The sequence below is a fragment of the Dendrobates tinctorius genome, unplaced genomic scaffold, assembly GCF_039654945.1.
Source record: "Dendrobates tinctorius isolate UK_male_01 unplaced genomic scaffold, ASM3965494v1 ptg000069l, whole genome shotgun sequence".
NCBI classification, from domain to species: Eukaryota; Metazoa; Chordata; class Amphibia; order Anura; family Dendrobatidae; genus Dendrobates; species Dendrobates tinctorius.
In genome coordinates this window covers 13,917,012-13,989,100 of record NW_027361737.1, presented here as the reverse complement: position 1 = coordinate 13,989,100, position 72,089 = coordinate 13,917,012, and positions in this window count along the sequence as shown.

Below are 72,089 nucleotides of genomic sequence, written 5' to 3'. Positions count from 1 at the left end.
ACGTATTTGCAATGATGTCTACAAATAAAATCCATTTGACCTTGCCTGACTCTTGGGTTCTGCTTTGGATTTACAGTTTAAACTGCTTAGAATGATCCAACACTTCCACTAGTTTAAATAATGAATCTACACAGTAACTTTCATTAAATTAAAGAAAATAACAGTATCCACTAGTGTTGAGCGACTTTTGTTTTTTTAGGGTCGAGTTTTGTTTCATGAAACCCGACTTTTCCAAAAGTCGGGTCGAGCAAAATCGGCCGACTATAGGGAAAAGTCGGGGTCGTCCCGAAACACGAAACCCAATGTAAGTCAATGGAGAATTAAAGTCGGCAGTGAGAGGAGGACAGGAAACACACCAACAGTGCCCATTTGAATGCCAAAAGCATAAATTCTTGTTACTGAAGCTTGTCAACCTTAATTAACTTCATAATACTAGTTACGCACTGAAAAATGGGGGTTATTTAGCTACAGTTGTGGGGGGAGGGCTGGCTCCAGGTTTTCGTGGGCCCAGGGCCAAAGAGCGCCCCTTTAACACATACCACAACTCATGATGCTCCGATACGGCAGAGAAATAGCAGTATAGTACAATGAAAAATACTTCACTTCTTACATCTCATGACTGATATCCATTTTAAATTCTCCAATACCTCCAAAAACGGACAGTATATAACTCCATACAGTATTATGGCCAGCGCTTAGTGCGCTATACAGAGTAATGAGGCCCATATATTTCTCCATACGGAATCATTATTCCCATATAATGTTTCAAACCGTATATGATGAGCTCCACATAATGCTACAGTATATGTTGATCCCAATGGATGAAGCTCCACTGTCTTATGGGCCCAAATAATGCTCCATATATAATGGGCCCCATTTCTACTGCTCTAGTGTATAATGGGCCCTGTAAATGCTGCTCCAGTGTCTGATGTCCACCTTTGGAATGCTCCAGTGTATGGTGGGCCCCATATATCATTCACCAGAGTATAGTGCTCCCCAAAAATTGCTGTCCCAACATTGAAAACAATTACATAAGTCTCCTTGCTAGGGAATCCCTGCACTACTCTGAACTCCTTGTCGTCCCCATCTTCCATCTCACTGCACTTGGCTGTTTAGGCCCTCCCACCGGCAGAGACACTTTTGCGTACTATGCGGTGCCCTGAGCCAGTGCCATCGCCCATGAGTATGCCCCCCCACCTGCTCAAGGAACCTGCACTTTCATCTGCACCTTCCTCTTTGTCACCGTGTAAGGTGGTATAGTATGCAGGAAGGGTACCTGAGTTTCCTCTGGGTCAGATTCAGGCTGTGTAGAGAGCGAGGGGAATGTAGTGGTCTGGGTCAATGTACCAGCAGCATCATCCAGCAGTGGATGGGCCTCAGTGCACTTGTGGCATCCCCAAGAGTACGGTCGCCACTGTGGCATTGCCTTCCTCCTAGGGAGTGTGTTGTCAAGCTTGGGAGCAACGAAGGATCTCTCTAGCAGTGAAACCAACACACAACACATTTCCCACTCCAGGCCAGCAGGGAGACCTCTGAACCTGACTGCTGAGGAGCTGCTCTCTGTGGTCGGGAGGAGGTAAGTTAGGGCCCTCTGTGCAGGGAAGGGGAAGTGTGTGGACATGAGAAGGGGAGCTGGAGGATGAGCAGAGTTAAGGCTCACTCCTAGCTGGAGCGTATGGTCCGGATTCCGGTCTCCGAGTTTGTAGGGACACTGATGTTCCTGCAGCAGAAACCGGGGGAAGTAGCAGCTTTAAATGCTCTGTACCCAACTAAGGCTCGGAGGCCCCAGCATCGACATGTGCGAGGCAGAAGGAAAATGCTACAGCTGTCTGCCATACAAGTAAAGTCTGAGGAACATCTGTTAGACAGGAGGCGTTTCAGTGAACCACGGTCCTGTGAGTGCTTCCCCCACAAGCGCTAGAAAGGAGACGTTCAGGAAGGTACATGTTGGCGGAGTGTTGGAAGGGAGCTTTCCATTCTGGTCCCGGAGGTTGGCAGAGGTCCTGACCCAGAGGACACAGCACGGAGGCAGGCATCTGTGTAACCTGCAGACTGTGAGTAAAGCTTTGGAACTGCACGCTCTGGTGTCCTACAGTTATTTCAGCACCGCTACATCTGGGTACCAGCACCTACACCGCCTGTGCCTTTCCCCCATCACTACATCTACACTTCCCTGGGACTCCAGCTCCACCTGTGGGGAGCTTCACCATCTTTGCTGCACAACACCATCAGTCCCAAAGGATCTGCATGCAGCGTCGGCCTAACATCTATGTTGCCGAAAACCACAGGTGGCGTCAAACTATCTATATTAACTCTTTACCATTATACCACGCCATTTACATGGGTGCCCAGGGCCACCGTCCGGGTCACCGCTGCTGTGACACATCCCACTGACACCGGCCCGGTACCGAGTACCCCACAGCCCTGGGAGGGCGACCCATATGCCGACTGCTGATCGGGCGGCGTTATTTCCATGAACCTCCAAACAGCATCCCTGAAGGCAAAGTTTTTGGTTTCCGGGGGGCAGTATGATTGAAAAGCTGAACCTTAAAGGAATGTCCAAAAAGGCACCCCAGGAGTGGAGCCTGTGGCTTAATTGGACTGCACCCGAGAAACCACTACCATACAAGCTACAGAAAAGATGGACAGATTGCAAGCTTTGTCGATTCTGTGTGTGTTATGTGGTATGTCCGTTTGTAGTTGTGCTAGTGATTTCTCTGCTTTATTCCGTTAACAACCGAGACTCCGGCATGGCCCCGCGGTACGAGTCAAGCTTACTAGAGGTATACGCGAGGCTGTGGCACGTGAGATCGAGCAATAACAGGTCTAGCATTCCAGTACATGTCCGGGGTTGCATGCACGCTACACTGAAAGGACCAGCTTTTGTCTCTTACAGGTGCAGATAACCTGCTGAACTCCGTTAGTGATGGGGATCTGGGATTCAGATTATTCCCCGCGAACGATGATTTCCCAGTAAGTTCAGGTCAACCGCAATTCCGGAGTTAGGCCTAACCGTCATTCCTGAAAAAATTACGTGTCCAAACCACAGGTGCTGTAGCTTGCTTAACAGCTCGGCAGCCGTCCTCAGGCCCAGTATGGATTCAACAACATTGTAGAAAGTTGATAAAGGGTACAGTTTCACCGGATAACACGTATATATGTAGCCTAGTTTACACATTAAAAATATATGTCTATAGATCAGGAGGCAGACTCAGATGTTCTCAGGCCCTATATGGATTTGGCCAGATTGTACAAAGTTGAGAAAGGGTACTTTATCACTGGATAGCAGGTATATATAGCATAGTTTAAACATGTAACATCTCCGTGTTCTCAGTATGGATTACACAGCAACCAAAAAAGTGGAAAAAAGGAAATGCATTTGAGGCGTACACAACTATATACTTTTGGTGTTATTTTTAAATCTTCATATATATTTCTGTCTCAGTAATACAGTCCAGCCTCTCCGCAATAGGAAATGAGATGCATACAATTAGTGACATAAAGGCTATTGATTGCAGAAATCTAGGAATTATTATTCACGGGAAAAACTTCCATCACAATTCTCATAGGCGAGGCTGACACTCAATTAATTTGTGTGTTGAGACAGTGAAAACATTTTTTTGTGAATAAAGTCTTGCTGTATCGCACTTCCGTTGATTCCATCACTGTTACTCATCTCAATCCAATTTTTATCGCAGGGAGCGATGTAAAAATGGTGCTCACTGGCTATCATGATCTGTCACGTAACTTTGGAGTGCAAAAGACAGAAGCCACAGGCCGTAGGCGATTCTATTTGATTGGCATGAGAGGGCACATTTTGAAATGTGCGCCGGAATGTCACACGTTTGTGAGTAGGAAAACTGTGAAAGCTGATGATAAACCACCACTGTATGTAATTGTGAGTCGACGTCCATAAGAAATGGAAGCCACTGATCATCTGGAGCTAGAGCCCGGCCAGCAGGACAGGGCATAGCCACATCTTAACCATCATCTTTCAGTTCAATCAATTTGTAGTGGCAGTCCCAGTGAAGGATTTGACAGCCCAGACTACACAGCGGAGGAGCAGGCAGAGGTAAACATTGCAAATGCTGGGGCCCTGCCCAAGCAAGGGGGGCACACTCGTGGGCGTCGGTACTGGCACTGGGCCCCTCATAGTATGGTGGTGTGTCTGACGGCGGGTGTGCACCACCACTGTCAGAGACACTTGATTGCACTATGAGGGACCCTATGCCAGTGCCCGAGCCCAAGAGTCGGCCTACCCACCTGTCCAGGGCAACGGCACTCGCACGGTTTTGTGCGCTAGGTGGTGACCCCGGCCATGGGGGGGGCCACCCACTTAGGGAGGTTTACAAAGTGGCATATGTAGATGAGGGTCATTCAGCTGCTGCAAAAGGCGAAATAGGTCAAGTTCACGGAATAGGAGGAGGACCAAAGCAAGCCATTTTTCTGGCAACCTATGTGTCATCAAGGGAAGGTGGGACAAAATCCTTGGAAACCCATGCATGGTTCATTTTAATGAAGGTTAGATCATCCACATTTTGGGTTGACAGACGGGTCCTTTTTTCTGTCAGGATTGATCCAGCTGCACTGAAGACTCTTTCCGATAGCACACTTGCAGCTGGGCAAGCGAGCTCCTGTAAGGCATATTGTGCCAATTCAGGCCAGGTGTCCAGTTTAGTGGCCCAATAGTCAAAGGGGAATGACCTGTGCGGGAGAACATCGATATGGGAGGAAAAGTAGTTGTTAACCATAGTTGACAACTGCTGTCTCCTGTCACTTTCCATCGATGCTGTATTAACAGTTGTGTGAGCGGTCCGTGAAACATCAGTCCACAACATTGTCATGAAACCCATGTCTCCAACGCCACTTCTGCTGTGTGCACCACGAACACCTCTGCCAAGCTGCCCCCGGCCCGTACGGCTCGTGTGAGAACCATCACCGCTGCTGTGTGCTGGGAATGCCTCAACCAACCGGTTAACCAGAGTTGCTTGTTCAGTAGCCAATATTAGGTCAAGGTTCTCCTGTGGCATGATGTTTTGTAATTTGCCTTTATAGCGTGGATCCAGGATACTGGCCAACCAGTAGTCGTCATCGTTCATCATTTTGGCAATGCGTGGGTCCCTTTTTAGGATCTGCAAGGCATAATCTGACATGTGGGCCAATGTTCCCGATGTCAATGATGCACTGCGAGTGCTGGGTGGAGGAGCACTTTCTGGCAAATCCACATCCCTCCAGTCACGCACAAACCCTGTACCAGACCTTGCCACGCCAACATTTTCACTTGCCCCACAAGATGCATCCTCCTCCCCTAAGTAATCATCCCCATCATCATCCTCCTCCCCCTCTTCTGCCTCCACCTCATCCAGGAGAGGTCCCTGAGCAGACAATGGCTGACTGTCATCAAGGTTTCCATCCACCTCTTCCTCCTCGTCAACATTGGCTGCAGACGCCTGCTCCTTAAGGTGCGTCAAAGTTTGCATGAGCAGACGCATAAGTGGGATGCTCATGCTTAGGATGGCGTCATCTGCGCTTACCAGCCGTGTGCATTCCTCAAAACACTGAAGGATTTTACAGAGGTCTTTCAGCTTCGACCACTGCACACCTGTCAACTCCATGTCTGCTCTCAAAGTGCCTGGCCATGTATCATCCCACAAATGCATCATGGCCTGCCTCTGCACGCACAGCCGCTCAACCATGTGCAGGGTGGAGTTCCACCTTGTTGCAATGTCGATAATGAGGCAGTGGTTGGGTAGGTGGAGAAATCGCTGCAGCTTCTGCATACGAATGGAGTGTACAGGCGACCGGCGGATGTGCGCACACAGTCTTCGCACCTTCTGGAGCAGGGCTGTTAACTCCGGATAATTGTTGAGGAAGCACTGCACCACCAGGTTCAAGGTGTGAGCCAAGCAAGGTATGTGGCTGAGTTTTGAAAGGGCTATGGCTGCCACAAAATTACGGCCGTTATCACTAACTACCTTGCCTGCCTCAAGATGTACACTGCCCAGCCATGACTCAGTTTGTCGCTTCAAGTACTCGGCCAGCACCTTGGCGGTGTGTCTGTCGCCCAAACACATCATCTGCAACACAGCCTGCTGACACTTTCCACTAGCTGCTCGATAGGGGGACACCTCGTGTGCAACAGTGGCAGCTGCAGATGGAGTGCTCGTACGACTGCGCTCTGTGGACGAGCTTTCGCTTCTGGAGGAGGAGGAGGAGGAGGGTCGAACGCCTACAGCCAACTGTTTCCTATACCGTGGGCTAGGCAGCACTGTCCCACCACCGCTGTCCCCTGTGGACCCTGCATCCACCACATTAACCCAGTTCGCAGTGATGGACACGTAACGGCCCTGGCCATGCCGACTAGACCATGCATCAGTTGTGAGGTGCACCTTTCCACTCACTGACTGCTTGAGTGCATGGACAATGCGTTCTTTCACATGATGGTGGAGGGCTGGGATGGCTTTGCGAGAGAAGAAGTGGCGACTGGGTAGGTCATAGCGTGGTACTGCACAGGCCATGAGTTCGCGGAAAGCTGCGCTTTCCACCAACAGATAGGGCATCATCTCTAACGAGATTAGTTTGGCAATGTGGGTGTTCAAACCCAGTGTACGCGGATGAGAGACTGAGTACTTTCTTGACCTACTCATAGTGTCTGTGAGGGTGAGCTGGACTTGAGAGCTGCATATGGTGGAAGTAGCGGTGGACAGGGCGGACTGAGAGAGGGTTGATGATGGTGATGGAGTTGGTGTTCTTTCTGATGGCCTAGATTCAGTCTTTCATTGATAAAACAGTGGGATTCCCTGACTGCTGTGGCCTTGCAACGACACCTCAACATTTGCTGCTGTGCTAACCAGTGGGCTTACAGTGGGAGAAACAATGTAGCGTTGCTGACTACCTTCTTTGTCATCAGTTGCACATGTGGTACTTGAGGTTTGGTGTTGTATCCACGCTTGCAAGTGCATGCTGGTTAAATGTCTAAGTATGCAACTGGTATCCACATTTTTCAGATTTTTCCCTCGGCTAAAGGTCTTTGCGCACTTCTTACAGATAACCTTGGCCTGATCATGAGGATTTTGTTCAAAAAAGTGCCACACTGCACTCTTCCTACTTTGGCAGACATTTTGCGGCCTAGCACGCTGTGATATTTTTACCCTCTGGACAAGCTGTCCAGCAACTCTTTTGATTTTTGGAACCTGTCTTTGGAGTGCTTCGGGCCTGCCAGATAACAGCTGTTGCGATGTCGATGTCTGCTGTGGATGCTCCTCCTCCTCATCTGAGCTATTGGAAGCAGCACCCTCTTCCCCCAATGGATGCCAATCTGGGTCAACAACTGGGTCATCCATCACCTCCTCTTCAATGTCATGTGCACCTTCCTCTGTGTCACTGTGTATGGTGGTATAGTGTGCGGGAAGGGGCACCTGAGTCTCATCAGGGTCAGAATCTGGCTCTGTACACTGTGAGGACAATGTAGTGCTCTGAGTGAATGTACAAGCAGAATCATCTATCAGTGGCTGTGCATCAGTGCACTCCATTTCAGATTCATCTTGGCCTGGGTAATTCACCATTTCACTTGATAATCCAGGCATGGTATGTGAAAACAGCTCCATGGAGTAATCAGTAGTATGGCCTGCGTCATCCTTCAATCTTGGTTGGGGTGAAGGACACAAGGAAAGGTGTTGTTCATGAACATGAGCCTCCAATGACGACTCAGTGCTTTTATTTTTTACAACTTCAGAAGAGGAGGCGATAGAGCTGGAGGGTGAGTCAGCAATGTAAGACAAAACTTTTTCCTGAAGCTCTGGCTTTAAAAGCGGTTTGCCAACTCCTAGAAAACTAAGCCTTCGAGGCCTTGTGGAGCCATACGATGACACAGGCTCAACACCTCCTGCATTCGGTCCTATTCTGCTTTTGCCACTACCATCAGATTCACCACCAACACCATCATTACCAGCTGCCAACCCCCGCCCAATTCCACGGCCTCTTCCACCAGCCTTCCTCATTTTTGGTAGAAATGTAGACAAAATCCAACAAACTATATAGTAATGTAAAACAAGGTACAAGGTGTCTATAGGACAGGGGAGATTTTGAATTTCTGCACACACTTGTGGACACTGGACACTTTTGGATTGTGTGAGGCCCACTGAATATCACAGCGCTATGTCACTGGCTCGATGTCGCAGGTGTGAAAAATGTCTCTAGAGGATAGCGGCGATTTTGAATTTCTGCACACACTTGTGGACACTGGACACTTTTGGATTGTGTGAAGCCCACTGAATATCACAGCGCTATGTCACTGGCTTGATGTCGCAGGTGTGAAAAATGTCACTAGAGGATAACGGAGATTTTGAATTTCTGCACACACTTGTGGACACTGGACACTTTTGGATTGTGTGAGGCCCACTGAATATCACAGCGCTATGTCACTTGCTCGATGTCGCAGGTGTGAAAAATGTCACTAGAGGATAATGGAGATTTTGAATTTCTACTCACACTTGTGGACACTGGACACTTTGGGATTGTGTGAGGCCCACTGAATATCACAGCGCTATGTCACTGGCTCGATGTCGCAGGTGTGAAAAATGTCACTAGAGGATAATGGAGATTTTGAATTTCTGCACACACTTGTGGACACTGGACACTTTTGGATTGTGTGAGGCCCACTGAATATCACAGCACTATGTCACTGGCTCGATGTCGCAGGTGTGAAAAATGTCACTAGAGGATAATAGAGATTTTGAATTTCTGCACACACTTGTGGACACTGGACACTTTTGGATTGTGTGAGGCCCACTGAATATCACAGCTCTATGTCACTGGCTCGATGTCGCAGGTGTGAAAAATATCACTAGAGGATAACGGAGATTTTGAATTTCTGCACACACTTGTGGACACTGGACACTTTTGGATTGTGTGAGGCCCACTGAATATCACAGCGCTATGTCACAGGCTCGATGTCGCATGTGTGAAAAATGTCACTAGAGGATAACGGAGATTTTGAATTTCTGCACACACTTGTGGACACTGGACACTTTTGGATTGTGTGAGGCCCACTGAATATCACAGCGCTATGTCACTGGCTCGATGTCGCAGGTGTGAAAAATGTCACTAGAGGATAACGGAGATTTTGAATTTCTGCACACACTTGTGGACACTGGACACTTTTGGATTGTGTGAGGCCCACTGAATATCACAGCGCTATGTCACAGGCTCAATGTCGCAGGTGTGAAAAATGTGACTAGAGGATAACGGAGATTTTGAATTTCAGCACACACTTGTGGACACTGAACACTTTTGGATTGTGTGAGGCCCAGTGAATATCACAGCGCTATGTCACAGGCAGAAATTGGCTAGTGTATGACAAACTACAAGGTGTATATAGAATTGGGCAGAATAGGAATCTCCCTAGAGTGTAGGTCTGTAAGAACGGAACAAGTCCTCGACTTATCCTTACATAGCGACACACAGATAGCTTCACTGTGGCCGTGATAACAGCCGTTACACGGTACTGAGAGAGGAGCATACACGTACACGGCTGTCCGGTGTACGTAAAATTGTCAAGCTCCGTGTTTTTTAAGTATACGGACTGACACACGCTGTCTCTCTATAGTTTTGAATATGATCAAACAGCAAATATATTTAACTATTTGAAAGCTAGACAAAACTAGAAGGTGCAGGTCTGTAAGAACGGAACATGTCCTCGACTTATTCTTACAGAGTGACACACAGATAGCTTCACTGTGGCTGTGATAACAGCCGTTACACGGTACTGTGTGAGGTGTGAAAACCGCTGTATGGTGTGAAAAAATGCACACTCAGTACCTCACCAGGACAAAAAAAAAATTGGGATTGCTTTTAAAAAAGCAGTTTGCAGAGCAGTGGGTAAACAGCAATGCAGCCGTCAGGAAGTCTTAGAAGGCAGCCTAACAACCAACACAGCTGATACAGCACAATATAGCCTCCATTTGCACTGCACACACAGTGACTGGTGTGTTGTACAGGCAAAATCGCTAGCAGCAGAAGCAGTTTTTGGTGTCTTCTTCCCTGCCTAACGCTCTCCCTACAGAATCAGCAGCAGCAGCTCTCCCTATTCTGAGATCAGCATGAGTAGCATGGCGGTCGGCGTGCACGCCCTTTTATACCCCCTGTGACGCCCACCAAAGCAAACCAATCACTTGCATGCCTTTCTGAAAGATGGTGGTGACCCCTGCCTATGTCATCACGTTGCCCACAGTGTCCGTGGATCCTGATTGGCTGAAAAAGAGCGCAAAACAAACTTTTGAAGCGTGACTTTGGCGCTTAAGTCGCCGACCTCGTGGCCGACCTCATCCTAGGGTCTTTGCTAAAAGTCGGCGACTTTTGAAATTTTTCGACCCGTTTCACTCTACTCTAGTATTCACCTCTTTAAGCCTTGGTATATCCAGCATAGATGAGTCTGTGTCAGTGATGGTTGTGCCAGTAAACACGATACTTGACCATTGAAGTACTTACCAACATCACTACTCACCACCACTGAAGCACTAGTAGTACTGGGTGAAATGGAGTTTTTTTAGTATAATTTTAGGATGTTTCTTCATTATTTTTTTCCATAACAACCCTGATACTGTATCATAAAAGGAATCTGTCAACACGTTTTCGCTATGTAATCTGAAAGAATCATAATGTAGGACCAGAGACATTGATTTCAGTAATGAATTACTAAGGTTAAGGTCACATGTCCAGTAATCATTTTCATTAAACAGCTCCAGTAAGAAAAAAAAATGATCCTTTTCAAATGGGTAAAAAACAGATTGCATTTTAACAGTTTGCTTATCCATGCTCAGTGTTAAAAAAAATAGATCCCGTTGCAATTTGCATTTTTTTTTGCAGGACAATAAAGTTGCGCTTGCACAACCTTTTGTCTTCCTAAGATAACTGATAGCTGTTGCATCCATTTTAAATGGATGATTACTAGACATGTGAAATTAGCCATACTGGGCTGCTTGCTGCACTTTTGTTAGAATCACAGTTTTCTCTGCTGAAGATCTTCCAGTTCTCTGAATTCTGAGCTCTCTATAACCCCGCCTACACCACTGATTGGCAGCTTTCTGTGTACACTGTGCATTGACAGAAAGCTGCCAATCAGTGGTGAGAGTGGGATTTTACTTAGCAGGAGAATTGTATGGCAGCCCTCTAGTGATAATCTCCTGCTGATAAAACACTGAAATATTTATTGAAATAAAAACACATTGCCTTTTTGATCAAAACAGTGTAAATGAAGTGCCCTGTGTTATTTACATGTACTATTATGATTTATTTACAAACTACAGGGTATTTGCTCATTTTGCTTTTATCATGGCCACGGTTTGAATGTGTACATACATATGACACTCTAAGACTGGTTTCCCATTTGTGCATCTGTGCGCAGGGTTTGATCTGGATATATCCACATTTGTCATAAGTACATATATTCAACGTGTGTCTTTCGCTTGTGGATGCGTACGCATGCACCGTTTCGTGGTGTGTGGTGAACGCAACATGTTGCATTTTTTGAGGCGTCAAATATTCGCAGCCATATGCATGCGGATGAAGTGCGTCAAAACATCGCATTACTTTTTATGGGAATGCATTGGTACACAAGGACATGCGTGCGCATGCGTTCGATACGCATGCGCACTTCAGAATGAGCAGGTCCAGGAACTGGCTTCAGCCACCCCCAAAGCAAAGCTGTATAAAAAGAGGGTGTGGACACTGGAAGTCCAGTACTCTCAAGCCTCTGGATGCTATTACAAGCCAGTGGATCTGCTGCCAAGACTCTGGATTTCACTCTGGATGTGAGTATAGAAGCTATGAAAATGTCTGTCTGTCTCTCTTACTGCAGTCTGTATTCACTTCTGTCTCTCTTGCAGCCTTCTAAAAAAGTCCTCAAGTGAAGACCAGACCGGGCCTTAAGTTACTCGGTACCGGGCCACTCAGGTTCTTTAAAGGGGATGTGTCACGGTGGCAGTTACCTGGTCCATGGCCCTGGGCATCCAGTAAAGATGGATGTTCAATGAAAGATGATGGATGATAATGGGGAAAGGTGATGGGAAAAATGGTAGGGAAAATGGAGTTGTGACGCCACCCGTGGTATTCGGCAAGGGTAGCTGACGCTGCAATGCAGATCCTCTGGGTTGGTATTAGGGCAGCAGAGATGGTGAAGCTCTCCACGGGTAGAGCTGTGTCCCAGGGCAGTTAAGTTGGTAACAGGTAAGTTGGTGACTGTGATCGTGCGTGCGGTATGGAGCAGGCAAGACGCAAATGACACGAAGGACACAGCGGGGTGCAGTTTCACAGTTTTTACTCACGATTCTTGTGCACATTGTGACCCGCTTGGCACTGTGTCCTCCGGGGGAGGGGCCCAGCAAACTCCCAGGTAGATTGGGAAGCATATCTCCAGGACTCCCTTTTTGTGTTTGCCTTTCTTGGCCATCTCATTGCGTTGATCCTTCCCTTTTTCCTTTGCCCTGTGCCTTCACAGACAGTGTCCCCAAGCCAGCAGCCACTGACTGCTCCTACCTGGCTGCCTTTTCAGGGAAATGAATGCGGTTGCGGCTGAGTCACTTGCAGTAACCTTAGCCTCTGGCTAACTAGCTGAGCCTTTTTCTTCTCCACTAGACTTAGGGGCCGGCTCCCCCACTGTGACCTGGTCCTTCCTCTTCTGGATACAGGCCCCATGGGTGGCTTACGCACTACCTGTGCTCCAAGGCCCCCTTCTGTCCTTCTGGAAGCTTCCTTCAGCTCTCCTCACTCCTTCTCTCTCCCCTTCCTCCGACTGCCTCCTCCGCTGTCCCGTCACCAACTGACTCTTTTTAGAATGATCTACCTTTTACCTCAGCCTTAACTCTGCCCATCAATTGTCACTGATTGGATACCCTCTCTCACACCACCTCCTAAGCTCCTCCCCTTCTACCTACCTTTCCCCATTGACTCCCCAACACTCTTTCCTAGCCAGCCTGGGATGAGGCCATCCTCCCGAAGGGTACACCCAGATGCCCTGACTGAACTAGTGTGTGTTGGATGCAAGTGTTGAAGTCCTAGGTAGTGCTCCCTCCTTACCTGAGGGTTGGATACCACACCTCTGCATGAGGTGCAGTACCTCTGTGGTGACTGGACCCTAAGGGGTGCCACAAATGCAAAACATATCCACCTAAACTTACCATTAATAAAAAGTATAATCGCAAAAAATACAATCTCAAGATGACTTGGACATTGTGATGCTAGTCACTCCTCACGAACAAGCCGTGAGTCAGAATGATCAAGGAGTCCGAGGTCAGAAACATGGAAGGTATGTCACAAACAGAAGGAAGAGACAAAAGCTTGGTCAGGTAACATTCTAAGGTCAGAATACCAGGAGGATATCCGATCATAGCAGAAGGGGTTAAACAGTTGGATGGTCAGAACAAAATCCAAGGTCAGGCAACAAAAGATCAATCATACAGTAACTCAAGGCACAGGAAGCACAAGCCTCACTTGCTAAATGTTTATCTGGCAGAGGTCTGAGAGAAACAGTTCAGTTAAGTAGCATGGCAATCACTTGGGATAATGAACATTTGGAGACAGACGACGCCTTCCAGTCTCAGATTGGATGGTCGATGTGTCAATTAAAGAACTGACAGCTTCAGCATGCCCCTGTACCAGAATGGATGGTGGAGCAGTCAGTTACTGCATCTCACTCACACTGAGGGGTGCAACCATGACAGATATGTTGAAACATTCCAGAGCTATTACCACATAAATTAACATGACAGATTTGAAAAAATTGGCCTGGTCACTAAGAGATATGGCTGTCTTTGCTAAGTATTATGTTCTAAAATGCTAAATCTCACAGTGAAAACAGGAAATGCATGAATATTTTTTAGCCATGATAGTCATGCAAGTGGTTGATCATTAGTGATACATATGGATTAATAGGATTTCTCTGTATAAGAGCTGTTCATAGGGGGACAGCATTTAGACTGTGATTGGGAAATTAGCTGAGGAACCCAAGCTGGGGAACCTCCATTATGTTGTTACTTTGCCTTATAATTGCATTAGGACATAAGTCAAGCAATGACCTATTTGATGTATTTCAAATATTCAGAAAATAAACACAGTAATGAAATCGTGAAATACATTTAATCAACAAAGGTACATCCTTACACTATGTAATTAATACATGTCCCAATGTACAATTACAGTCCAATCAGAAGTGTACACCCAATTTGTGATTAAATCATTCAGTAGAAAGAGGAAAGAACATAAAACAACTAGTTCATTTTATTCTTTAGCTCTGACTCTAAACAGATCGCCATTATGTTTATGTGGCAGCAGATTTCATATGTCTATACAATGCACTTACAAATGAAGTGCGTCAATGTGTTTAGAGCCCTATATAATTACTATATTACTAACATTTCATGATTTTATGTTCTATGCCAACGTATTCTATGCCCAAAATTTGCAATTACCATGGAGACATCGAATGCTACTTCATTTTCATTGAGTGTTTCATAACAATTCACTCATGCACAGCATCCAGATCACAAAATATTGTGAAAAAAATAAATGAAATAATAATGCTTTCTCTTTTTTGTAGACATGTTATTTAGAATATTTAACCAATATTTGAGGAATAAATAAATGTTTCTTGGGAATTGAGAGAATTTTTTTCATTCTAGACCTTACATCATGGATTTAGAACTACAGATGTTGCTGGCAGGATGAACTTCCTCTCCGTCAAATTTTCTTTTCATATTCTTATTTTTTTTACGCCTTGAAAAACAGCCAGTCTACACATTACCACTATGTTAGCTGCTCCCACCTGAAAAAGTGAATAAGTGCACAAGCTAGCAGCTTACACCTGAGTTTACCACAAACTCATGCACTCATTCATATTCAGCATTTTTGTCTGTAATTTTCCTATGATTTATGCAAAATATTTGAGCAAATTCTGGTGCAATTTTCAGCTAACCAATACCTGATGTTGATTGACTTTCTGGAGCATGGAAACCCAAAGATGAGCATAATTTATTGACGTGCTTTTTTTTTATAAATTATTTGTATCTTACTCCAGCACTTTATAAAATAAGGTAAGCGTCGGAAATGTCATCCTTAATAAATTTCCTCCCTTGAGTTCAAAGTAAGTGGGAAACAGACTTTACTTCTACTGTAGTCATAGGGTCCCGTTTCACTTAGCGACACACCAGCGATCCCGCCAACGATACGACCTGGTAAGGATCGCTGTTGCGTCGCTAAATGGTTGCTAGTAAGCTGTCGAACAGGCAGATCTCTTCAGTGACGCAGCAACCATCCAGCGATCCTCAGCGGTCGTTGGTACCTTGTCACACAGCAGCTATTCTGAACGATTCCCGTCTGCATCCCTGAGTTCTGCGTCGCCAACGAGGTCGCTCGTCGGGTCAAACACAGCAATGCGTGCTGGCCAGTGGGATGCCGACAACGAAAAAATGGCCCAGGACATTCAGGAATGATCAGCGAAATCCAGCCTGGGGGCGGTCGCCGCTGCGTGTCACATGTAGCGAGATCGCTGGCGAGGTGACACTTCAGCGATCTCGCTAGCAATCTCGATATGTGAGACGGAGTCTATACAGTAGTTGGAGATATTTCCCAATGGCTGCCCAAAAATGGTTTGAAAGATATACAGGTAAATGTGCACATGTGTGAATCATGATTAATTAGTGACAACCACCCACTTAGTCAATAGAAGGAGGAAACAAGTCATTTATTCTATTTAACCTGTTCATACTATAACCACATTCTTTTGAACACCAAAAAGGAACCAAAAATGTAAAACAACATAGTAAACAATTACCGTATATAGACAAAATAGAAATAGTACATATACAGCAACTTTATTTTACAACTCATTCCATTAAAAAAGTAGTAACTAGTGATGACGAGTGAACATGCTCAGATAAGGTGTTATCTGAGTATGCGCAAAAGGAATAAATTGGAAAAGAATTGTATTAAATATATACTAATTCTGCTTTGTTTATATAATTTTTTTTTTATTTTTCTACATTTTTTGTTCCTTCCCTTTATTAAAAGAATGTGGTTATATTATGAAAAGGTTCAACACAATGCTTTACTATCTTTCTTCCCTATAAAGATTAAGTGGGATTTTGTCATTAATTAATCATGCTTCTCATGTGTGCATTTTCCTGTGTATCTTTTAAACCTTTTGTGCATTCCTTGTGAAATATCTGTAGCCATGACTAAAAACCATTTCATAATATCGGTTTCCAAGAATTATTGTTTCTCCTTACAGAGATTGACATGCTAGGCATGCCAAGATGAGGAGACATAAAGCAGCTGGGAAAAATGCAAATAGTCCCTCCAGAGAGGGAGCGGACTAGAACTCTAATGCCACCTATTGGAAGTAGCAATCCAAAAAGTCAATGTAGACCCTTTCACGAGCCATGTCACATGACTTAGGATAAGTCATGTGGTTTGGCTTTTATCTTAAGTCATGTGACAAGGCTCGTTAAAAGTCAGCATTGACTTTTTGGATTGCTACTTCCAATAGGTGGCACTAGTGTTCTAGTCCTCTTCCTCTTTGAAGAGACAATTTTCATAATATCGGTTTGAAACGAACGCGCAGGCTCATCAGACTAATTTTTTTCTACTTGTATGTTTTTATTTCATATGTTGGATTTTAATCCGATGAAATAAAGTATTCAGATTTTTTTTATCTTTGAAAATGAGCGCTGAAACTTCCTTTTTTCATGACCATATAACTGTTTTGTGAAATCCACTAGACTCCTGGGATCCAATGCCATGCACCTAACATCCAGACCATCACGTGGCATGAACTATTTTGGATATTTAATTTTTGGAAAGTGAGGTGAAAAATGTTGCCTTTGCTCCTTTCTGCTCCCCCAATCTCCATAGCCTACTTTACCGTAAAGTCCTTACAAAGGATACCATATATGATGCTCATACATCAGTTAGTATAAATTTTAAATCTCTTTGTCCCACAATATGCTTAAAATATCTTTGTGTCTGCTTTACTACTGCATAAAATGCAGCAATAAGATTTTTTATGAGTTTACTAGGTGGCAAACTGGGACATCCACATTTGTGAACACAGAGTATATTACATTCAGTGCTGAACACTCCTCACCGATATATAAACATATTCTCCCTGAATGTATCTCTGTGAATACAGTTGCCTTTGAAGTCTACTAGAGAAACTTCAGACAGACTCTCAATGTATAATTCCATGTAACATAAAAGCAAAACACGAAGTCTCAGAAGCATTGCAAAGTATCCAGGTTTAAATTGCTTCTTCATGGAACAGTATAGGAGTGAGACTAGGGAAGGGTATTTAAATAGGGGTCAAATGTAGCTTCATACACCTGAGACGCAGAACACTTAAATGCTGAGTGCTGCACTTTATATTCTAAAATAGCTTTCAGATTTGCATATTCAAGATTTTGCAGCAAGCATTCTGGGACAGGGGAAGAATATTAGACATCTGTCTAAGAATTATATAATATCGTAAGCATGATGGAATATTGGCTCAGTAAAATCTTATTGCCACTGAAAAATTTGTCTTTTGTTTAATTTGTATGTTTGTAAGTACATTGAAGAGCAGTTTACCTGGAGCATGTAATGCTAAATTCTGAAATAGCAAAGTATAGAGGCATATAGTAAAAAAATAAATAGGAATGGAAGCAATCCCTATTGACAAGCATCTAATATATAATTGCCAATCGGCTCTGTCACAGCTTACGGCGATTGTGTCGCTATCCCACAATCCACCGCGCCGCACCAGAAGTGCGCCGCACCAGAAGTACGCCGACCGCCAAATTGTAATACCCAAATGTTGGGTATTCCAATATGGCACCTGCTGGTGGTACCAGGCCCTTGCGCAGTACCCCCGCCGCCGGACCCTCGCCGGGACACCCGCTGCCGGACCCCCACCGGGACACCCACCACAGCTGCTGGACTGCCGCTTGGACCCGCCCCCCCTCCAGACGGCCGCCACCGCATCCCGCAGCTGCCTGCCCACCCACCTCCATGTAGTCACAGCTGGCAGGAAAGACTGCGGCTTGCGGCCTGTGCTGGAGATGGGGTATGGACACCCTCTGGTGGAGCCGCACCCCATCTCCAGCACAGGCACAGGCCGGTTGTGAGTGCGCAGAGGTGGGTGGGCAGGCAGCTGCGGGACACACACCCCACACACACACACTACAGACATGAATGTACACACACACGAATGTACACACACACATAGATACATGTACTCACATACATACATGTACTCACATATATACACACAAAGACATGCAGACATATACACAGTATAATGTCCCCACACGCACTTACACATGCACGCACTTACGCACAAACACATGCATACACAGACACATGCATACACAGAGTATAATGTCCCCACATACACACAAAAGCATGCACATACACTCATGTGCATACACACATGCATATACTGTATATACAGTACATGCAGATACACACATACACACACACACAGTGTAACGTCCCCACACACATTCATGTGCACGCACATACACACATGCAAGCACACACATACATACAAACACACATACGTACATGCATGCACACACAGTATAATGAAACCACACACATGCCCGTGCATACACACACGCAGATATACATATGTAGATACACGAACGCACATACAAACACGCATGCACACACAGTATAATGTCCCCAAATACTCATACACACACAAACATGCATGCACATATACACACACGCAATCACACACATACATATGCAAGCACAAACATACACACATACACACGCAAGCACATACACGCCTGTGCATACCCACACGCAGATAAACACATACACACGCACACACATACACACATGCATATGCATGCACACAGTATAATATCCCCATACACACAAACACACATGCCCGTGTATACACACAGATACACACGCACTCACAAACACGCATACGAACACGTATACACACAGTATAATGTCCGCACATACGCATGCATGCACATACACACATGCATGCACGAACATGCAAACACATACACACAGTGTCATGTCCCCACACACGCAGATACACAGACTCACAAAAACATGCAAGCATGCACATACACGCATACACACACATACACAGACACATACACACAGTATAATGTCCACACACACACATACGCGCACACACAAGCACGCATATATTCACACGCAAGCATGCACGTTTTCACACATACGCAAGCATGCACATACACACAAACATGCACATACACACAAGCATGCACATACACACAAACGTGCACATACACACAAACGTGCTTATACAGTATGCACACAGATGCACGCACACATACACGCACATACACAAACACGCATACGCACGTGCATACACATACACACAAACACACACAGTATAATGTTCCCACACACACGCAGATACGCACATACACAAACATGCACATACACACAAATGCACGTGCAAGCACTCGCAGAAGTACGCACACACATGCATACACAAACATGCATACACACAAACACGCATATACTCATGCACATACACACATGCACATACACATACATGCGCATACATTCACATATACACACATGCACATACACAAGTACGCACAAACATACAGACACATACATGCACACATATGCATACATGCACATACATGCACATACACACACAGCACATATACAAGCTTACATGCACACATACAGTATGAATACACACGTGGATGCCATCTTTGGACAGTCAGGTATACAAAGATGGTGGCCGCGTGACACATCACACCACCACCCCTAGCGCCACAGAGCTGCCTCCATCGTGATGTTACTGCTCTCCCGATGCGATAGCATCGGGCCCACATCTAGTCAATATGATAAGTGATTAATGTGTTATATGATATCATGTGTTGTCCAGTTTTATATAACTCACCTCAGAAGATAGATGATGATTGTCTAGTTTAGGTTCCCTTAGTATCATTTGCTGACCAGAGGCATATAGGGAAAGGAAGTGAGAGCTGCCATGGAGTGGGGGCACAAAAACCTCATTATCTAGGGGGTCAACCTCCGCTGCCAGGAAGGGAATATATAGCAGACATCTCACAGCTTCATAGGCCACATGTGGTATGACTTGAGATTTTACATTGTTCCACCTATCTTTATTGGTGTCGTGATTAATTAAGTGTTATTAATTATTAATCATGTAAAAGAGGAGACATATTAAGTGGTGGTTTATTGGATCTATTGACTAGTATGGTTGGATCGTTCAGACCTTTCATCTATTGGTCTGATATCCAAGACCTTCTCTGTTTTTGTAGCATTGTCCTGCAATAAGGTTTTTTCTAGGTTTTTTTTTAATATACAATAATAAATATGAATTTTGAGGGTTATATATATGCACTTGAAAGTCCCTTATAGCCATTTAATATGTTTACTATGTTTGACAAACAACTGGGATTACAAAGAGGTGGCCCTTATTTAGTATTAGCATAAAATGTTGATTCCTCCAGTTGTGCTGAGGTGTTCAAAAGGCATAGTAGGAAAGTCAGCAATATCAAGGGGGTTGTTCTCTAATAGGCTATCAATAGTCAATCCTTAGGATAAGTAATCAATATCAGATTGGTGGGGGTCCGACATCCAACACTGCCACCGATCAGCTGTTATCAGCTCTATCAAAAGCCAGATGGAAACAGTGTATGAAGCGGAGCGCCTCCACTCCGCACACTACTAACTGGCTGCTCTCGTTTACTGCAGCTCAGCTCTGATTAAACAGGAACTGAAATGCAGTACCTGGAAACAATATGCTTGGTATACCTCCAGAAAAACTTATACAGTTTGGATTTGTCAATTAAATAATTTATTAGCTGGACAGGTATCGTTCACCATGCATTTGTGTTTATATCAAGTGGTGCTGTGAAAGAAAGATTTTCTACTGCCTGGGTGCCACATAAATAATGCCATTTATATTTCCTTCTCTGACCTTGTTTAACTATTGGCATGCTTAAATGGGGCAGATTCACTAACTTTTAGGCAGTCTTAAAATGCACAAAATGTAACAATTTTCTAATGCTGATTGATAAATAAGGTGCTTCTTTACACTATCTAGTAGAGATGTGAGAATTTTTTGTAATTCAAAGTTGTCTACTTTGCCAAATTTTCCACTAAATCTTGGATTTGTGGCAAATAAATTTGTGGGAATATCAACACTAAAACACTTGTAATTGTATGGAAGATACATGTTGGGTAGATGAGAGACAGATAAAGGGAGAACTCTCTGACCATAACAGCTTACACTTTATTCAAGAGCAAGATGACCCCACTGACCATAAGAGCTTACACACTAGAGAAGAGAGAGAGTGAGGACAACGCTGACCCATAAAAGAGAAATTTACACAATGACCCTGGAGATGGAGCACAACTCTGCTGTACCACCTAAACTCTTTGGGGAACTGCTGATTTGTGATGGTCCGGTTTTGACCACCACTGTACAAAGTATGATAATCTGCCGGATGTCATAACTGCAGGCCATTATAGGGAAGACCACATGGCCACATAAAAGCACAGTAGCTGAGACTTTAACAGTGTGGGCAATGGCACGTGCCATTTTTTTTCTCGCAAACCTCAAATTGAATCTCAGAATGTTTGAATTTATGTGAAACCACAAATTTCAGGAAATTTTACTCAAATTCGATTTGCTCATCTCTGCCACTGTCCTTTTTCAGACCACTTCTTAAGACATACTGTACCCTCACCCTCTTTAACCCCTTACCTACAATTGACATAATATTCCGTCCATGTGACCCTGGACCTAATTACCATGGACGGAATATTACGTCACCGCGATCAGCGGCGCCCACGTGGTGAGCGCCGCTGATCGCGGCCGAGTGTCAGCTAATTATCATAGCTGACACCCGGCACAATGTGTCAGGGGTGGTCACGGACCGCCCCCGACACGATAACCCCTTGCACACCGCGATCAAACCCGATCGCGGTGTACCGGGGGTTAAAGGGAAGCATCGGCAGGGAGGGGGCTCCCTCCGTGCTTCCCTGAGCCCCCCACGGCAGCGCAATATGCAGCGCTGCTGCGGGGGACTCCTTTCCTGCAGGTCCCCGGATCCAATATGGCGACAGGGACCTCCGGGGGCCTGCAGGAAGCTGGCTTCCTCAGTGCCTGCAAAGCGCAGGCATGAGGAAGCCTGTGCAGTGCCTGTGACAGATCGCCTGGGCGTTATAAACTTCTGTGAAGCACTTGGGGGTTCAAAGTTCTCACCACACATCTAGATAAGTTCCTTAGGGGGTCTAGTTTCCAAAATGGGTCATTTGTGGGGGGTTTCCACTGTTTTGGTACATCAGGGGTTTTCCAATCGCGACATGATATCCGATCTCAATTCCAGCCAAAAACGTCAAATGGCGCTGCTTCCCTTCCGAGCTCTGCCATGCGCCCAAATAGTGGTTTACCCCCACATGTGGGGTATCAGCGTACTCAGGACAAGTTGCACAATAACTTTTAGGGTCCTGTTACCCTTGGGAAAATAAAAATTGGGGTGAAAAGATCATTTTTGTGGAAAAAATATGATTTTTTAATTGTACCGCTGTACGTTATAAACTTCTGTAAAGCCCTTGTGGGTTCAAAGTTCTCACCACATATCTAGATAAGTTCCTTGGGGGGTCTAGCTTCCAAAATGGGGTCACTTGTAGGGGGTTTCCACTGTTTAGGTACATCAGGGGCTCTCCAAACATGACATGGCGTCCGATCTGAATTCCAGCCAATTTTGCATTAAAAAAGTCAAACGGCGCTCCTTCCATTCTGAGCTCTGCCATGCGCCCAAACAGTGGTTCCCCCCCACATATCAGGTATCAGCGTACTCAGGACAAATTGCACAATAACTTTTGCAGTCCAATTTCTCCTGTTACCCTTGGTAAAATAAAAAAAATTGAACCTGAAGTTTTTTTTTTGTGAAAAAAAGTTAGATGTTCATTTTTTTTAAATATTCAAAAAAATTCCTGTGACGCACCTAAAGGGTTAATAAACTTCTTGAATGTGGTTTTGAGCACCTTAAGGGGTGCAGTTTTTAGAATGGTGTCACTTTTGGGTATTTTCTATCATATAGACCCCTCAAAGTGGCTTCAAATGTGATGTGGTCCTAAAAATAAAATGGTGTTGTAAAAATGAGAAATCGCTGGTCAACTTTTAACCCTTATAACTTCCTAACAAAAAAAAATTTTGGTTCCAAAATTGTGCTGATGTAAAGTAAACATGTGGGAAATGTTAGTTATCAAGTTTTTTGTGTGCAGTATCTCTGTGATTTAAGGGCATAAAAATTCAAAGTTGGAAAATTGCGAAATTTTCAAAATGTTCGCCAAATTTCTGTTTTTCTCACAAATAAACGCAAGTTATTTGAATGAAATTTTACTACTATCATGAAGTACAATATGTCGCGAGAAAACAATGTCAGAATCACCGGGATCCATGGAAGCGATCCAGAGTTATGACCTCATAAAGGGACAGTGGTCAGAATTGTAAAAATTGGCCCGGTAGTTAACGTGCAAACCACCCTTGGTAGTGAAGGGGTTAAACACATATTAAAAAAAAAATTACAAAACAGATGATATATGTAGGGTAAAATATATATTGGCATAGAATACTGCAAATTTCTGGCAAAGGTAGCTCCATAAATTAGCTCTATTGTATGTTAGTTTGAGACTATCAATGGAATAATTTAAGGCACCTATATAAGGTGGAGAAATATAATGAGTGATAGTATACTACTTAAAGAGCTAGAATAAGCTATGCACTTTGGGAAATATATTGACCCTACTGTGCAGTGACTACATTTTAAACATGATGGCATATAGGGAGCAGTATTTTTCTTTTGCTTTGTTCTGTTGCCTATCAATGATTTTATGTTGTTCACTCAACATAAACTGGAGAAGCATTTTGGTCATGGTGTAAGGAGGCACAAGTCACTCAGAAGAGGCCCCAACTCCGCTAAGTTGCATGCGCCTCTTAATGAAGTCAGCATCTTATGCTCTAGCAAGACTTTCATAATACTTGTACAAGAGTGCATTTTGCTCCCGCTGATGTGAAATAGGTAAAGTGAGTTAATTGGCTGTGAACTCTCAGGATCTGTCTGATGGCACCGCAAGCAGGAGAACTTTCTCAGGCTTGCAGCGCTGTTAGACAGGTAATAGGAGTTGACAGGGAGACACTGAGCAGCTGTAGCAGATGCTGCTCAGTGTCTCTGCTGGATGACAGGCTATATGGTGGCATGATGCAACCATGCAGCCTGCCATTTAGATGTAGCAGAGCTAGACCCATCGTGGGACAAATGGATTGGGACAAATGAGGAATATTGTTGTTTGTTTTTTAAACTCTTTTGCAAAAGACAATGACATCGAGGGAATGGGTGAGGTCGTAAGTAAGGTTTAATTAAGATTTATTGAAGTCAGTGTCATTCCTTCAATTAAAGGACTTTATTTTGGTTGTCTGTGTTTTTATACAATGCGACTATGGGGTTTGTAATGGGGGCATCTTATTGATGTCTCTCTATTGCTAACCTTGGGGCTTGATGTCACCTGACAATGCAAAGGTGGCATCAACCCCCCAACTATCACCCCACTTGCCACTGCTACAGGGCAAGTGGGAAGAGCGTGGCTAAGTGCCAAAATCTTAGAGATGCGCCTTTTCTGAGGCAGCTGAGAGCTGATGTTTTTATAGCTTGGGGGGCAGTATTCATGGCCCCTTCTTAGGCTATTAATATCATCCTGCAGCTGTTTGCATAGCCTTTGCTGGTTATTAATTATAGGGTCCCCTATTTTAATAGCAAGTAAAGGCCAAGTATACAATTGTGAGCTGATGTTAATAGCCTGGGAAGCTCCATGGGTATTACCCCTTCCCAGGCTATAAACATCGGCCCCCAGTTGTCGGCTTTCCCTCTGCTGGTTATGTAAATTATGCGGGAGCCCACAACATTTTTTTCTGAAAAATTATCTTTTATTACTTAAATATATGTACAGTAAGCTGCCCACACACTGCCCTCATTGTATTTGTTACTGACATCAGTATATCTAGCTATTCTATGTGTATTTACTGTATGTAATCCATCTAGTCTATGCTGTTGGCTCCTGCTGTGATTTTACACTATGCAGCTGATGAAATGCCGGCTTTTCTTCTATCTATCTATGTATGTAATATATATATATATATATGTCACAGTTCCACCTCTCAGGGTGTCTGGGATGCAGTTACTGACAGCTAAGCCGTCCAATCCGGTACAGGGGCATGCTGAAGTTGTCAGTACTTTGATTGACAGCATGGCCATCCAGTTTGGTCCAGGTGCGTGCTGAGCTGTCAGTGTGTTTATTGACAGCTCGACTAGTCAATCTGTGACTGGGAGGCATCGGCAATCTTCAGGTGTTCACTCTCCTGGGTAAATCCCATGCTTACTTAACTGAGCCACTTCTCCCAGGCCACTACGAGATGTGCATTCATCTTGTGATGGTTGTACTTCGTGCTTTGAGTTCTATATGCTTGAACTGTTGCCTGACCTTGGACTTTGTTCTGCCTATCTGCCTGTTTAACCCCTTCTGCTCTGATGCGTTATCCTCCTAGTACTCTGACCTTGGAATGTTACTTGACCTGACTACACTTTTGTCTCTAACGTCAGTTTGACGTACCCTCCTGTCTTCTGACCTTCGACTCCTTGACCACTCCGACTCACGGCTTGGCCGTGAGACAGGACTTGTGTCACAATATACATATAGATATATATATATATATATATGTGTGTGTCACTGACTTCTATATATCAATGTATTCTATGTGTATATATCTATTCTATTCTAACCTGTCATGCTGTGATTTTGCTGTAATGTTTAAATGACATAGAGAATTACTCTATGTAAAAGCTCATGTCAAAACCGCGTTGCAGCCGGATAGCAATCACACTGCATTCGGATGTAAATCGTATGCTAGGTGTGAAAAATTGGATTGTGCTCACATGAAAAACACATTGCACTCGCATTACACTCGTCCGACTTTTCAGGAATAAAATCTGACAGATTTTAAAATCGTTAGTGTGACTCCAGCCTTAATGATATGCTCGTGCTCTGGAGTGGGACTGTAGGCAGAGTCTTATCTTCCTGCTCTAAGCCAGAGAAGCACAGGAAAGACCTGCGCACAGGCCTCCCTGATGTTCCTCACCATAGAGACAGACCGAGAGAGAGACAGATATCCAGCCAAACAAAGAGACAGCCAGATAGAGAGGCAGCCAGCCTGAGAGAGAGATAGCCAGCCACAGTGAGACACAGCCAGCCAAAGAGAGATAGAGAAAAGAGACAGCCAGCTATAGATAGACAGCCAGTCAGAGAGAGAGAGAAGCATGAACATGTTCCTTATCATAGAGACAGACAGACAGATAGTCAGAGAGCCAAAAGAAGAGACAGCCAGCCAGAGAGAGACAGCCAGTCAGATAGACAGCCAGTTAGATATAGAGAGAGAAAGACAGTCAGCCAGAGAGAGCCAGTCAAAGAGACAGCCAGCCAGAGAGAGAGACAGCCAGCCATAGCCTATAGAATAGGTCATTTTTGCATTAAATGTTATCAACATGCATAAGAGACAAATTTAGCATCCGAAAAACACAGGAAAAAAGCACAAAATGCAATAAAAATACAAGCATAACTTGCTTTTTATCTGCAGCTTCTTTCCTGCCAAGAGATCAACTTTTGCTGCAAAAAAAACTTCCCCTAATAAGGGACTTTCAATTTGCAGAGAATACCTTCTTTACAAACTGAGTTTCCTGGAAATTTCGATTTATCCTTCAGCAAAAAAAAATGTATCCTAGGGCCATAATAAAAATCAGCATTGTGGACAGGAGCAGGTGCTGCCTGCCATTATATGCAATGCTTCGATGTGTAAAACAGGCTGTTTTGTGGACCAATTTACTGCATGCTGTTATCTTAATAAGGCCTAAATGTTCAGTCCCTACATGGCGCCATAATAGACTTGTATATATGAACAACTAAGGCCAGGTGCAGAAAAACTGTTTTTTTTGGTTATTGTGAAGCCCAGTGCGTGGAATGGACCACATGAACAGTCCACTGACCAATGTAGTTGAATTCCGGTTGGTTCAGATAAGTGTTTTTCCAAGTGTCCATGTGATTAAAAAAAAAAATCAGTATGGACTCATTTTTCACATGAGACTTGCCCATAGAACGCAATGGGTTTGTAGAAATTAAATCAGTGCAATTCTGTCACTACTTATATAGAATTTATCTTAAACAGACACATTACAAAGATTACATAGGAAGCTGTAATGGGCTTTGTATTATTTTGTAATTGTGTGTGTAAAACCGGATGTTATGTTAAAAACAGGCATAAGGAAGAAATGCGGATGTGAAAAACAAATGTATGTAGCACCATCTAGGCAAAAAGCATTGATATGGATAAAAAATGTTCATGCATGCATCTGAACTCATGAACATCATCAACTATTACAGAAAATGGAGCCATAGATGTACTGTATATTGAGAATCGTAACAAACTCATACAACTTTTGACAATTTCTCATCTGCTTGATTTTTTTTTTCTAAAGACTCTCAAAAAACTGCTTCTTCACAGCAGACAATTTTTGCAATTACCAAAACTAAGCGAAAATTTCTCAATTCTGACTTTTATGGAAAGTACTATAAAAAGCACTAAGCAGGAAACAGCCCAGATGAGAACGTATGTTGAGTGATAGGTCCTCTAAATGGACAGGAGTCTCATTAGTCACCTATTTCTTAAATACGCTTAATTATGACAAGTTTATAAACAAAAAGCATAGTCATTGATTCTAGAAGCAAGCCATTAGGAAAATGCTAGCACATGGATAATGATACATAATTGGGAAATTTCCTAAAATAACTTAACCCATTCTTTGGCAAAACATTTAAGTACTTTTGTGACTAATTCTAGGAGAAAATGATTGAAACAAACTACTAAATTGTAGCTTGTTTTGTTGTAGAAGTAATGAACTAACATTTTATTAATATTTCATATTATGTTGTATATATAATCTGGATGGGTAAAGAAAAATCCTAAGGCAGGGGTTCACAACCTTTTTTGGTCCAAGGCCCACATTGTCATATTGAACCAATCTGGGAGCCTCTCTAAAAATTAAAGGGGTATTAGCTTTTGTGACATTTATGGCATATCGAAAGAATATACCAGAAATGTCCGATGACTCTTACACCCTACAATCAGCACTCTAAGGCTGGAGTCACGCTATCATTTTAAAAATCGGTTCGATTTTAATGCAGGAGAGTCTGATGAGTGTTACTGCGATTGACGAGTGACGAGTGTACTGCGATTGTGCGATTTTTTTTCTCTCCGTATGTGACCGCTTGTCATGCAAATGTCATCCATCTGACATGCAATTGTCCTCATGTGTTTTCAATCCTATGCATAACAAACAACTGTTTTGCTTGTTTAGAACTAGTGATGCGCGAGTGTACTCTTTGCTCGGGTTTTCCTGAGAATGCTCGGGTGAGCTCAGAGTATTTTGGCGTGCTCAGAGATTTAGTGTTTGTCGACGCAGCTGCATGATTTGTGACTGCTAGCCAGCCTGAATACATGTGGGGATTGCCTGCTTGTTAGGAATGTTACACATGTATTCAGCCTGTTTAGCAGCCGCAAATCATGCAGCTGTGTCGACAAACACTCAATCTCCGAGCACTCCAAAATACTCAGAGATCACCCGTGCATGCTCGGGAAAACCAGAGCAACTAGTATACTCACTCATCAGTATTTCGAACCATACAAAAACACACTTTTCAAGGAACCACACTTGGCGGACATAAATTTTGGTTTGATACTTTAGAATTTTTTGAACATCATCGTATGTCTTTTTATGATAAAAGATGCTCAGACAAAATTTAATTGCATTGTTACCTATTCAAATAGGTTCCTAGCTGCTGGTGTATCATTTTTGGCTCTTCATTTGGAATTCCTACTGGGCAAGTCATCAATATCTGGAATTGTCAGGAACACATGAGCCCACGTATGGGACAGACTCCATTCTGTTGTGATACCGAAGCCTGTGTAACATGACTGGGAGTGGATAGCACGTGGTTTTCCCCTGAAAAGTCAGTTTTCCAACTGAACTGGTGCCTGGGTTGGGAAACACATCTGGCTCTCAATATTACAATTTAAGGCCGGGATCACACATGCGAGAAACTCGGACGAGTCTCGCATGTTAATACCGAGCACTGCTGCAAGCACTCAAGAGCAGAGCGTGCAGCTGCATGTATTGTTATGCGGCCGCACTCTCCGATCCGAGTGCCGGTGGCAGTGCTGGGTATTAACATGCGAGACTCGTACAAGTTTCTCACATGTGTGATCCCGACCCTAGTACAGTTGTGGCCAAAAGTATTGACACCCCTGCAATTTTGTCAGATAATACTCAGTTTCTTCCTGAAAATGATTGCAAACACAAACTCTTTGGTATTATTATCTTCATTTAATTTGTCTTAAATAAAAAAACACAAAAAGAATTGTCCTAAAGCCAAATTGGATATAATTCCACACCAAACATAAAAAAGAGGGTGGACAAAAGTATTGGCACTGTTCGAAAAATCATGTGATGCTTCTCTAATTTGTGTAATTAACAGCACCTGTAACTTACCTGTGGCACCTAACAGGTGTTGGCAATAACTAAATCACACTTGCAGCCAGTTGACATGGATTAAAGTTGACTCAACCTCTGTCCTGTGTCCTTGTGTGTACCACGTTGAGCATGGAGAAAAGAAAGAAGACCAAAGAACTGTCTGAGGACTTGAGAAACCAAATTTTGAGGAAGCATGAGCAATCTCAAGGCTACAAGTCTACGAGACATAAAAAAGCCAGGCTGGAGTTTGCCAAAACTTACCTGAAAAAGACTAAAACATTTTGGAAGAATGTTCTCTGGTCAGATGAGACAAAAGTAGAGCTTCTTGGGCAAAGGCATCAACATAGAGTTTACAGGAGAAAAAAGAGGCATTCAAAGAAAAAAACACGGTCCCTACAGTCAAACATGGCGGAGGTTCCCTGATGTTTTGGGGTTGCTTTGCTGCCTCTGACACTGGACTGCTTGACTGTGTGCATGGTATTATGAAGTCTGAAGACTACCAACAAATTTTGCAGCATAATGTAGGGCCCAGTGTTAGAAACCTGGATCTTCCTCAGAGGTCATGGGTCTTCCAGCAGGACAATGACCCAAAACACACTTCAAAAAGCACTAGAAAATGGTTTGAGAGAAAGCACTGGAGACTTCTAAGGTGGACAGCAATGAGTCCAGATCTGAATCCCATAGAAAACCTGTGGAGAGATCTAAAAATGGCAGTTTGGAGAAGGCACCCTTCTAATATCAGGGACCTGGAGCAGTTTGCCAAAGAAGAAAGGTCTGAAATTCCAGCAGAGCATTGGAAGAAACTCATTGCTGGTTACCGGAAGCGGTTGGTCGCAGTTATTTTTGCTAAAGGTTGTGTAACCAAGTATTAGGCTGAGGGTGCCAATACTTTTGTCTGGCCCATTTTTGGAGTTTTTTGTGAAATGATCAATGTTTTGCTTTTTGCTTCATTCTCTTTTGTGTTTTTTCATTTAAGACAAATTAAATGAAGATAATAATACCAAAGAATTTGTGTTTGCAATCATTTTGAGGAAGAAACTGAGTATTATCTGGCAAAATTGCAGGGGTGTCAATACTTATGACCACAAATGTATATGTTCACACATTGCATTTTTGCTGCGTTTTTATGCTGCATTATTAATGCAAATTTTAAGCTGCGTTTACAGTACCAGCAAAAGCTAGGAGATTTCTGAAATCTCATGCACACACATTGTTTTTTTTTTTTTACCTGACTGATTTGGAAATCTGTTGTGTCTTTGAAAGAAGCAGTGTGTCACTTGTTTCAGCATTTTGCCAGCGTTATTTCACCCATAGAAAGAAATAAGTAACTGCAAGAATGCATGAAAAAAATGCAAGTATTAGGTTTTGCTGCGTTTTTGGTGCAACAACCTAAGGAAATTGCATCATGTTTTTTTTTGCGGGGGGCACTAAACTTTATCAACATGCACAAGAGACAATAAAAACACAGCAAAAAGAAGTAGCAAAAAACACAGCAAAAATTCAGCAAAAAATGCTTTTTATAAGCAGCGTCTTTATTGCCAAGAGAGCAGATTTTGCCTGCAGAAAAAACACAGCTAAGACGCAACTTGTGAACATAGCCATAAACAATACTTTTCTGTCATACTATTGGCATTAGTTGACAGTAACTACATGTTTATAATTGTAGATAGTGGGGCCTATGGGATAACAGATGATTCCCGAATCTTCAAAACTTCCAAAATGGGTCGGCGGCTTCAAAATAATGATCTTAGGCCTGTTTCACACTTCAGTTTTTTGTTTCAGTTAAAATCCGCCAAAAAGGTGGAAAGCAGATCCGTTCCTAACTGATGTGAACGGATGCCACCGAACGGTTTTTTTGACGGATCCGCCGAATGAAGAATTTTAAAGGAACCGCTGCCCGGGGAAAGGAGAGAATTTTTTGTCTGTCCGCCAGAAATGATTTCAGGGTTAAATTTCTTCCTGACTTCATTCCTCCAGGCATGCACTGTATAAAAATGCGGATCCTGCAGTAAAAAAAAACGCTACATGGTCCGTCCAGGCATCTCGGCGGACGCAAAAAAGTTGACGGATCCGCAAAAAAACGGATCCAACGGATGGCCATCCGTCAAGATCCGCCGGTAATGCAAGTCAATGGGGAAAAAAATGGATCATCCGCCAAAAAAAATGGCGGATCCCTTTTTTTGCAAAAACGGCGGATTTTGACTGATGGTCAAAAACGGAAGTGTGAAACAGGCCTTAGTCTACCACCTTCATGTGTTCTCCTGGATTCGAGACCAGCACCATATGTTTTTATTGCTGATGAGGCCTTTCAATTAACTTGCAGCCTTACCCACGTCAAGGACTCAATCACCAGAAGCGAGTTTTCAACTATCGGCTGTCTAGTGCTTGCAGAATTGTTGCATTTGGCATTCTTTGGGCTAAATGGCCAGTGCTCTTATGTGTCCTTCAACTTAGTGAATAGAAAGTGAATGGTGTGATCAAGGCATGTGTGGTCCTGCACAACTTTACCACACATGCATGAATGTCGTGAGAATCCAGGACCTGAAGATGTAAAGAACGTGCCCATTCCCCTCCAAAACCATCTGTGCTAACTATACGACGAAAGCCTTCCGCCATTAAGGCTCTGGATATGTTGGCCATGTATTTCCTTAAACCAGAGGGTGAAAGTCCATGGTAGGATATGTTCTGTTGTTTCCTGTCATGGATCACACTCCTTGGATATCTCCAGTCAACAACTAACCAACAAGTTCTTAAACTCTATAGTACGCACATTAACGTAGTGAGACCCCTAGAGGCCACATCATCATATAATATATTGCTACAGGATACACAAGTTATTGAATTTAAAATGTGTTAAAGTAAAATGAATTGGTAATTTGTTAATGAAATAATGTTTGTATTTGCTACCTTCACTAGCAACATGCATATTATTTCGTTAAAAAACATGTTTTTTGTGTTAAAAATAAGTTTATTAAAAAAAATACAAGTATGGAGATTCATATTTTTTCATATGAACACCAAAATTAAATATTTCTTAAAAAAAAGTATATATATATATATATATATATATATATATACAGTGTGTCCGTAAAGTCATGGTGCACTTTTGACCAGTCACAGGTCAAAGTCATGGCCGCCATAACACCCGGATCTGACGCGCTTAGGCTGAGTGCAGACGGAGTTTTGAGCCCTGCGGATTTTTCCGTGCAGAATGGAAGAAAACCGCAGGTCAAATGACCTGCATTTTTCCTGCGGATTTCTTCCATTTTTCACGCGGTTTTCATGCGGTTTTTGTGCGGTTTTCCATTGCGGTCTTCCCCCTGCGGATTTGGTGACAGGGGAGATAGAAAACCGCACAAAAGAAGTAACATGCTGCGGATTTTGTACCGCAGGAAAACCGCGCGGAAAAATCCGCAGCGTCTGCACAGCGGTTTTTTTTTTCATTCATTTTAAAGGTACTGTACATCACAATGCGGATATGCAACGTTTCTGCGCGGTAAAATCCGCTGCGGAAACGCTGAAAATCTGCATCGTGTGCACATGGCCTTAGACTTTTACATTTGTGTTTATGTGAAGCAACATGTGAACGTATCAACGACATTAAACACTTAAAACAGAGAATCACAGACTTTATTCACTCTGTTACACCAGACGTCCTTACCCGTGTGTGGCAAGAACTTCACTATCGTTTGGATGTGTGTAGGGCAACAAATGGAGCCCACATGGAACTGCACTGAATAGGTATGAAACTGGGAGAGTTTTTCTTTTATTTGGAGCAGATTTCACATTTCTATCATTTCTTGTTGCTTTCCAGTGACTTGTTAAAAATTGCACCATGACTTTATGGACACTATATATATATATATATATATATATATATATATATATGTATATATATTTATATACTGTATATATACTATATATCTACACCACAAAACACATAAAACTGACATTTTAAAGCAAATATAACACAAACATCACAAATTCTGATATGTGGGTGGCGGTCTTTGCTGAGAGGCAGAAATGTTTCCTGCCACTGATGGTGGTGGTGGCAAATATGGTTGAGACCTGAAATGTTAGTTTGATGACCCTGAAGGTAAAAGGGGCCTCTGTGTCTAGGGCTCTTGGGGATAATGGTATGGACCACTCTGGCCATAATAGTCACCTTCATTAAGCCCATGCCTGTACCATGATCATTGCCTCTAAACACCAATGTATCCAGCCATAAAAGCTCCTGGACCAGCCCACTAACCTTGCCTTTGGCCAATCATGTGTTTGTTGAGGCATAGTGAGGTGATAGTTATGTTGTTTGGAGCTGTTGGTGGTTTGTGTTTTGGGTGAACTCTGCGTACTCATCATCTTCCTCTGGCATGTGAAGATGGTTTCTGTCAGACCAATGCCAGATTTCAAGGCAGTCAAAAACCTCTTGCAGATTGTTGGGTGTGGTACATGCATCCAAAACAATGTGGATGGTATACTTTGCACTCAGCCGCACAGGCCTGTGAATGTCGTGAAGATGCCGTGCCACGTTACGCGCAAGCCACCTTCCGATCATCATTCACTGTGTGCACTAGATAATCTAAAACATCATTATCTACCTCAAGCCTGGTGGTGATGATGAGGAACTCCCTCCTGCTCCAAACTCATTGTGGGATGGGTGCAGCTACAGCGGAGTTGACAAGTGGATGGGTAGGACTGCTGTTCGGATGTCCTTCCACCTCCTCTGAGGTTTGAGGTGGTGCTGTTGTTGATGCGGCTGGTGGGGCTGAATCTGATGATTGTCCTGGTGCTGGTCCACTATCCACAGAGAATCAGCCAATTGATTAAGCAGAGCCCCTGACTCTGATGCCGTCTCCCAGTCACGTAAGTTGGATTCAGTTGTGCAAGTGAAAAAATGAAATAATGTTGGCTGAAATTACACAATTTAACAAGTTTGTTATCTTGCAGAATGCTCAAACAAGCCAGTACTTACTGATGTAGGTCCATAATGGGGAACAGGAAATTTAGTTGGTCAATATAGATTTAGGGTCATTTCCTCTAGGCGACAGACCCGCTTTTGGCACGCTGTTGAAGGCTTACACCTAAATGTGTCCCTACAGCTGCGCCAGAGTCGAGATATATAATTCACTGTTAAAAAAATAAAATAATAAACAAAAAAAACAAAGAACGCATTTTAAAAATAATGCCTATTACGTATGTTTTCAACATTTATTTGTATTAGCCATGATCTTGACATTCTAAATTACAGTTGACATAATGAGTAAACATTGTCATGGCAAATACTGTATAATACTGGAGACCGCATGAAGCCACCAGAAATTTAACTAAAGGCCTATGTAAAAAATATGTCAGACAGCTGTGCATGTGTGCTAAATTAAACTCTAATGATGAAGAGCTGACGTCCATGTACTGTATACATTTACAAATTTAATCCTCATAGATGCCGTTTGCTAAAACAAACTGACTTTAATGACATGGTGCACATTTAGTACCTGCCAATCCCATCTCCCCAGCTGCTGCCACTACTCTTTTGTGTGTGACTGCTTACCTATAGGTAGCCTGTGAGACAAGCATTTTTCTGTCCATATGGTTGGGGGCCGCATAGAATGGCGCTGGGGGCCGCATAGAATGGCATGCTAGGTGCTAGGGACGGGCTGCACCTCAATGGGGAGGGTGCAGCTGTGCTGGGGGAGAAAATGGCTAGAAGGTTGGAGGAGTGTTTAAACTAGGGATGGGGGGGAGGGTATTCCTTTTATAGAAGGGGAAGACAGTGCAGATAGATACCTGGGCACAAATAATGACATTTGGGGTGGGGGTGGCATGGGGGGTGGGGTTAGAACCGTTAATAATTTGAGAAAGAATAGAGGTACAGAGAGATACATAAAGTGCATGTATACTAATGCCAGAAGCCTCGCCAACAAAATGGAGGAATTGGAGTTAATGTTGTTGGAACATAATTATGACATGGTGGGAATATCTGAGACATGGCTGGACGGGAGCCATGACTGGGCGGTTAATTTACAGGGCTATAGTCTGTTCAGAAATGACCGAACAAATAAGCGAGGGGGAGGTGTGTGTTTATATGTAAAATCATACTTAAAACCCATCCTTCGTGATAATATATATGAATCTAATGAAAATGTAGAGTCCCTGTGGGTAGAGATAAGGGGAGGGGGGAAAATAATAAATTACTGATAGGGGTTTGTTATAAGTCTCCAAAAATAATGGAAGCAAAAGAGAATATCCTCATAAAGAAAATAGATGAAGCTGCGACTCAAGGAGAAGTCATTATTATGGGGGACTTCAACTACCCTGAAATACATTGGGGAACCGAAACCTGCAGTTCCAGCAAAGGTAATAGGTTTTTGACTACTATGAGAGACAATTACCTTTCACAACTGGTTCAGGACCCAACAAGAGGGGGGGCACTGCTAGACCTAATATTAACCAACAGGCCAGACCGCATATCAAATGTAAGGGTTGGGGGTCACTTGGGTAATAGTGATCACAAATTAATAAGTTTTCATGTATCCTTTAATACGATGTGTAGTAGAGGGGTTACAAGGACACTAAACTTCAGGAAGGCAAATTTCCAACGGATGAGAGATGATCTTGGTGCAATTAATTGGGACAATATACTGAGACATAAAAATACACAATGAAAATGGGAGACGTTTATTAGCATTCTGAAAAGGACCTGTGCACAGTATATACCGTATGGGAATAAACATGCTAGAAATAGGAGGAAACCACTATGGCTAAATAGAGCTGTAAGGGGCGCAATAAGAGATAAAAATAAAGCATTTAGAGAATTAAAGCAAGTAGGTAGTGATGAGGCATTAACTAAATACAGAAGATTAAATAAATTCTGTAAAAAGCAAATCAAGACAGCAAAGATTGAGACAGAGAGACTCATTGCCAGAGAAAGTAAAAATAATCCCAAAATATTCTTTAACTACATAAATAGTAAGAAGCTAAAAAATGATAGTGTTGGTCCCCTTAAAAATAGTCTGGGTGAAATGGTGGATGAGGATGAGGAAAAAGCCAATATGCTAAATGACTTTTTTTCAACAGTATTTACACAAGAAAATCCCATGACGGATAACGTGATCAGGGATAAAAATTCTCCGTTAAATGTCACCTGCTTAACCCAGCAGGAAGTACGGCGGCGTCTAAAAATCACTAAAATTGACAAATCCCCGGGCCCGGATGGGATACACCCCCGAGTACTGCAGGAATTAAGCACAGTCATAGATAGACCAATATTTTTAATCTTTAAAGATTCTATAATAACAGGGTCTGTACCACAGGACTGGCGTATAGCAAATGTGGTGCCAATATTCAAAAAGGGGACAAAAACTGAACTTGGAAATTATAGGCCAGTAAGTTTAACCTCAACTGTGGGTAAAATCCTGGAGGGTTTTCTAAGAGATACTATACTGGAGTATCTGGAGAAGAATAACCTTATGACCCAATATCAGCATGGGTTTACAAGGGACCGTTCCTGTCAGACTAATCTGATAAGCTTTTATGAAGAGGTAAGTTCCGGACTGGACCAAGGGAATGCAGTGGACGTGGTGTACATGGACTTTTCAAAAGCTTTTGATACGGTGCCACACAAAAGGTTGATACATAAAATGAGAACAATGGGGATAGGGGAAAATATGTGTAGGTGGGTTAAGAGCTGGCTCAGGGATAGGAAACAAAGGGTGGTTATTAATGGAGCACACTCGGACTGGGTCACAGTTAGCAGTGGGGTACCACAGGGGTCAGTTTTGGGCACGCTTCTTTTTAACGTATTCATTAATGACCTTGTAGGGGGCATAGAGAGTAGAATTTCAATATTTGCAGATGACACTAAACTCTGCAGGGTAATCAATACAGAGGAGGACAATTTTATATTACAGGAGGATTTATGTAAACTAGAAGCTTGGGCTGATAAATGGCAAATAAGCTTTAATGGGGATAAATGTAATGTCATGCACTTGGGTAGAACGAACAAGATGTATAATTATGTGCTTAATTGTAAAACACTGGGCAAAACAGTCACTGAAAAAGACCTGGGTGTATGGGTGGACGACAAACTCACATTTAGCGGCCAGTGTCAGGCAGCTGCTGCAAAGGCAAATAAAATAATGGGATGCATTAAAAGAGGCATAGATGCTCATGAGGAGAACATAATTTTACCTCTATATAAGTCACTAGTGCGACCACACTTAGAATACTGTGTACAGTTCTGGTCTCCGGTGTATAAGAAAGACATAGCTGAACTGGAGCGGGTGCAGAGAAGAGCGACCAAGGTTATTAGGGAACTAGGGGGTCTGCAATACCAAGACAGGTTATTACACTTGGGGTTATTTAGTTTGGAGAATCGGAGGCTTCGGGTTGATCTTATTACAATGTATAAATATATGCGGGGACAATATAAAGACCTATCTAATGATCTTTTTACTCTTAGACCTGTGACGGGGACAAGGGGGCATACTCTACGTCTGGAAGAAAGAAGGTTTAAACATACTCACAGACGCGGATTCTTTACTGTAAGAGCAGTGAGACTATGGAACTCTCTGCCATATGATGTTGTAATGAGTGATTCCCTACTAAAATTTAAGAAGGGACTGGATGCCTTTCTTGGAAAGTATAATATTACAGGGTATATACACTAGTTTCCTTAATATTGCGTTGATCCAGGGAGCTAGTCTGATTGCCGTATGTGGAGTCGGGAAGGAATTTTTTTCCCCAGTGTGAAGCTTACTGTTGCCACATGGGTTTTTTTTGCCTTCCTCTGGATCAACATGTTAGGGCAAGTTAGGATAGGATATGGGTTGAACTAGATGGACTTAAAGTCTCCTTTCAACCTTAATAACTATGTTACTATGTTACTATGTTACTATGTATTGTGGGTCACATGTTAAATGTCCGCTTAGATGTTGGATGTTTTAAAGTTTCTCAAGAAAGAATATATTTGAGTGACATTTGATTATATTTGAACTTTTCCAAAATCTACATTAGCCAAAATATGGATTCTTTGTCATTCGATTCCCCGTGGATTCAGCAAAATGGCTGCTGCTGGTCACGATTTTTTTAAATAAAAAGAGCCATAAAAAGGTTAAGAGGTTTCATGAAATGATTTATAATAAATACTGATACTGTATATGTAAAGTAAGCCAACCCAAGGGTGGCCCAAAAAAGAGTAAAGTGTCTAATGTTTAGTAAGATGCACCAATTTTTTCATCCAGATGGCCTGTCTGGTTCAGTTTTATGTAGCCTAAATTTAGGACAAATAAAATTCATATTAATTTGGGTCAATACTTTTGTATCTAAAACTGCATAAATTCTTTTGTTACAGTACATTTTAGAGAATATAGAAAACTCACCACAGGTTTTCCACATACATTACTCTTGTCTCTTCAGACTATCAGATAGGATTAATGTATTGAAATCTGGACCAGTCTTACAATTCAAAACTTATTGTGTTCATCATGACCTTGCTCATATATTTGATAGAGATGAGCAAAGCTTTTGAAGTTTGAGTTATTTAAATTTGCTGAATTTTCCCAGGAAGTTTGAAACACTTGTATGATATTATTCTCTTTTACTCACATATTCAATACTATGCTGTCACACGTTATCTGTACAGTTACGCCAGGGTTTTTGTCTTTCCCTCACTCTCTGTGAGCTGTGATGTCTTCTCATTATTAAAACTCACCACAAAATGGCTGCAACACTTTTTTCTCTGCGGTTGTAGAGGTTATGATGGTTCTTCCTGATTGGCAATACTATATCATGTGGTGTGATTACTGCAAGGCATTATAGGAGGGTGCTGTGAACTCATTTTCTGGTCTGCCTCTGGTTTCGGGTGAGGGAGCTGGTTGTGCTGACAGAGGATTTGCGAGTTCTCTTTCCGGGCTCGCTCTGGTGGTGGCAGGAGGTAATGAAGCTGATCTAATTAACAGAGACCTGCCACCTGATAAGGAGGAAGAGGATTGGACATCTGGAGTCTCAGACTGGATTTAAGACAGCCGACTCCCTATTCCCATGCTGGTGATTTTTTCCTGCCTCCTGAGGTCTTAGTTTCTAGCTCAGTTCCTTCCTTCTCCAGCTAAGTTGTCTTTGCTAATGTTCACATTTGATTTGGCTTGCTCTATTCAGTTTTTTGTGTGGTCAGCCAGCTCCGACTGGGGCTGTGCTGAATTTCCACTCTTATGTCACTGTATGTGCCAGTTAGCTTTTTTTATCCCTTATTAGATTGGCCTCTTTTTGCTCTGTTCCCAGAATATGCCAGTGCTGATATAGTGGGTGAAGTCTAGTGACTTCAGGGTTTTTTTTGCTATCAGACGTGTTGGACATTTTTGCAGGGTTTTTTGGTGTGATTGCAGACAGTATCTTTCCTTTCCTGTCCTTTCTAGTTAGTGTGGGCCCCATTGTTTGCTCAGCCTATTTTCCTACCTGTGTTCATGTTTTCATCTTGTCTCACCATCAATACATGTGTAGGGGCTGTCTATTCTTTTGGGGTCTGCTCTGGGGCAGTTTTAGGTTTCCCCTTTTCTTGCTTTAGGCTTATTTAGTCCTCTGGCTGTGACAAGGTGTCTAGAATCATCGTAGGTACACTCCACAGCTGCTGTTAGTTGTGTGGTTAGGATCACGGGTCTGCAATCTGCGTAGTTACCATCCTCTCTGGTTTTCTATGGCTTAGCTTGGTCTTGTTTTCCTCCTCGGTGACCCATTCTTAACAGGAGGGCCTGACAACCGGTGCTCAAGGTAATGTGCTCTTTCTTAGACTGATGCAATCTTTTGCAATATGTAAAATGGCATCTGCCCATTTAAAGGGAATCTGTCACCCATTTTTAGTGATATCATGTAAATCTATCACCCAATTGTGCATCCCATAAGGATTCTATTAGGATTTTTGATTGCCCCTGACCCCACACATTTAATGCATAAAACCCTTTTTTATCTTGGTGGAGATGTATCTAAATCACAGTGGTCCGGTCCGATGGGCGGGGCTTATTCACCTTCTTCCCCCCCTTCCTTGGCTTGCTGAACATAATCTTCATCTGTGAATATCACAGATGCCGTAGTTTTCTTTGCTTGCACATTGAAGAGGCCTCCGGCGCTTGCGCAGTATACTTTGCCCAACTGTGGGCAAAGGATATAATCGGTACTGTGCATGTGCCGGTATTTTTCAGCGCGTTCTATGCCCTGGAAGTCTTCACATACAGGACACACTTCCGGGGCATAGAAGTGATCTGCGCGTCCCTGTGCCCATGCCCGTGTCATCCACCGACGCTAGGGTGGCAGACAGGGCAGTGGAGGCACGTGACATTTGGGATCGCACTCAGGATGCTATCCAGGCCTCCAAGGAGAGAATGAGGACCTCCGCTGACACACACCGGCACCCTGCTCTGACCTTGGCCCCTGGCGACTTAGTGTGGCTCTCCGCCCGAAATATCAGGCTGCGGGTTGAGTCCACTAAGTTCGCACCGCGCCACATTGGCCCCTTCAAGGTCCTTGAGCAGATCAAGCCTGTGGTCTACCATCTGGCCCTTCCACCATACTTGGCTATCTCTGACACGCTCCATGTGTCCCTCCTTATGCCTGTTCACATGTCCCGGTTCTCCGAGTCATCTGCTGGGACATCAGACCTGTCTTTGGATGAGTTTGAGTCCTCCTTTCGGTCCACTGAGCATGCCCGTGGGACGATCTCTCATTGGAGATCGGAGGTCACATGCTCAGGTCCTTCTCCAGCTCGGAATGGACCATCAGAAAGGTCAGGAAGGTCCAGGAAGAACGCAGTTCTAAAAGATTCGCATGGCTGCATGGCCATGAGCTAGTATAGACTGCATTATCAGACAATGAGGAGTGAGTGTTGTATGCATGTATGAATGTCTCTGGTGAATGACTCATTAAGAAACCTCTACCCTTGGTATGCATGTGTTGTGCAGTCAAGCCTGTTAAGTGCCCAGGCTTAGGTGAAGGTAGGACAGAGTCTGAGACAGGCATCAGTCTCCATCAGTGACTCAGCACGCCTCAGTGCACTTGCTCTACACTCCGTAGTCAGTGTCTATAGCGGTGTCCACAGTTGTGATGCCGCGCGTTCAGAATTTCTAGAGGGACTCTGGCCTCGTGTCCTTGGGGCAGAGTTCTGTGACCGCTTTCTGTGCACTCATTGGCCAGGCTCTGTGAGCAAAACAGGCACCGGCATTTTGTTCAGCGGTAGTGCAGCTCTGTGAGTTGACAGAGTTCGCTCCTGTTCACACTGGGTGACGTTAACCCACGTGTGACCTTTCCACACCGCTTTATATTCCCGCCATTACCTACCAGCAGTGTACCACCTCTGCACAGTGGACCCCGGGCTGCAAACGCACCTACTATTATTTTATAATTTGGTCCGTTCCGCCAGGCCCTAACACTGTGAGGCATCGGCTGTATTAATGTGTTCATTATTCCAGTTAATTGCCAGGCTTCTTAACTTAATTGAGCTGTGTCTCCCAAAACTCTGCCAGATGTACATTCAGCCTGGAAGGTTTGTGCTTTCCTGTGCCTTGAGTTCTGTATGCTTGATCTGTTGCCTGACCTTGGACTTCGTTCTAACCAGCTGCCTGTTTTACCCCTTCAGCTCTGCTTAGTTATCCTCCCTATACTCTGACATGGGAACGTTACCTGACTAAAGGCCCCGTCTCACTAAGCGATCTCGGTAGCAAGATCGCTGATGAGTCACAACTTTTGTTGTTTGTCTCACCAGCGAGATCGCTGTGTGACAGCGATCAGCGAGCGGCCCCCCTGCCGGTATCGCTAATCGCTGGAAGAAACCTCTGGACATTTCTTTGGTCGCTGGTCTCCCGCTGGCCAGCACACATCGCTGCGTGTGACAGGCGGGAGACCAGCGATCAGGTGTAAAAAATAATAAAAAAAATAAAAAATATAGTTATTCCCACCTCCGACGTCCTGTTCAGCCATCCTGCCTCTCTCCACGCTCCGGTCCCAGTGATCCTTTGCACGAATGACCGTGAGACTTTGTTATCCCTCGAGACCGTGACATCTCGCGGTCATTCTCGCAAAGGATCACTGGGACCGGAGCGTGGAGAGAGGCAGGATGGCTGAACGGGACGTCGGAAGGTGAGAATAACTATATTTTTTATTTTGATTCTATTTTTTACAGCGATGGCCAGCGATGCCGGGCGCTCGGCATTGCTGTGCTGATCGCTGGTGAAGCTGTCTGTGTGACAGCTCACCAGCGATCACATAGTGACTTACTAGCGATCCTGACACCTTGATATCGGTGTCGGGATCGCTGGTAAGTCGCTTAGTGTGACGGGGCCTTAAGCTTTTGTCTTTTCCTTCTGTTTATGACGTACCCTCCTGGCTTCTGACCTTGAACTCCTTGACCACTCTGACTCACAGCTTGGCCTTGAAAAGTGACTAAAGAGTCAAAATTGGATTTCTTTTGCTCTTAACAATAAAGACCTTCATTTAAAAACTGCTTTTTGTGTTTACTTGTGTTATCTTTATCTAAGATTCCAATTTTTTTGTTGATCTGAAATATTTAAGTGTGAAAAACATGCAAAAGAATAAGAAATCAGGAAGGGGAAAATAATTTTTCACACAACTCTTTTAGACACTCACATCCTGTTCTTCATATGGACACTAGCAGCAATAAACTACTTAATCCTGTCTGTGATAATAATGAAACAGAGTAGGTCCGAGAAGGCAGAGGTAACGTAGGACTAACACCGATGGCTTTCGGAGCTGACTGAGTCCTAGGATTGCTAGAAAGGATATTAACATAGCAATAAATACAAGGCGGTTTGGGGAACCTAGGCAAGTTGTCATGTTCCCTTAAAGGGAATCTCTCAGAAGGTTTTTGCTATGTATGATGAGAGCTGTATGATGTTGATGCAGAGATCGTGATTCCAGAAATGTATAGCTTACTGGACTGCTTGGTATATTTTTTATATAATTGTTGTTTTCCCTGCTATAGCTCTAGCAGTGGTCAGAATGCTGAGCTGTATATAACCCATAATCCTGCATCTTCCCTGGCTCACTCTCCACATTTGATCCCATCACAGAAGAAGAAGTCTCCAGACTCCTCTCTTCTTCTCGTCTGACTACATGCACTACCGACCCCATTCCCTCACATCTCCTCCAGTCTCTCTCTCCAGTCGTCACAACCCACCTAACTACAATCTTTAATCTCTCCCTCTCCTCGGGCATTTTCCCATCCTCCTTCAAACACGCCATCGTTACTCCATTACTAAAGAAACCTGCTCTCGACCCATCCTGCACAAACAACTACAGACCAGTCTCCAATCTCCCCTTCATCTCTAAACTTTTGGAACGCCTAGTTTACTCCCGCCTTACCCGTTACCTCTCCATTCACTCCCTTCTAGACCCTTCACAGTCCGGCTTCCGCCCCCTACATTCGACTGAAGCTGCACTCATCAAAGTGACCAATGACCTTCTGACAGCAAAACGTAACGGTGACCACTCTCTGCTCATTCTTCTTGACCTATCTGCAGCTTTCGATACTGTTGACCACCATATCCTACTTTCTAGGCTCTAGTCACTAGGCATTAAGGACACTGCACTCTCCTGGTTCTCTTCCTATCTCTCTGACCGCTCCTTCAGTGTTTTGTTCTCTGGCTCCACATCATCTCCTCTTCCTCTTGCTGTCGGGGTACCTCAGGGCTCAGTCCTTGGCCCCCTTCTTTTCTCTCTCTACACGGCCCCAATTGGACAGACCATCAGCAGATTTGGCTTTCAGTACCATCTTTATGCTGATGACACACAACTATACACGTCTTCCCCCGACCTTACCCCCGCTGTACTACAGAAGGCCAGTGACTGTCTGTCCGCAGTCTCCAATATCATGTCCGCTCTCTATCTGAAACTCAACCTCTCCAAAACTGAACTTCTTCTGCTCCCGCCGTCTACTAACCTCCCTAAATCTGACATTTCCCTCTCCGTGGGTGGTACCACAATAACACCCCGGCAGCAGGCGCGCTGTCTGGGTGTTATGTTTGACACCAATCTCTCTTTCACATCCCATATACAATCCCTTGCCCGCTCTTGCCGCTTACACCTAAAGAACATCTCTAGAATCCGCCCTTTTCTCACTATGGAAACAACAAAAACCCTCACTGTTGCATTGATCCACTCTCGCCTGGATTACTGCAACGCTCTATTAATTGGCCTCCCCGTCACTCGACTATCCCCTCTCCAGTCCATACTTAATGCAGCGGCCAGGATCGTCCATCTGGGTAATCGGTACTCGGACGCGTCCGCTCTTCGCCAGTCCTTACATTGGCTGCCCATTCATTATAGGATCCAATTCAAAGTACTTGTTCTCACCCACAAAGCTCTCCACAGTGCGGCACCCCCTTACATCTCTTCTCTCATTTCTGTCTATCGGCCTAGCCGATCGCTGCGCTCTGCAAACGACTTTCGACTAACCTCTGCACTAATCCGTACCTCCCACTCCCGACTCCAAGACTTCTCCCGTGCTGCTCCTATCCTCTGGAATGCTCTACCCCAAGAAATCAGGACTATCCACAATTTGCATAGTTTTAGGCGCTCCCTCAAAACACACCTGTTCAGAGCGGCCTATCACATTCACTAATCAAAGTCATTCTCTGTGTAAGTGTGCGTGTGTAGCCCATTCACTATCTCCATCGATCCTTCACTCCCGCAAGATGGCTGGACCTTCATTGTAAATACACCATTGTAAATACACACCTGTACTCTGTATCTCCCTCACCTCATTGTAGATTGTAAGCTCTCACGAGCAGGGTCGTCTTATTTCGTCTTATTTTGCTTTAATTATTGTATTGTTAGCGTTGTTACTTATGACTTGTGTTTTGAAACTGTTAAACTGTAAAGCGCTGCGGAATATGTTGGCGCTATATAAATAAAGATTATTATTATTATTATAACCCAAATCATACCATTAATTGTCAGTTTCCTGTGCACACTGTACATTGTCAGGAATCTGCCAATCAGTGCTGGGGACTTTCTTATACAGACTGCACGTGAGACCTAGTCCAGCAGCGATAATCTTCTGTTGATGAAATAATGATTGCATTGAAAATACAACAAGCTGCTGAGCAAATGACACATCCCTGGAATCAGGCTCTCTGCCCCTACATTGTGCTGCTATCAGATTAAATAACAAAAAATGGCTGACAGATTACCTTTATAGTTTGTAATTCTAAATTTTTCTTTATCCTTTTTTAGAAGCTCTTACATTTCTAGGTGGGTTGTCTTAGATTTCAACTCGGCAAAGACCCAATATACTCAATCATATATTCAGTTATATAACTGAAAAGAATAAGTTCAATAAAATATTTCTATTATCTAACATATTTCCTTTTCAAACAGCAACAAAATCTTTGATTTACAAATTTTAAATAGACAAAAAAAGTATAAAGATCACAATTTATGTAGAACAAATAAAAGTAAAGCGTTCCTTTTGTTGCAAAGATTTAATAGTTTTTTTATTGATATAATAAAACTGTACATTCATTATTATTCTAAGATTTATTTCATGACATATTCATATGCATGTACTATGATTTGTGTATTCATGTAGTGTACTCACCATATGTTAGTAAAGGGAATGTGGTGTAGACTTGTGTGTTCTAAATATAATGTTCGCAGAGGTGATGTCAGAGTCTAAATCTCCATCATGAATGCAGTTGGTCATGTCTCACTATTATCTGTTGTCTAGACATTGTATCTTCAACAAATACAAAGAACAAAACTGAATTACAGTTTTAAAAAATGAGAACAAAAAAGAAGCCTCCTGGAGCCTCTAGTTGAAGGCAGCATCTAACAAATATGCTGGGAAGCAGTTTAATTAAAATATGGGGAGTTTTCTTGACATGTAGCTATACGGTACAGTAGCCACAGCATTCCCTACCTACTTTTTAGCACAACATGGAATCTTATTTGGTTTATATGAATATAACTAGGGATGAGCATGTAGGGTCGGTGGGCCGAGCTGGGGGGTGGTCCCTCTTCTTACCGCACAGAGACGAAACAGAGACAAGATGGAGACAGATTCTGGGTGCAACAGGTCCAAGTTTATTGTCCACCGTCCGACTGACAGCCCTCGCAGCACACCGCAATATCTCTCTCTCATGGCCCTCCGTGTCCAGGGCCGCTTCACACACCGTACATTACACCAGGGACGTATTTATACGTACCACCCCTTTTCACGCTGTGACGAACCTGTCAGCTCAGCCACTGTGGCCGCCTTAGGCCCATACACCATCAGCACTTTACTGGTCAGTTTCGTTGTTACAAGTACGGTGTCCTACACCCAGAGCCTCGTCTCTACTGCGGTTCTTCCTGTCAGGACCACCCCCCTGACGTTCTCTCTCCTCAGTCCCCCTGGTTTGGTTCTCCTCAGAGTGCACGAACTGTCGTAGTCCTCCTGTCACCTGAGCTCTCCCTGGAGACTGGAACTTTCTGGAACTCTCCCTCAGTATTTATATCATTCCCGGTTCCCTGTAGCTCCACCCCCATGACCAACGGTTTCCTAAGCCCTAAGCTGATGTCAAGTCCTTTGCTCACACTCCTCCCTGCCCTCTAATGGTCATCCCAAGGTACTGCACGTCCACTGCACTTTCCTAGCTGTTTCCCCACTGTAGTAACTGACACCTACCTAAACTGTGCAAACCTTTCCCTCTCTATACTGACAAGTCCGTCCGTCAGGTCACCTTCCCCACAAGCACGCAATAAAATGCTAAGATCCTCGTTACTCAAACCAAGCAATTCCTAATGCTTGAGTGCTTGTTTCGAGTAACAAATACAATGAGAGTCAATTGGAAATCTGCAAATTTTTCTGTCAGACCCTACAAGAATGTCTGGGGGGCAGTGAAAATGTTGAAATGGATCGAAAAAGTGCTGAATGGAAGGAGAACAGGATGGGAAAGACCCTGGAAGAAGACTGAGAATAAAACATTCAAAATCGAAGAGAAATTTGAGTTTACAGAAAAAAAGTTAATAAACATTCTTTCCTGTATAATGACTACTATATAAGGCATCATTAAAAAGGATTTAAAAAAAAATGATAATTTCAGTAAACAAAACTTTTTTATAATTTTTTATTAAATTGTTATTATTTTGTTTATTAAAAAATGGACATTTCAGTGTAATTTATTAATGAAGCAAAAACTACCAAAAATCAGATACACCCTGCATTAGACAAAAAGGGGGGCCTCATACAAATTATGTTTAAATGGTCATGTAGTAGCACTCTTAGGCTGGAGTCACACTGAACGTATGCAAAATCGGTCCGAGTCTCCCTGTCAAGACTCGCACACGTATAATGCGAGTGTCATACGAGTAAAATCTGATTTTTCACACTTAGCATCAGATTTACATCCGAATGCAGTGCGATTGCTATCCGTATGCAACACGATTTTAACATGATCTTTTACATGCAGCAATTCTCTGCCATTTACACATTGTTTTCAAAGGAAATATTCTTCAAAACATATATATAATATATATGATAGGTAGATAAATAGATAGAATAAAAGCTGGCAATTCATGTGCCTCGTACGGTAAAATCACAGAGTTAGAATATACATGCATAGAATAGATAGATATACAGATGTTAGTGACACACACACATATGTATATATATTAGATAGAAAAAAGAAAAGCTGGCAAGTCATCTGCCGTGTACTGTAAAATCACTGCAGGAGCTGTCAGGATAGAAGATATCAATTGCATACAGTAAATACAAATAGAATAGGTAGATATGTGGGGAAGGTGACTTGACGGACAGACATGACTGGTAGAAGGAGGGGACGGTTTGTGCACTAGTGACAGAGATTGACAGGTTAGAAAGGTAACAGCAGGGAAAGACAGAAAAGGGAGTGCAGTACCGTGAAATGACCACAAGATGGTAGGGGAGAGTAGTACAGGACTTAACATCAGCTTAGGGCTTAGGAATCCGCTTAGTCATGGGGGCGGGGAGATAGGAGCCCGGGTGGGAAATTCACCTGTGAGAGAGGGGATAAATAGAAGAAGGCGGGGCTCCAGGAGAGTTTAGTCCATGGAGGCGCTCAGAAGAAGACGGAGAAAGTGAGAAGAGCTCGGCCAGGGGGACGGACAAAGGAGAGACAGTCAGGGGGGGTGGCCCTAACCCGACGGACTGCAGGACAGGCAAGGAGAAGAGGCAGCCAGGGGGGAGACCCTGACTCGACGTACCGCAAGACAGACGAGGCCCCGGGGGTACCGATTGGAAGACGATCTCGGGCAGGTGAAGTGCTGGGGGTAGATTGGTCTAGGACAGCCCCCAGTGAAAGATCCGCGAGGTGCGTTACTGTGACTGGAGCTGAAGAATAGGTACCCGGGCCTGGCGATGCAGTGGTGTAAAGAAGCTGCGGTGCATGTTTGGTGGTCGTCAGGAGGACGACAAATAAATCCAGAACTGTTACAAGTGGAAGCTGTCTCCGTCTCATCTTTGCCTCGTCTGGTAAGCAGTGGCCCACCCCCCAAGCCCGGCCCCCTACTACAGATATACAGATGTTTGTGACAAATACAATTAGCACAGTGTATGTGCAGCTTACTGTACATATATTTAATTAATAAAAGATTTTTTTCTGAAAAAAATGGTGTGGGCTCCCGCATAATTTTTCGTAAGTAGCAGAGGGAAAGCCAACAGCTGGGGCCAATGTTTATAGCCTGAGAAGAGGGAAATACCCATGGAGTGTCCCAGACTATTAATATCAGCTCACAACTGTATGCTTAACCTTAACTGGCTATTAAAATAGGGGACCCTAAAAAATGACATAGGGTCCTCCTATAATTAATAACCAGCAAGGGCTATGCAGACAGCTGTGGGCTGATATTAATAGCCTAGGAAGGGACCATGGATACTGGCCTCCTCCGCAGGCTAAAACATCAGCTCTCAGCCGCCCCAGAAAAGGCGCATCTCTAAGATTTGCCAATACTGGCACCAGGCCTTGCTCTTCCCACTTGCCCTGGAGTGGTGGCAAATGGGGTGCTAGTGGGGGGTTGATGTCACCTTTGTATTGTCAGGTGACATCAAACCCCGAGGTTAGTAATAGAGAGGTGCTAGCATTGACATCAGAAAGGTGAAGTTAATTCATTGGCTATGAACTCCCAAGACCTGTCTGATGGCACCGCAAGCAGGAAAACTTAGACAGGGAATAGGAGTTCACAGGGAGACATTGAGCACATGGTACTCAGTGTCTTTGCTGGATGACAGGCTGTATGGTCCCATCATGCAACCATGCAGCCTGCCATCTAGATGTAGCAGAGCTGGACCCCTTGTGGGACAAATGGAATAGCAGCATCTCTGCAGAAAGGTGAAGAATATTGTTGCTTTTTTATTTTGAACTCTTTTGCAGATGACAAGGGCATCGAGGGAATGAGTTAGGTCGTAAGTATGGTTTAATTACTTAATTTATTAAAGGAGTCTGTGTCATTCTTTCAATTAAAGGACTTTATTCTAGGTGTGTGTGTGTGTTTTCACACAATGTGACTATGGGGTTAGTAATTGAGGCGCTTATTGATGCCTATCCATTACTAACCTCAGGGTTTGATGTCACCTGACAATACAAAGATGATATCACCTCCCCACTATCACCCCACTTGCCACAGGGCAAGTGGGAAGAGCGAGGCTAAGTGCCAGAATTGGTGCATCTGAGAGATGCACCTTTTCTGGGGTGGCTGAGAGCTGATGGTTTTTAGCCTGGGAGGGCCAGTATCCAGCGCCCCTTCCTGGGCTATTAATATCAGCCCCCAGCTGACTGCATAACCTTTGCTAGTTATTAATTATAGGGGAACCCTACATAATTTTTTTAGGGTCCCCCCATTTTAATAGCCAGTAAAGGCTAAGTATCCAGTTATTATCCCCTTCCTAGGCTATAAACATCAGCCCCACCCTCTGCTAGTTACAAAAGTTAAGCGGGAGCCCGTTGCATTTTTTTTGAGAAAAATAAACTTTTATTAATTAAATACATGTACAGTAAGCTGCACACCCACTGTACTAATTGTATATGTCCCTGACATCTATATAAACATCTATTATTTGTGTATTTACTATATGCAATCCATCTCTTCTATCCTGTCGGCTAGAGCAGTGATTTTACAGTACGCGGCAGATGAATTGCTGACTTATCTTCTATCTATGTAATATATGCATATATACACACCGTCAAAATTGTAGGTACCCCTCGTTTAATGACAGAAAAACCCACCATGGTCACAGAAATAACTTGACTCTGACAAAAGTAATAATACATCAAAAATCTTTGAAAATGAGCAAATGAAAGTCAGACATTGCTTTTCAAACATGCTTCCACAGAATTGAAATAAAAATAAAACTCATGAAATAGGCCTGGACAGAAATGATGATGCCCCTGAATTTAATGTGTCAAAAGGGACATGTTAAATCAAGGTGTGTCCACTAATTAGCATCACAGGTGCATACAATCTTGGAATCAGTGAGTGGGCCTGTATAGAGGGCTACAGTTACTCACTGTGCTGTTTGGTGACATGGTGTGTATCACACTAACATGGACCAGAGGAAGCGAAGGAAAGAATTGTCTCAGGAGATTGGAAAGAAAATTATAGACAAACATGTTAAAGGTAAAAGCTATAAGACCATCTCCAAGCAACTTGATGTTCTTCTGACTACAGTTGCACATATTATTAAGAAATTTAAGCTCCATGGGACTATAGCCAACCTCCCTGGACATGGCCGCAGGAGAAAAATTGATGACAAATCAAAGAGACGGATAATACAAATTGTAACAAGAGTCCAGAAAAAGTTCTAAACAGATTAAAGGTGAACTTCAACCTCAAGGAACATCAGTATCAAATCGCACCATACGTTGTTGTATGAGCCAAAGGAGGACAACATTGTTGAAAAAAATCATAAAAAAGCCAGACTGGAATTTGCCAAACTACATGTTGACAAGCCACAAAGCTTCTGGGAGAATGTCCTATGGACAGATGAGACAAAAATGGAACTTTTTGGCAAGGCACATCAGCTCTATGTTCACAGACGGAAAAATGAAACATATCAAGAAAAGAACACTGTCCCTACTGTGAAACGTGGAGGAGGCTCTGTTATGTTCTGGGGCTGTTATGCTGCATCTGGCACAGGGTGTCTAGAATCTGTGCAGGGTACAATGAAATCGCAAGACAATCAAGGGATTATAGAAAGAAATGTGCTGCCCAGTGTCAGAAAGCTTGGTCTCAGTTACAGGTCATTGATCTTACAATGAGATAATGATGACCCAAAACACAAAGCTAAAAACACCCAAGAATGGCTAAGAGGAAGACATTGGACTATTCTGAAGTGGCCTTCTATGAGCCCTGACCTAAATCCTATTGAGCATGTTTGGAAAGCGCTGAAACATGCCATCTGGAAAAGGCAACAGCAAACACGATACAACTGGAGCAGATTGCTCTTGAGGAGTGGGCCCAGATACCTGTTGAGAGGTGTAGAAGTCTCAATGACAGTTACAGGAATTGCTTGATTGCAGTGATTGCCTCAAAAGGTTGTGTAACAAAATATTAAGTTAATGGTACAATCATTTATGTCCAGGCCTACTTCATGAGTTTTATATTTTTTTAAATACTGTAGAAGCATGGTTGAAAAGCAATGTCTGACTTTCACTTGATCATTTTCATAGATTTTTAATTTATTATTACGTTTGTCAGATTCAAGTTATTTCTGTGACCACTGTGGGTTTATCGGTGTGTATTGTGTGAAAATAATGAAAACTTCCTATACTCATCATATTGCTCACCTACTCCACGCCTCTGCTTTCCACTATCATCCGTCCAGTCCTCAGCATATTTTCTGAATCCTGCCGCTTGAGCTGAAGTCTTGTGGGTAATTTTGGTATTTGTGGGTAATTTTGGTATTTCCATTGTTAATTCTTTATCATATAGGATAATCTATTTTAGATTAGATTCAGAGTGAAAAAAATGAAAGTCCCATAGAAAGAATAAGCAAAAACAGTAAAAAAATGTAAAAAGACTTTAAGAAATGACAAAATAATAAATAATATAATTAAAAAATTAAAATCTATTCTATGCACAAATGAATTTTTGCATGAAATAAAAAAATAAACAAAAAAGTACACGTTTGGCATCACTGCTGGAGTGAACTGACCTATAAAACTTGCTCTCAAATGATCTATAAAACTGTCACATTAGTTAACCACTTCAGTGAACATCGAAAAAAAAAAACAAAGCAAAAAGTGTTGCTTTATCATCATACCGGCAAACAAAAAGTGGACTAAAATGTAACAAAAAAAGTAAATAAAAATGGTAGTTCTGAAAACGTCATCTTGTTCAACAAAATACAAGCTGCCATACAGCTCAGCGGAAAAATAAAAAACTTATAGCTCTCAGAATAAAGCAACGCAAAAATAATAATTGTTGCTATAAAATAGTTTTTATTGTGTAAAGAAAAGAGGCCAGATGGAGTCCAGAGTAAGGCCGGGGTCACACTAACCGACGCAAAATACGGTCCGTAGTTTACATGCGTAATACGGATGAATGACCCCTAAATAGTTCTCCGTATGTCATCCGTAATCAAGGTGTGGTCGCGTATTTTGCGCATGTAAGCATCCGTATGTAATCCGTATGCCATCCGTATGCTGAGATTTTCTCGCCGGCTTGCAAAATGGACATATAATGGAGCCCTATGACAGGTTTTATAACACAAAAGAAAGAATAGATATAGACACATAGAATATGTATATATATATATATATATATATATATATATATACACACATGTCATTGAGACACACACATATATATATATATATAGATACAGTGGGGAAAAAAAGTATTTAGTCAGTCAGCAATAGTGCAAGTTCCACCACTTAAAAAGAAGAGAGGCGTCTGTAATTTACATCATAGGCAGACCTCAACTATGGGAGACAAACTGAGAAAAAAAAATCCAGAAAATCACATTGTCTGTTTTTTTTTCATTTTATTTGCATATTATGGTGGAAAATAAGTATTTGGTCAGAAACAAGCAATCAAGATTTCTGGCTCTCACAGACCTGTAACAACTTCTTTAAGAGTCTCCTCTTTCCTCCACTCATTACCTGTAGTAATGGCACCTGTTTAAACTTGTTATCAGTATAAAAAGACACCTGTGCACACCCTCAAACAGTCTGACTCCAAACTCTGGTGTTCCACGCAAAATCCCACCCCGTGGGGTCAGAATGATCACAAGAACGGTGAGCAAAAATCCCAGAACCACGCGGGGGGACCTAGTGAATGAACTGCAGAGAGCTGGGACCAATGTAACAAGGCCTACCATAAGTAACACACTACGCCACCATGGACTCAGATCCTGCAGTGCCAGACGTGTCCCACAGCTTAAGCCTGTACATGTCCGGGCCCATCTGAAGTTTGCTAGAGAGCATTTGGATGATCCAGAGGAGTTTTGGGAGAATGTCCTATGGTCTGATGAAACCAAACTGGAACTGTTTGGTAGAAACACAACTTGTCGTGTTTGGAGGAAAAAGAATACTGAGTTGCATCCATCAAACACCATACCTACTGTAAAGCATAGTGGTGGAAACATCATGCTTTGGGGCTGTTTCTCTGCAAAGGGGCCAGGACGACTGATCCGGGTACATGAAAGAATGAATGGGGCCATGTATCGTGAGATTTTCAGTGCAAACCTCCTTCCATCAGCAAGGGCATTGAAGATGAAACGTGGCTGGGTCTTTCAACATGACAATGATCCAAAGCACACTGCCAGGGCAACGAAGGAGTGGCTTCGTAAGAAGCATTTCAAGGTCCTGGAGTGGGGAAAAAAAGTATTTAGTCAGTCAGCAATAGTGCAAGTTCCACCACTTAAAAAGATGAGAGGCGTCTGTAATTTACATCATAGGTAGACCTCAACTATGGGAGACAAACTGAGAAAAAAAAAATCCAGAAAATCACATTGTCTGTTTTTTTTTCATTTTATTTGCATATTATGGTGGAAAATAAGTATTTGGTCAGAAACAAAATTTCATCTCAATACTTTGTGATATATCCTTTGTTGGCAATGACAGAGGTCAAACGTTTTCTGTAAGTCTTCACAAGGTTGCCACACACTGTTGTTGGTATGTTGGCCCATTCCTCCATGCAGATCTCCTCTAGAGCAGTGATGTTTTTGGCTTTTCGCTTGGCAACACGGACTTTCAACTCCCTCCAAAGGTTTTCTATAGGGTTGAGATCTGGAGACTGGCTAGGCCACTCCAGGACCTTGAAATGCTTCTTACGAAGCCACTCCTTCGTTGCCCTGGGGGTGTGCTTTGGATCATTGTCATGTTGAAAGACCCAGCCACGTTTCATCTTCAATGCCCTTGCTGATGGAAGGAGGTTTGCACTGAAAATCTCACGATACATGGCCCCATTCATTCTTTCATGTACCCGGATCAGTCGTCCTGGCCCCTTTGCAGAGAAACAGCCCCAAAGCATGATGTTTCCACCACCATGCTTTACAGTAGGTATGGTGTTTGATGGATGCAACTCAGTATTCTTTTTCCTCCAAACACGACAAGTTGTGTTTCTACCAAACAGTTCCAGTTTGGTTTCATCAGACCATAGGACATTCTCCCAAAACTCCTCTGGATCATCCAAATGCTCTCTAGCAAACTTCAGATGGGCCCGGACATGTACAGGCTTAAGCAGTGGGACACGTCTGGCACTGCAGGATCTGAGTCCATGGTGGCGTAGTGTGTTACTTATGGTAGGCCTTGTTACATTGGTCCCAGCTCTCTGCAGTTCATTCACTAGGTCCCCCCGTGTGGTTCTGGTATTTTTGCTCACCGTTCTTGTGATCATTCTGACCCCACGGGGTGGGATTTTGCGTGGAGCACCAGATCGAGGGAGATTATCAGTGGTCTTGTATGTCTTCCATTTTCTAATTATTGCTCCCACAGTTGATTTCTTCACTCCAAGCTGGTTGGCTATTGCAGATTCAGTCTTCCCAGCCTGGTGCAGGGCTACAATTTTGTTTCTGGTGTCCTTTGACAGCTCTTTGGTCTTCACCATAGTGGAGTTTGGAGTCAGACTGTTTGAGGGTGTGCACAGGTGTCTTTTTATACTGATAACAAATTTAAACAGGTGCCATTACTACAGGTAATGAGTGGAGGAAAGAGGAGACTCTTAAAGAAGAAGTTACAGGTCTGTGAGAGCCAGAAATCTTGATTGCTTGTTTCTGACCAAATACTTATTTTCCACCATAATATGCAAATAAAATGAAAAAAAAACAGACAATGTGATTTTCTGGATTTTTTTTTCTCAGTTTGTCTCCCATAGTTGAGGTCTGCCTATGATGTAAATTACAGACACCTCTCATCTTTTTAAGTGGTGGAACTTGCACTATTGCTGACTGACTAAATACTTTTTTTCCCCACTGTATATATATATATATATATATATATATATATATATATTGTCCCAAAGGGGTATAACTTCCAAAGTTGGGTTACTTGAAGAGGAATTCTTCTCTTCTATCACTTAGGGGCTCTCTATATGGAGTCTGATAATCATTCCAGTAAAATATGATCTCAGGGAGGCAAATAATGCTCCCTCACTCCTGAGTCTTGCAGTGTGGCTAAGCAGTACTGTACAGCCACAGATGTGGTATTTATACATTCAGTAGAATTTGTGAAACAAATTTTGTTGCCATTTTACCCATTTCACTATGTAAAAATTTAACTTCTGGAATTAAAACAAAATTTTGATGATGAAAATATAATTATTAGAATCATAGAATAGTAGAGTTGAAAGGATACTCATAGGAAACTGCTCAACAAATTGAAATGTATAGTTTCTCCTGATGCAATTATCAAAATGTTAAATTTTGGTGTAGAAGAACATTTTTGTGGGAAAATTGTGACTTTTTTATTTGCACGACTCTACCTTATAAACCTCTGTGGAACATCTGGCAATTCAAAATGCTCACCATACATATGGGTTCATTCCTTGAGGGGTTTAGTTTCCAAGATGGCATTACTTATGGGGGGATTCTACTGTTTCAGCACATCAAAGGCACTCCAAATGCAAAATGGCATCAACTAATGATTCCAGCTAATTTTGCATTCAAAAAGTCCCAACGCTGCTCATTCCCTTCCTAGCCCTTCTGTGCCCCTAAACAGTAGTTTTCCCCCACACATAGAGTATCGGTGTGCTCAGAAGAAACTGAACAACAAATTTTTGGGTCAATTTTCTCCTATTACCCTTGTGAAAATAAAAAAAATTGGGCTGAAAAAACATTTTTGTGGAAAAAATGTGACTTATAATTTTCATGGCTCAATGTTATAAATTTGTGTGAAGCCCCTGTGTTGTTTAAGACGCTCATCACACATCTAGATAAGTTCCAGCTTCCAAAATGGGGTCACTTGTGGGGGGGTTTCCACTGTTTAGGCACATCAGGAGCTCTCCAAATGCTCAACTTCCAATCCATTCAGTTGGTGCTAAGCAGAGCATTCAGACCCCAAGTGATCAGTAAATTATCCTTTATCCTGTATGCATAGAATAGTTTTCAATTTTCTGAAAATGCCTTTAAAGCCTCGTTCACACTTTCAGTACACGCTTTCAGTATCTGGACAATATTTTACATCAGTATTTATAGACCAAAATCAGGGGTGGAACAATCAGAGGAAAAGTATAATAGAAACACGTCACCACTTCTGGATTTATCACCCACTCCTGGTTTTGGCTTACACATACTGAGGTAAAATGCTGATCAAATACTGTTTCACAAAACACAAAAAAGATATATTAGATTTTTTTTTTTAAATAAATCCTACAAACATCATCATCACCTATCACTTTTAAATTGGTGGCTTTCTTTTTATCTCTTTTATTTCCCTTTGCTACTTCTGCATGTTGGTACATCAATATGAACCCAGCACATTTCTATATCCAACTGATCTCCATCCAACTGACCATGTCTCCATCTCACAAGTCTCACTTAATCGTAAATATATCAACTCATATTATCATTGATTGGAAATATTTTCCTTGCATTGGCATCACCTTTGCTATGGAACATTTTTTTGCGAGCAGGGTGAAGTTTGGGGAAGGAGCAGAACACACAGCAGATTACTTTACTGCACTTCCTCACAGTTTTCTTGCCAAATTTTAATCTGTTCTGTAATGGACCACGCTCGCTTACCTCCAAGTAACGCCAATCACCTGACTCCATCTAGTAGGTTGCACACAGACACTACATTGTTCCCTTTTTCTAGAGGAATATGTTTTATATTATATTACTTATGTCTAAAATAGTAGATTGACAGATCAGAAATTTTACTTACTGGGCAAATTACAAGGCAAGCTTTAAATAAAGTGTATTTTCCATTTTCATAAAGGGTTCCCTTTGTATCATGTATAGAGTATTACAAAAATAACAATATCAAACTGGGTGAACTTTTTCTTACCTTTCCCTAGATGTCAAAGTAACTTTGTTGTCTCGTTCATTACAAATTTGCTCCCTGGATTCTGCTACAAAAGTTCAATCAATACACAATTTTACACAGCTAAGAAATATACGTTTAGGACTGCTGTAAGTCTGCTGTTATGCAAAAATATATGCAACAATACTTTTTTGCTAAAAACAATTTTTAGAAATATTGATACATTTCATAAGATCAATCATTTCCTAATAAATTATATTTATAAGTAGAAATTAGCTGTTATTGATAAAAGCTGCAGAATTCTATCTTATGTCCTTTGCTTGGTTCGCATGGGAAATGACCTCACTTGGTTGATCACTAGTTGCTTTTCCCACAAAGCCAGTCTAAATGGGTAAAATATGTTCCTCACTCTCTTATGGTTTGTGCGGATGACTGTATAATTTGGACTATTGGTATCCGTCATTTTGATGGATATCACTCATTCCTGTGTTATTCAATGAAACCGTGCACACGCCAAATTTTTTTCCTTGCACCTAGTGGTCTGGGGAAAAACAATTGCAGCATGGATGATTTGTATCCAAAAATTGGATCAGACTCAGCCATTCAAGTTTATGAGTCACTAAAAACAACTGACCGCACTTAAACGACATACAAGTGCAGTCCGAATATCATGAACAGACTGAATGAATTAGGATCAGAAGCTTTTTTTTTGTTGTTTCTACACCTACAAGAAAATTGGATCCCACTCTGATTTAAACTCTAATCAGAGTGTGATCAGATTGTGGTCGGAATGCGATTGGCATCATTGGACCCACTGGATGAGAGCAAAATGGATGTGAGACTCAAGCCTGCTGGTCACTCATGATTGGTTCCACTTATAATAAAGCCATGACTAGTGTTGAGCATTCCGATACTGCAAATATCGGGTATCGGCCGATATTCGCTGTATCGGAATTCCGATACCGAGTACCGATATTTTTTCAATATCGGATGCTGGAATCGGAAGTCCCCATAATGCAATGAGCCACTGTTGTGGCTGTGATTGGCTGCTGAAATGATGTCATCATGATGCGCGGTCTGTGCGCATCATGATGCGCGGTCTGTGCCGACTGCGGGGGATCTGTGCCGGCTGCCGGTGGTCTGTACGGGCCTCTCGGGGGTCTGTACACGCCTGTCGGGGGCCTGTGCCGGCTGCCGGTGGTCTGTACGGGCCTCTCAGGGGCCTGTGCTGGCTGCCGGTGGTCTGTACGGGCCTCTCGGGGGTCTGTACAGGCCTGTGCCGGCTGCCGGTGGTCTGTATGGGCCTCTCAGGGGCCTGTGCCGGCTGCCGGTGGTCTGTACGGGCCTCTTGGAGGCCTGTGCCGGCTGTCGGTGGTCTGTGCCGGCTGCCGGGGGCCTGTGCCGGCTGCTGGTGGTCTGTGCGGGCCTGCCGGGGGTCTTGTCTGTGTGCAGGCATCGTCCGATGGGACTACAAGTCCCATCGGGCGATGCCGGCTGCAATGACAGTGATTGACACATTAGCCAATGATGGGATAGTAGTGCCCATCATCCGGCTAATGTGATGAATGTAAAAAAAAAAAATACTACATACATACTACATATATACTACATTCATACAACATACATATATACTACATACTACATACATGCTACATATATACTACATTCATACAACATACAAGCTACATACATGCTACATTCATACAACATACTTATATACTACATACTACATGCATGCTACATATATGCTACAGTCATACAACATACATACATACTACATACATGCTACATATATACTACATTCATACAACATACATACATACTACATCCTACATACATGCTACATATATACTACATTCATACAACATACATACATACTACATACATGCTTCATATATACTACATTCATACAACATACATACATAGTACATACTACATACATACAACATGCTACAGACATACAACATACATACATACATACATACTATATAATGCAAAAAAAAGGAGACATCAAAGTGGCAGAACTAGCTCTATTATTTAAAGGAAATTCGGCCAAGGGCAAAAATGAAACCCAATCATCCTGATCAGCAGAAATAAAACATCTCAAATATGACTCCAAGGTCTGGTTTGTTCTCTCTGTCTGCCCATTGGTCTGAGGGTGAAAAGCAGAGGAGAAGGACAACTAAATTCCCAGCTTGGAACAGAAAGTTCTCCAAAATCTAGACACAAACTGAACTCCTCTGTCAGATACAATGTTCTCAGGAAACCCGTGCAAGCAAACCACCTGTTGTAAAAACAGGGGCACAAATTCAGAGGAAGACGGCAACTTAGGGAGTGGTACAAGATGAACCATCTTAGAGAACCTATCACAAATCACCCAAATAACAGTCATCCTTTGAGAGACCGGCATATCAGAGATGAAATCCATTGAAATATGGGTCCATGGCCTCTTGGGGACAGGCAAAGGCATCAATAACCCACTAGAGCGAGAACATGATTTAGACCGGGAGCATGTCCCACAGGGCTGCACAAAATTCCTGACATCACGAGACAAGGAGGGCCACCAAAAAGAGCGACTCACCAGATCTCTAGTACCAAAAATACCTGGATGACCAGCCAAAGCAGAGCAATGAACTTCAGACATCACTCTCTTCTTCCACTGGTCAGGAACATACAACTTTCCACTGGGACAACGCTCAGGTTTGTCCTCCTGGAACTCTTCCAGAGCACGTCTCAAATCGGGCGAGATGGCAGAAAGAACTACCCCTTCGCCTAAGATGGTAGCAGGCTTGGTCACCACAGGAGAATCAGCAAAGAAGCTCCTAGAGAGGGCGTCAGCCTTGACATTCTTAGTTCCAGGAAGAAAAGAAACCACAAAATCAAAACGTGTAAAAAACAAGGCCCACCTAGCCTGTCTAGGGTTCAAGCGCTTAGCCGACTCTAGGTAAATCAAATTCTTGTGGTCAGTGAGGACCACGACTTGATGCTTAGCTCCCTCCAACCAATGTCTCCACTCCTCAAATGCCCATTTCATGGCTAACAGTTCCCGATTCCCCACATCATAGTTACGTTCAGATGGAGAGAACTTTCGGGAAAAGAAAGCACAGGGATTCATTTTAGATGTTACAGGATCCTTTTGGGACAAAACAGCTCCTGCACCAATCTCAGAAGCATCCACCTCTACCTGGAACGGAAGTGAGACATCAGGTTGCCGCAAAACCGGGGCGGAGGTGAATCTTCGCTTCAGCTCCTGAAAGGAAGAAACAGCCTCCGGAGACCAATTTAACACATCAGCACCCTTCTTAGTCAAATCAGTCAATGGCTTGGCAATACTAGAAAATTTTGCTATAAATTTCCGATAAAAATTAGCAAAACCCAAAAACTTCTGGAGGGCCTTCAAAGAAGTGGGCTGAACCCAATCGTAAATGGCCTGTACCTTGGCCGGGTCCATTTCAATAGTTGACGGGGACAAAATAAATCCCAAAAAAGAAATCCTCTGTACTCCAAAAAGGCATTTAGATCCTTTGACATACAGGGAATTCTCCCTCAAGATCCGGAACACAGTCCGAATATGTTCCAAATGAGAATCCCAATCCTTGGAGAAGATCAAAATATCATCCAGATAGATAATCAAAAATTTATCGACAAAATCTCGGAAAATATCATTCATGAAGCACTGGAAGACAGAAGGGGCATTAGTGAGCCCAAAAGGCATCACCAGGTACTCAAAATGTCCCTCCGGAGTATTAAACGCCGTCTTCCATTCATCCCCATGCTTAATGAGAATAAGATTATACGCCCCCCTAAGGTCAAGCTTGGTAAACCAGCAAGCACCTTTAACTCTGGAGAATAGATCAGAAATCAGGGGTAATGGATACTGATATTTAACAGTAATTTTGTTGAGAGCACGATAATCAATACAAGGTCTTAATGAGCCATCCTTTTTGGCTACAAAAAAAAAAACGGCACCTAAGGGTGACGAGGATGGTCTAATATGACCCTTCTCCAACACCTCCTTAATATAGGATCACATAGCCTCGTGCTCGGGTACAGATAGATTGAAGAGCCGACCCTTGGGAAATTTACACCCCGGGCTCAGTTCAATAGCACAGTCATAACTCCTATGAGGAGGCAGAGACGCAGACTCATTCTCACTAAATACATCATAAAAGTCCGCCAAATAATCAGGAACATCATGCGACTGAGGAGAGGTGGAAAACACCGGAGCCTCACTAAAGGCACACCGACAACCCCAACTCACCACAGACACAGATTTCCAATCCAAAACTGGATTATGAATTTGTAACCAGGGAAACCCCAGAACAATAATATCATGCAGATTATGTAACACCAAAAACCTGCAATTTTCTTGATGGTCTGGGGCGACCCGCATTACCACCTGGGTCCAAAACTGAGGTTTATTTTTAGCCAAAGGAGTAGCATCAATTCCCCTCAAAGGGATAGGCGTCTGCAGAGGTGTCATCGGAAATCCACAACATTTAGCAAAATCCAAGTCCATTAGGTTTAGAGCTGCTCCCGAATCCACAAAAGCCTTGGCGGAAAATGTGGACAGGGAGCAGATCAGAGTAATAGCCAGAAGAAACTTAGGTTGAACACCACCAACAGAAAACGTGTGTGCAAAGCGTTTCTCGCGTTTAGGACAGACAGAAATAATATGCGAGGCATCTCCACAGAAAAAACACAACTTATTACGCCTTCTGAACTCCTGACGCTGCTCTCTGGAAAAAACTCTGTCACATTGCATAGGTTCAGACATCTGTTCAACAGGTGGCAACACCTCTCGTGCAGCTCTGCGTTCGCGTAAACGCCGATCAACCTGAATGGCTAAAGACATAGAATCGTCAAGACCAGAGGGAACAGGAAATCCCACCATAGTATCTTTTATGGCTTCTGACAACCCCTTCCAAAAGAGAGCAGCCAAGGCATTATCATTCCAGGTAGTAAGTACTGCCCACTTTCGGAATTTTTGACAGTACAATTCTGCAGAATCACGACCCTGGTTCAATGCCAGCAGGGTCTTTTCAGCCTGATCAATGGCATTAGGTTCGTCATACAACGACCCCAAGGCCTGAAAAAATGTGTTCACATTAGTCAGAATAGGATCATCTGGTTTCAAAGAAAACGCCCAATCCTGGGGATCGCCACGCAGCAAAGAGATGACAATTTTAACCTGCTGCGCGGAGCTCCCTGACGAGTTAAGCTTCAAGGCAAAAAATAATTTACAATTATTTTTGAAATTCAAAAATTTAGACCGATCCCCAAAAAATACATCAGGTGTAGGAATCTTTGGTTCAGCAGCATGTGAATGAGCAAGGTAGGCGGAAATTCCCCGCACTTCCGCGCAGCGAGCTGCTCCACATGATCAGACAATTGCTTTATCTCTATTGAGAGAAAAAAAAATTCCCCCTACGGCCTCAGAGATATAGAGGAAAAAATATACACACTTTTTTTTTTTTTTTTTTTATACAATTCTTTCCTGCTATTGAGTACCCTAGAATCTGCGGTATGGCGGGTGATTCTGTTATGATTGAGTCACCGTAGGAGGCAAAAATAGGAATGCTAGCTAAGTCCAGAAAACCAGAGAAGTTGGCAGCTATCGGATTGCAGACCCCTGAACCTATCAACACAACTAGCAGTAGCCGTGGGGGGCTCCTACGATGCCCTAGGCCCCTCGATCACAGCCGGAGGACTACATAGCCTAAAGACAGAAAGGGAAATCTAAACTGCCCCAGAGCAGACCCCAAAGCAAAAGGCAGCCCCCCACATATAATGACGGTGAAGCAAGAAGAAAGAACAAAACACAGACAGAAAGATAGACTGAGCAAAGATGGGGCCCACGCTAGCTTAGATAGGAAAGGACAGGAAGGCTGCTGTCTGCAATCCGTGAAAAACCCTATGAAAATAAGAGCCAACAAACTGACAGTAAAAAGGCCCTGAAGACGCTAGGCTTCAAAAAAGCTATGTCAGTACTCAGGAATATTCTGAAGACAGAGCAACAGGCAAAAGGAGATTCAGCTCACCCCAGCAGGGAATGGCAGAATCCAGAAAAGCAAGGAAAACAAAACACTAATGCAAAAAGGCAAAGCAGAAATCTTAGCTTTAGATGAGCAGGAATGAGACTGGTTTCCTAGAAGTCCACAGAGAAATCACCCGCAGGCCAGAAGGGCGTCGGCAGCCTTATATCCAGTCATTAACTCCACTCAGCCAGTCATCATCATCAGCCCCAGGTGTTTGACAATCAGGCTCACTACCTTTCTTCACCAGAAGAGGGAGTTCCTCGGGCCTCAGTAGTGAAGGGGAAAATGAACTCACAACAGTCCCCTCACCCCCCCAATCCTGGTATGCATGGTCCTCTTACCCCCTTTTCCTGGTATACATGGTCCCCTCACCCCCCTTTTTTGGTATGCATGGTCCCCTCACCCCCCTTTCATGGTATGCATGGTCCCCTCACCCCCCAATCCTGGTATGCATGGTCCTCTTACCCCCAAATCCTGATATGCATGGTCCCCTCACCCCCCAATCCTGGTATGCATGGTCCCCTCACCCCCCAATCCTGGTATACATGGTCCCCTCACCCCCCAATCCTGGTATGCATGTTCCTCTTACCCCCTTTTCGGGTATGCATGGTCCCCTCACCCCCCAGTCCTGGTATGCATGGTTCGCTCACCCCCAATCCTGATATGCATGCTACCCCTCAACAACCCCCTATACTGATATGCATGGTCCCCTCACCACCCAATCCTGGTATGCATGGTCCTCTTACCTCCCTTTCCTGGTATGCATGGTCCCCTCACCCCCCTTTTTTGGTATGTATGGTCTGCTCACCCCCCTTTCGTGGTATGCATGGTCTCCTCACCCCCCTTTCCTGGTATGCATGGTCTCCTCACCCCCCCTTTTTTGGTATGTATGGTCCCCTCACCCCCTTTTCGTGGAATGCATGGTCCCCTCACCCTCCTATCCTGGTATGCATGGTCCCCTCACCCCCCTTTCTTGGTATGCATGGTCCCCTCACCCCCCAATCCTGGTATGCATGGTCCCCTCAACCCCCTATCCTGGTATGAATGGTCCCCTCACCCCCTTTCCGTGTAGCCGCGACCAATCAGCGTCGCGGCCCTCTGTCCGCGACCAATCAGCAACGCGGCCCTGTAGCCACGATCAATCACTGCCGCGGCCCTGTACAAAAATAATTTTAAAAAATAGAAAAAAGTTATTCTCACCTTCCGACTGCCTCTATTCTTCTTTCCATGCGCCCTGCCTCGCGTTCCCAGTAATGCTTTGCGGCTTAGACCGCTGATGACGTCAGTCTTCTTTCTCGCTCTCGCGAGAGTGACGTCGGTCTTCTTTCTCGCTCTTGCGAGAGTGACGTCATCAGCGGTCTAAGCCGCAAAGTATTACTGGGAACGCGAGGCCGGGCGCGTGGAAAGAAGACAGGAGGACGTCGGAAGGTGAGAATAACTTTTCTTTTATTTTAATTCTCTTTTTTACAGATTAAGGCCTGCGCCTGCCGCTGATTGGTCGCGGCCGTTACAAACAGCTGCGCCTTTCACTGATTGGTTGCGGCCTGACGGGGGCCTGGCGGCCGCGACCAGTCAGCGGCCCACGATTTCGGTTACAGACAGACATGATAAGGCGTTTATATATATATAGATTATGTAATGAATGAGGAATATGGTGGTTTAAAATCCACGCTGCCCAAGGTTCCTAAAATGCCATCACACACGGAAGGTGAAGCATGAATGCGGTTTATTTGTCAACGCTTTCAAGGTTTCCAAACTTCTTCATCAGGACGACATCAGGTGAGCTACTTACAATATCTTATGCCATATGGCTGTCAGATAAGACCCTTTTGCGCTTTTTGCCTCTCCAGCTTTATCATTAGTTCTTATTTTTATAGTCATATTAGGACATACTCCATCAACATTATGGATCTGACAAAGTTCTGTTTTTATCAATAAAAGGAGCAAAAAACTGCACTATCCTTGGCATACAATTGGTGATAAAAATGCAACAGGTAATGTCTATTAATTAGGATTATCAGATTACCCCAAGTAACTAATTTGCCTCAGATTATTTAGTCATCGTGTAAAAGAAACAGTTGGAGGCTGAAAAATGGCAAGCAAGCTTGACAATATTTGTCACATCTTTTTCTAAATCTCTCACTACATGTCAGAATTGCAGAATCGGATATGCAGAATATGCAGCACTAGATACTGTATGCATATTTTGATGCATATTGCTACAATACATTGGTATTTTAAAGAGTAACCGTAATTTTACTTTGTATTTCTTAAATCATATAAAACATATAATCATATAGAATCAATAGTATATGAGAAAATATGCAACTTTGTGATATATCTTATCAGAAAAATCTGCGTCTTTCTCCTCCAAGACTGATTAGTCATTAACAAAATTCTCTATTCACGGGTAACATTTGTATTAAGTGATGACAGACTTTATTATTACTGAGATAGGAGAAGAAAGTTGATGCTCAAAAAGTTCTATGTAGAGGGGAGAGGGAGGAGCTGTATGCAAAGCTCCTCCCCCTCTCATTTGCATAAAATCTTTTCAGCAACAGCTCAAATCCCCTATCTGAGTAATGGGAAAGTCTGTCTACGCTGAATTCAGATTTTCACTGTGAATTGAGAATTTTGATAATGATTGATCAGTCCCAGAGGAGAAAGAAGCAGATTTATCTGTTTGTTTTCATGTGTACTATTCATGTCGCCCAATCGAAGGAGAAACTTATTTAGGTGCCATAGTGATCAGATCACCTGACTATAAATAATGGTCACATGACTGCAGGTCCTATATATCAAGAAATAGGAAAAACTCACATTTACATTTATTATAATAAATAGAAAATAACAAAAAAAAAGAAAAAAAGGTGAATAGCATAAGGGAAGGCAGGGAAGGCAGGGAATGAGAAAGGAAGACAATAAAAATAAAATTAGAGGAACATAGAATTTTCTTAAAAATGTTTTTTTAAACAATCATGAAGAGAGGAAAGAGGGAGGGCCGAGAGGCAGGTAAATTAATAAAACCACCTGCCATAAAATTTAAGTCAACCCCACGCTCTATTGTCCCATAGGTTACAGTATGAAAACAAAAAAGCAGAATTAATAAATCATTCTGATTCCGATAGCAAATTATAAGTTACAGATTGTTATAAAAATCCAAGAATATTATATTCCAAATTAAGACCACTAGGATGGAGACAATCTAATTCATGAATAGAACAAAGCTCTTTTTTCTTTAGGATTCACAAACTATCATCCCTTTCAAAGACATAGACGCACTAGGAGTAAACTGAGTAACAATTTATGTGATCTATGATGCCTGAGATAGGTGATTTGTATGTTTACAAGTAGCCCTGATGAGTATTTACCGTTGTGTGAAAAAGTGTTTGCCCCCTTCCTGATTTCCAAGTCTTTTGTATGTTTGTCACTATAAAAAGATTCAGATCAGCAAACAATTTTAAATATTAGACAAAGATAACACAACTTAGCACAAAATGCAGTTTCTAAATTAAGGGAAAGCTAACTGCAAACCTACAGGGCCCTGTGGGAAAAAGTGATTGCCCCTCCTCCAAATCATAAATGAACTGGAGTTTTTAACGTCACTGGTAAACTGAGTTCAAATTCTTTAGCCACATGCAAGCCTGATTGCTGCTAGACCTGTTCTCAATCAAGAAATTACTTAAATACGACCTGCCTGTCAAAGCAATGTAGACCAAAAGATTCTCAAAAGCTAGACATCATGCCTCAATCCAAAGAAATTCTGGAAGAAATGAGAAAAAAGTCTGGTAAATGTTTTAAAGACATTTTTCATGTTTTGGGATTCCAGCGTCTACAGGAGCCATTATCCACAAATTACAAAAACATGGAACAGTGGTGGACCTGCCCTGGAGTGGCCAGCCAACCAAAATTACAGCAAGAGCACAACGATGACTCCAAGAGGTCACAAAAGACCAAACAACAACATCCAAAGAACTGCAGGCTTCACTTGCCTCAGTTAAGTTGTGTTCATGACTTCAACATAAGAAAGAGACTGGGAAAAAAGTTGCCAGCATGGCAGAGTTTCAAGGCTAAAACCACTGCTGAGCAATAAGAACATAAAGGCTCATCTGAGTTTTGACAGAAACTACTGGGACTGATGAAACAAAAGTTGAACTTTTTCAAAGGTGTATGTTACATTACATCTGGTGTAAAAGTAACACAGCATTTCAGAAAAGGAACATCATACCAATGGTAAAATATTGTGGTGGTTGTGTGATGGTCTGGGGAAGTTTTGCTGCTTCATGACCTGGAAGACTTGCTGTGGTAAATAGGCCAAGAATTCTGTTGTCTACCAAAAAATCCTGAAGAATATCTTGCCATCTCTTCATGACCTCAAGCTGAAGCACACTTGGATTATACTGCAGGACTATGATCCAAAACACACCAGCAAGTCCACCTCTGAATGGCTTAAGAAAAGCAAAATTAAGACTTTGGAGTGGCCTAGTCAAAGTCCTGATGTCAATCAGATTAAGATGCTGTGGCAGTTCTGCTCTGAAACTCGCCAATGTGGCAGAATTACAAAATTCTGCAAAGAAGTGTTGGCCAAAATTCCTACAGAGATTTTTAAAAGACTCATTGCCAGTTATTACAAACAATTAATTGCAGTTGTTGCTGATAAAGGAAGTCCAACCAGTTATTAGGTTTAGGGGCAATCACTTTTTCACATAGGGCTCTAACGGTTTGGATTTCTTTTTCCCTTAACTTAAAAAAGTGCCTTTGGTGTTTACTGGTGTTATCTTTGTCTAATATTTAAGTTTGTTTGGTGATCTAAAACATTTGAGTGTGACAAACATGCTAAAGAATAGGAAATCAGGAAGGGGGCAAACCCTTTTTTACACAGCTCTATGTCTCCATGTCAATATGTACTATGTATAATATATATTGGCATTTTTTATACACTAATTATATGTTGACAGGAGGTTCTGTTGGGAAGGTGAGGTGATATGGGTTCTTATGGGTTGCTAATAATTAGCAGTACTATTTAACCCCTTTCTGACATCAGATGTAATATTCCATCCTTGTGACCTTGGCCAATTTGACCATGGAAGGAATATTATGTCATCGCGATTGGCCGCGCTCACCCCGGGTGCATGGCCGATCGCTGCTGAGTGTCAGCTGATTCTCACAGCTGACACCTGGCACTAGGTGCCAGAAGTGGTCACAGACTGCTCCCGGCACTTTAACCCTTGAAATACTGTGATCAAACAAGATTGCAGCATTTTGTAGCCGGCGCAGGGCTGACAGCCCCTCTTCCTTTGGATCGGAGACCCCGCAGCGTGACGCAGGGTCCCGATCATTGCCATAGTAAGAAGATGTCATCATGACAGCATCCGGGTCACCAGAGTTAGGAAATTTGTTGAGCATGCGCAGTGCATGATCAGAAAATCTCCCTGTCTGACAGCTTCTATGGCATGTTGATGCTTCTTCATCTGCATGCTATAGAAGTGATCAGTCTGTAAAAAAATTATTGTCCCATAGTGGGACAAAGTAAAAAAGTTAGGAAAAAGTAAAAAAAAAAAATTAAAATAGTGATAAAAATATTTTTAAAAAATCAAAAATAATAACAAAAAAAATCAGTATATATTCTATCACTAAATAAATATTTGAACGAAAAAAATCTAAACAATAAAAGTACACATATTTGGTATCGCCACTTCCGCAACGACCTGACTTATATATCTGCCCCACTAGTTAATCCCTTTAGTGAACACCATTAAAAAAAACCAAGGCAAAAAACAATGCTTTATCATCATACCTCCGAACAAAAGGTGGAAAACACGCAATCTAAAAGATGGATATAAATAAACATGGTACCGCTGAAAACGTCATCTTGTCCAGCAAAAAACAAGTTGCCATACAGCTCCATCAGCAGAAAAATAGAAAAGTTATAGCTCTCACAATAAAGCAATGCAAAAATAATTATTTTTTCTATAAAATAGTTTTTATTAAATAAAAGTGCCAAAACTTGAAAAAAAATATAAATGAGGTTTCTCTGTAATTGTACTGACCCAAAGAATAAAACTGCCTTATCAATTTTACCACACACAGAACGGTATAAAAACATGAATTGCTGGTTTATGCTCATTCTGTTTCCCAAAAATCGGAATAGAAAGGTAATCAAAAAATGTCACGTGTCCAAAAATGGTACCATTAAAAACGTCAGCTCGTCCAGCAAAAAACAAGACCTCACATGACTCTGTGGGCCAAAATATGGAAAAATTATAGTTTTCAAAATGTGGTGATGCAAAAACTATTTTTTGCAATAAAATGTGTCTTTTAACGTGTGACTGCTGCCAAACATAAAAACCCACTATAAGGCCTCTTTCACACATCCTGATTAGAGTTGAGCGAAACGGGTCGAAAAATTTCAAAAGTCGCCGACTTTTGGCAAAGTCGGGTTTCATGAAACGAAACCCGACCCTAGGATGAGGTCGGCCACGAGGTCGGCGACTTACGCGCCAAAGTCGCGTTTCAAAAGTTTGTTTTGCGCTCTTTTTCAGCCAATCAGGATCCACGGACACTGTGGGCAACGTGATGACATAGGCACGGGTCACCACCATCTTTCAGAAGGGCATGCAAGTGATTGGCTTGCTTTGGTGGGCGTCACAGGGGGTATAAAAGGGCGTGCACGGCGACCGCCATCTTACTTCTGCCGATCTTAGCATAGGGAGAGGTTGCTGCTGATTCTGTAGGGAGAGCGTTAGGCAGGGAAGAAGAAAAAAAACTGCTTCTGCTGCTAGCGATTGTGCCTGTAAAACACACCAGTCACTGTGTGTGCAGTGCAAGGGGAGGCTATATTGTGGTGTATCAGTGGTGTTGGTTGTTGGGCTGCCTTCTAAGGCTTCCGGACAGCTGCATTGCTGTTTACCCACTGCTCTGCAAACTGCTTTTTTAAAAGCAATCCTAATTTTTTTTTTGTCCTGCTGAGGTACTGAGCTGCAAACTGCTTTTTTAAAAGCAATCCCAATTTTTTTTTTTGTCCTGCTGAGGTACTGAGCGTGCATTTTTTCACACAGCGGTGTACGCTCCTCACACAGTACCGTGTAACGGCTGTTATCACAGCCACAGTAAAGCTATCTGTGTCACTCTGTGAGAATAAGTCGAGGACATGTTCCGTTCTTACAGACCTGCACTCTAGGGAGATTCCTACTCTGCCCAATTCTACATACACCTTGTAGTTTGTGATACACTAGCCAATTTCTGCCTGTGACATAGCGCTGTGATATTCAGTGGGCCTCACACAATCCAAAAGTGTCCAGTGTCCACAAGTGTCTGCAGAAATTCAAAATCTCACTTATCCTCTAGTCACTTTGGTCACAGCTGTGCCATCGAGCCTGTGACATAGCGCTCAGATATTCAGTGGGCCTCACACAATCCAAAAGTGTCCAGTGTCTGCAGAAATTCAAAATCTCACTTATCCTCTAGTCACTTTGGTCACAGCTGTGCCATCGAGCCTATGACATAGCGCTCAGATATTCAGGGGCCTCACACAATCCAAAAGTGTCCAGTGTCCACAAGTGTCTGCAGAAATTCAAAATCTCCCTTATCCTCTAGTCACTTTGGTCACAGCTGTGCCATCGAGCCTGTGACATAGCGCTCAGATATTCAGTGGGCCTCACACAATCCAAAAGTGTCCAGTGTCTGCAGAAATTCAAAATCTCCCTTATCCTCTAGTCACTTTGGTCACAGCTGTGCCATCGAGCCTGTGACATAGCGCTCAGATATTCAGTGGGCCTCACACAATCCAAAAGTGTCCAGTGTCCACAAGTGTCTGCAGAAATTCAAAATCTCACTTATCCTCTAGTCACTTTGTTCACAGCTGTGCCATCGAGCCTGTGACATAGCGCTCAGATATTCAGTGGGCCTCACACAATCCAAAAGTGTCCAGTGTCTGCAGAAATTCAAAATCTCACTTATCCTCTAGT